The 72,089-nt window shown below is 43.5% G+C and overlaps 1 protein-coding gene across 1 annotated transcript; it reads left to right on the top strand.

The window, feature by feature from the left end:
- Nucleotides 1-4,384: 4,384 nt before the first annotated feature.
- On the top strand, nt 4,385-47,680 carry LOC102451526 (spindle assembly abnormal protein 6 homolog). The gene is made up of 19 exons (XM_089779536.1): nt 4,385-4,481; nt 5,682-5,775; nt 11,910-11,970; nt 12,473-12,552; nt 13,954-14,021; nt 15,415-15,475; nt 16,272-16,443; nt 18,459-18,536; nt 18,667-18,786; nt 19,346-19,537; nt 25,132-25,323; nt 27,278-27,367; nt 27,470-27,649; nt 28,720-28,804; nt 29,632-29,756; nt 35,439-35,591; nt 37,655-37,758; nt 45,512-45,600; nt 47,330-47,680. Exons 1-19 carry the CDS (start codon nt 4,385-4,387, stop codon nt 47,446-47,448), a joined length of 2,160 nt encoding a protein of 719 aa, XP_089635662.1. The 3' UTR covers nt 47,449-47,680.
- Nucleotides 47,681-72,089: the final 24,409 nt, after the last annotated feature.

Here is a 72,089-nt window from a genome sequence, read left to right on the forward strand (position 1 = left end):
TTCCTATATTTTCTGTCTCATTTCTTCCATCAGTTCTGCTGGGTCCTACTGCTGGCTGAATCCTTGCTTGCTTGCTATCAGCGGAGTGGAAGATAGGTGGCTGATGATGGCTATGGAAGTCCAAGGCAAAGCTGCTGTGTGTTTGTAACTTCTGCTGCCCACCCATCAACCCTTTACATGCTTCCCTTTTCATTGTCCTCTACCTGCTGTGTCCAGTCAGCCCTTCCCAGCCTTGCTGCTCCTCCATATCTCTGTAGTGGGGTGTATCCTGCTCACCAACAGCCTGGCTGCCAGGCTCTTTCCTTCACACACTGCCTTTAGCTGGGCTGGCACCCAGAGAAAGCTCAAGACTCTATATGACCTAAGGCCATAGCTGCTGGCATGGGGAAGCATCTCCATCCCTAAGCTAAGCACAGCAGTGATGGGGAGACTGTTTGTGCCTTAACCCTGCAGGCTCCATAGGCAAGGGCATAGCACTCTCTTCACACACTGCTGCCACTCTAGGTCCTCCCCCCAGAATGTGTGGGGCTGCTCTATCCCCTTGGTACTCTCCCCTTCTGAGCCACCTTTCTGACCTGGTTCCTTCAAGCCTCTAAAGACAGTTTCTCTGAGCCCCAAAACACAATGAAGCCTGAGCACTTAACCCTTCATGCCTGTGCTTTAGTCAGGGGACAGGAGGTGTCTGGGTTATCAGTGACCCGCAGCATCTTGGAGGTATTAGCTACCTTTTACTCTACATGCAGGCAGGGACAAGCTGCTTCCAGCCACAAGGGCATGGGGGAGAGGTGTGGAAGGGAGGAGACAACCTCGCCAATACATGGGTAGGTCATCCCTACCTTTCTGTGGCTGGAAACAGCTTCCATCCCATCCCTCCCACACAGTGCTGAAAGGCTGCTGCTGGGCACACTCTGGTGGGAACCCTGACAAATCTGGGGAAGAGGGGGTGACCCTGTGTGCCCTCCACATGTTGCTTTGAGAATATGAGGTGCCAAGCACCAGGAGAGGTGAGGTTAGGTTGGTCAGTGGCCCCCATCCCTCTATGTGAGGTGTGTTGGTGTCACTTCTCCCCCTGGAAACATTAAAGAAGGTAAATAAAAAGACTCTCTACACAGTATTTCCTTGTAACAGAGCTCAGTCCACTTGCTGTTAATCTGAGTCTGTGTACTGCACCCTTGTGTTTGATTGCCACTGACCCCACTCCACTGCAAGTCATTTTACCAGGTGTCCCATATTCAGCATAGAAAATATGGTCACCCTGCGTCCAGCCTATTTAGGTGAGACCATCTCTTTTCATTTTACCGGTAGTAATCCAGCTGCGATGACAAGTTGGATTTCTTGCCCTGGGTTACTCTGCGGGTTCAGGAGCCAAAAGGCAAAAACCAAAGACTCCCCCCCCCCATTATTTGTAAAAGACTCTCCGCTTATAAGCCAGCCCCACGATGGCTTGGGACCCCGCCAGGTAAGCCGCACTGGAGCTGGCTCCTTGGCCTCGTCTTCACTCCCGAGCATGGCTGGTGACTAAGGGGAGGGGGCCACGGATGAATTCACCCGCAGGGCAGGCTCCACAAAGGCGCCCGGTAGTTCCCAGGGCGAGCGGGGCGGCTCTACAACGCTGTGCCGAGAGGCGGGAAGCTGGCGCCAAAGCCAGCGGGTGAGTAGGAGGAGGAAACGGAGCGGGGCTGGCCCCAGGCCGGGGCAATCCCCGCGCTCACTGCTGCAGGTGCGGGCGTGGCGCGGGGCTATGTAGGGGCGCGGGCGGGCGCAGGGCAGAGCGGCTCTTCTGCGAGGATCAGCCGCGCGGGCTGCGAGGAGAGGTGAGGGCTTGGCGCGTGAGCCGGGGGTGCAGCCCGGCCGCCTCTTATTCCTTCTCCCAGCTGGGCTCCAGGTGCGGCTCGGCGGAGCCCGCAAAGGCTTGTCCGGCGCTGCGAAGGGAGGAGGACAAGTGAGGCAATGGGCTACCCCCGCTTGGCAGCGCTCACTCCGTGCTAGGGGTGGCCTCGGCGCTGCGGCCGCCCGCGCATTTCCAAGGGCCCTCCGGGATTTCGGAGCACAAGGCCCATGGGCGGTGATTGGAAACCGGCCCCCAAGCCTCCTTGCATTTTGTACCCACTCGGGCTGGGGTAGGGCACTTCTGCTAATTGGAGTCACTACCTCCAACATGCTGCACCCTCACCCAAGCTGACAGATTCAGGACACTTCACTTGTATCTGGAAAGCGCCCTCCTGCCTTCCTCTTCTGATAAACCCCTGGCATCGGAAATATGTTTGGACAAAACAGTGGTGCCGCAAAGCCTGGGAAGAGCCAAATGTAAGAGTTGAGAACTGTTAACTGGAAACACTGAGGACTCAAGAGTTTGAGTTAAAAATGATTTTGTTCTTAAAAGGTGAATCTTCCATTCTTTGTATCTGGTTTTGGTGGCTTCCAGTCTTTGGGGGAGCCCCAATTTCCAGTCTTCTCTACAACCATGGCTAGAATCCCTTTAAAAATGTTTCTGTTTAACCACATGACTCCAGAAGTGGGAGCTTTCAGAAATACCAAATAGGAGACTCATGAGAATATTGTGAGAATTATCTGTAAGACCATTTTAAGTCTCAAACTGCTTTACATTCTAAAGCAAAATCTGGAGTAACACACTAGTTTGAGGAGCAGTATGCAGGCTCCTAGTTAGGTATCTAGTACTTTAGTTCTCAAAAGTTCTTGGCTCATGGACCACCTGACTCAATGCAGATCTTTCCATGGACCACCAGTTGCTAATGGAAACTCATAGTTAATTACATAAATACGCCCAAGCCATTTTGCTAGTGCAGCAGCTAGGGAGAATGGTTTAATTTAAATTATTAAACAGATTAAGCATTTCATTTTAAATAAACTAACATGAGATAGTTAAAACGCTTAATCTGTTTAATAATTTAAATAAAACCAAAGTAAAATATTAATTTATGTCCAACACAAAAGGTTTCAATGTTTTCTATATTGATGGCAGAGGTAGAGCACCTTTTTTGGGTCAGAGGTCACTGACCCATAGAAAAATCAGTTGGGGATCACAAATATGGGAAGGGAGCAGAAAGATTGAGGTTCAGGGCCTTCCATAGGCCAGATTTACTTATTCTGGGGTTCTGGAGTTAGTTGATTTATTTGTATCCCCTTAGGCTCTGGGGTGGGGAAATATGAGGGTTTCAGTGTGACAGGGCTGCTAGTGAGTGGAATAAGGATGGGGGTGTGGGATCTGGGCAGGAGATGGGGTGCAGGAGGGTGTGAGGTAGGGTGCAGAAGCAGGCTGGAAGTAGGATGTCTGGCTGCGGGGAGGGAGCAAGAGCAAGGGAGGGTGCAGCGTGTGGCCAGGAGGGAAGGGGCCACAGACATAGCTGCTGTTCCTGATCCTCTCACAGGGAAGGGGGCACCCCAATTACTGAAACCCCCACAACTCAGTCACAAACTCCCACAGTTACCTGCTCCCTCACACTTCACATAGAGATTGCACCACGACCCCTGTCTGACAACAAAAAGTATGACCCCAGGAGTGGGGGACTGAAGCCTGAGCCTGAGTTCCCACTGCTCTGAGGAGTAAAGAGAGGGAGGAAAGCCAAAGCTTCAGGGCTTCAGCCCCAGGTGGAGTGCCTGCAACCTGACCAGTTTGGTCTCAGTTGTTGGTGCTCGGGATACAGCATCAGCATTGGGCCTGGGCCACATCAAGTCTAACAGCCTGGCAACCCCCTTAAAATGGATTGCGACCCACTGTGGGATCCTGATCTACATTTTGAGAACTGCTGCCTTAGAGTGTTAGCTCTATTTCTTTAGTTTAATACATCACTTTTCTTGTCTTTGAGAACTAAAGTACAGTCAGAGAGAGCCAAAGGCTGTCAGGTGGTATTTTGTAGCGATAAAATAGTAAGCTATGTTAGTCTCTCGTTGGTTGAAGATATGCTTTTATGAGCTTCAGCTTGAGTTTTGAAAGCGAACCATGCCAAAGAGTCACATGTACACATTCGTGCTTCACACGCTCCACTTCCCCACCCTCATGTCCCGCCCAGCCACCAATTGGCGGGACGTCCTACCACCAGTGGAGGGTGGGGAGCCCCGGTCGGCCAGTCTCTATTTGACCTTGGTTCCACGGCCCACTGGAGACACCTGCTGGAGAATCCTGCACGGCGCGGTGAGCACGGGCGTGTACTTGGCGCGGTTCACCCCCACCTCCAAAACGTGCCTCTTCTGTGGCGTGAGGGAGACCCTGGCGCACATTTACATCGAGTGTGCCAGGCTACAGCCTCTCTTTTGGCTCCTGTTAAGGTTCTGGCTGCACTTTTCCCCCTACTTGTTTATTTACACACATCCCATCCATGGCCCCACAAAGTCGCAGGACCTCCTGGTCAACCTCCTCCTGGCGATGGCCAAATTGGCAACCTATAAAACCAGGGAGAAGAAGTTGGCCGGGGGAGGGGCCTGCGACTGTGGGGCCTATTTCCGTTGCTGTATCCGCTTACGTATCCGGGCAGAGTTCCAATGGGCTGCGTCCACTGGCTCACTCGATGTAGATGTGAGACCTTCAGGGGGCAGTGGACGCAGTCCAGGGTTCTCTGCTTGGTATCCCCATCTGGTTCCCTTGTTTTAACCCTTTGACCCTCACACCTGTACCTGTTTTTTCATTATTTGTCCCCAGTAGTTAGTTGGTTCTTCCGGGTTCTGTGGACCCTCCCCGCAGGCTGGGGGGAGGTCTTTTAGATGTGGACGGGCTAACGCCCACCCACCTCCCAGACACCAAATAGTTGAGTTTAGAAAGCCTGCACTCCCCACTCGCTACTGTGACCAGCAGCATGAAAAGAATCCTCAAAGCTCTGCATCAGGAATGAATTGGAGAACTTGGAGTGGAGAGGGCTTACTAAAGTTGTACAACCCCCCCCCCCAAGTCTTTTTGTAGTGCTTCATTTGTCCAAACTTTTCTTTGAACCTGCTCAAGCATCCATCAATGAACAAGCAATAAACCTTGTTCTTTAATTTTTCTTCCAGGCTTCCCATTGCCTTATCTCTGTCCTTGTAATCAGATTGTCTTTTCTTCCAATGAGTGTGAGGTTCCTCGAAGAGAGGCTCAACTCCTAAGTTTTCTGCCATTTCTTTGGCAGCAATGGAGGATCTTGAAATCCATTATCTCTTTAGACCACAACAAAATCAAGGCAGCTTCTCATCAAATGTAGTAGCAGTTGTGGTGTCCATCGATTGATATTGTAATGCCTTGCTATTGTAATGCCAGCATAAATCAGGATATCATGCCAAGCCAGAACTGAGGTCAGAAATTTGAAGTTAGTTCAAAATTGTACAGTGAATATCAACAGAGTTCAGGATCTCTGTCTATAAAGCAGGATCTGATGTATTGATTTGTGGTGTGTAATTTTTCTCACTGCTGTTTCTGTCATCAAGCAAGACTGATTCTTTTCTGTCATGTCTCTCCTCTTCATGTGAGCAACATTTTTCTTTTATCATCACTCTCCTTTATGCCACGAGGAAAATAGAATGATTCTCCATCTCTTTCCTCATATTTCCATTCCTTATCGCCAGGAAAACCTGCTAATTCCTTAATAATAAAACTTCCATCATTTATGCTTTGCTCTTCAATTTCTTTTGCACTGGGACTTTTGCTACTGCCTAAAATCAGTATATGTTCTTTTTCAGATTTTTTTCCTTATCAGATTTATTTCTTGTGATGGACTTGGACTGCATCACAAATGTCAATGATCTTGGATTCTTTCTAATCTTCATTTGTGCAGATTACAAATCCACCATGTAAACCTGCATGACTTGCACGATGCCTAAAAGCAGGCTAGAAAAGTTCAAAGGAAGAAGTGAGAAATGTAAACATCTTAGTGTAGGGCAAGACATTCCTCTTCTTTCCTGTATTGTTTTCCTGACTCTACTACTATGTTTTTGCTGACCACACTATTATCATAATGCTGTCTTACAAACTACAGAATTTCTTTGATAAATATCACTGATTTAGACAAAATAATGTGAGAAGGAAGTGCTGCAACAAGATACATTATGTTTCAGGGCTTCACTGAAGTGCATCATACCACCGCTGGGTGAGACTGTTTGCACTGCTCTTGCCTTCAGTGCATTACTCAGTTCAGGGTGGTTTCTTGTTGAAAGCACTTGAATGACAAGTATAATACAGTCTCTGCTATGCTTTCCCATAGGGATGTTGTAGTTTAGTTGATTAATGGATAAGCAAAAGCTTATAGGTTAATGCTATAGACTACACACATTTCCCCCTCTACCCCCCGCCAGTAAATTTTTTTAGCAGGCTGGCCAGCAGCCTGGCTCAGTCTTGGCTTACAATGGGTCTGGGACATACCTCTGCTGTGGCTCTGCATTTAGTGTGTATTAGTGGGGTGGACAGGCAGCCTAGTTCAGTTCTGCCTTGTGCTGGGTCTGGGAGCTCAGACTTCCCCCAGAGAGGGGCTGCTGCCATCCCATGCTGCTGCCTCTTTATCAGAGGCAGCAGCACAGGGCAACAGGCAGCCTATCTGTGAGGGGAGCTGGCTTTTAAACTGGCTCCCTTCATGGACCAGCTCCCACCTGGCACCCCGTGCTGCTGCCTCTGATACAGAGGCAGCAGCGCAGGGTGGCAGAGGCTTTCTAGGGAATGAGGCCAAAGCACACTGGCTGCCAGCCTCCCCCCTGGTGACTATAGAATAATTGACTAACTGATAAGTATTCGTAAGGTTACTTGACTATTCAATTAAGCAATATTTAACATCCTTACTCTCCCATCTGAAGAAGAGGATTCTGGCTGGAAGTGCAGGACCCCACTGAAGCACCATCTTGTCTATCATCCTGGACTTAGACTGTAAATGTTCAGAGCCCTATATGTGACAGAAACAGCCCCATAGGAGAATAAATAAGGCAATAAGAGCCCAGGAAGATTACTAGGGAAGGTGGTACACTTGAGAGTGTCTATTCTGCAATAAAATCATGGCTGGCCATTGACAGCTGACTCAAGATTATGCATCTATATGTAAGGGGACTGTTAGCCCCTTACTAAAACTCTGTGGGAGTTTTGATTTTCCAGCTCCCAGTATCAAAAGGGGAAGGGTTCATGAGAAATCATGGCCCTGAGACTGACAGACCCCAGAGACAATGGAAAGCAGCCAACATTCCAGCTCAGCCTGATTCACAGGTTGGACAGGCCAGTGAGGAAAGCAAGAGGCCAGGCCCCGTCCTCCCTGTGAGCTGGGATTGTTCTGGGTCTCTCTGAGCAAGGAGAGAGCTGAGAGACAGCTAAGAGCAGTGCAAGCTGTGTGCAAAAGAAGTCCTGCAGTAACAGAGCCAGACACAGACTGCCCAAGGAGTGCAAGCTGTGTGGAGAGGCAGTTGTGCAGCAACAGAGCCAGGCACACACAGCTCAAGGAACACAGACCCTGTGTTGAGCAGCAGACTGGCAGTGCTCAGAGAAGCCAAAAGGGACAGAGAAGCAATGCAAGGAGCTGGAGACTGACAAGGCAGCACAGCCTACAGCTGGGTGTGGTGAGCAGCTGGGACCAGCAAAGTGTGGGGAGAGGCTCTGGGGAGGGAGATATCACCAGCCAAGAGGCCCAGCAGGCCAGACTGGGAGAGGGGTCTGGCCACTTAGAGCTTGAGGCTGTGTGGTCACTGCCAGAGCAAGCGTGTCCAGCCTGCAGCCCCCCTGCAGCACATCCAGGGCCTCTAAGGGGCCTATAAGGAAGAGACTGTGAACTGTCCTTACACTCTGCAGACTGCTGTTTTGATGTCCCTGTGTTACAGAGCAGGACTGTGTGTTCTCATCTAACCATTCTCATTTTTTTCTTATTCTTTTCTCTTTAATCAGTTGATGTTTAATAAATTGTACTTGCTTGAACCTTATGAAATGATCACTGGGCCAAGAAAGCATGCAGTGTAAAAAGAGCATCTCAGAGTGGGGACACCCTAACTCCTGCCCCTACTGACTACAAGGTCGGGGATTAAGCCCCAGGAAACCTGGGCCCAGCCTTGTTGGGGTTTCGAGGACTCTGCTACTTAGGAGAGTGGAGGGGGAGCCCTCAGGATCAGGGAAGCCGTGGGGTAAAGGAAGTGGGAGTGGGGACTCAGATCCTTTCGCTGGTCCATTTCACCGGGGTGGTATATAAGCCAGGAAAGTTCCCCACAATAGCGGGACCATTCCCCCGCTTACATATACAATTTCATGTACATGTTTAAGATTCTTTGGGGTACTGGAGCTTGAATGTCTATCCTGTAATTTCATAGCCCAATGTTTGGAACCTTGAAAGCGTGTGTCAACTGACATGAGCCAGCTGTGGGTGTTTTATTGCAGTGTAGACATATTCACATGTAACCAGCTGTAGTCTTCTAACACTGTAAGAAAATACACACAGTGTTAGCATTGACTTATTTATTTTTTCCTGGATACCACTAACATTCAAATTGAAATTACTGAACCACTGTCAGATTCAGTAAAATCACTTGAGAGAGAGAGTATAATGTAGAAAGGAATAACTCAGGGCACTAATTGGGTATGTCAGAATATTAGAACTAAGATACGTGGACATCTTAGTCTGTCAGTTTGAACCCAGCTCAGATAGGTTCCCCACCCCTGATATAGACCAAATTGCTTTTTTCCTTTTTGGGTTGCAGGCTGCTGAAAAATCAGTCAGGGTCCGCATGTAAATGAGAAGCAAGAAACGAAACGAAACAAAAACCCTCATTGACCTGGCCCTCGACTGAGAAGGATTAGGGTTGCCCGGTGTCTGGTATTTAACTGGACAGTTCGGTATTTTCGCCTCCTGTCTGGTAAAAAATTCAGAAAATACCGGACACCTACAATGTTCGGTATTTTATGATTCCCCCCCCCCCCCCCTGGCCAGGAGGCAAAAATCCCAGGCTGTCCAGCTCAATACGGAGGCAGCCTGGCAACCCTAGTGCTTACTGAGTTCCATAGGTGAGTTGTTCTGGCCTTGTGCTCGGAGGCAAGATGGCAGGTGGCTGCTGGCAGCCTGTTAGGGCCAAAAAGCCTCACCACACGTTTCTTAAATGGGCCATGCTGTTGTTGTGTTTTTTTTGTTTTTGTTTTTTGTTTTGTTTAACAACTCTCCGGGTCTTTTTTTTTTTTTGTTTGGTACTTTTTCAGAAATCATCTGGTAACCCTAAGAAGGATAAAGACACTCCCCACATTCCCCTTGCACACCGGTGCCTACAGGGGCCCAGGCTAGTAGATTTTGTGTGCTCTAATCCTGCAGGGGATCATTGGGAGCAGGGGTGCTGGATTGCCAGTGAGGGCTCTCCTGTGGTGGAAGGTAGCCCCAAGCCTCAGGGGCTGGATACAGGCAAGCCGGGGGCTGCATCTGCCCCCCGAGCCTTAAGTTCCCCACCTTTGGTCTATATGAAGTGAGTTGAGTGAGGAGTTGTCTGCATGAAATCCATAACCAAAAATACCATTGGTAGTGACTTTGTTGGTAACCTCAGACTAAAAGTCAAGCATAGAAAGCAGAAGGCTGGATAGTTCAAACACGTTCATACTGTTTGTGTTTAAAGAGACAAGTTTAATTTCTAGACTACTTTCTGGTGTTTTATAAGCATTATGCTTCTCCCCATACCACTTTTCTAAAACAGTTTTAGTTTAAAGATCTTTCCTAACCATACATTTCTGTCTTCCTCCCACACTCCAAAGCAATAATTCCTAGAGTTAGATATAAAAAAGACCCTGGCCAATAGCTGTCTTAGTAATCATGTCCTGCCGTACGAGTGCTGTATGCATCATTATACTGGTTTGATTAGGATTAGTTGATATGTTTTTTGTTTAAATTTTGGGAGCAACTTCTCTTGAAAAGTGAATTTCCATAATAAAAAGGAGTAGGAAGTTGGCAAATGTTTTTAATCTGCTCCCATTTTTAACTCTCTCTAGACGTGGGACCACGCAGAGCAGTAAGGCTCCCTTTACTGGGAGGAAATATTGATGTGCATTCTCACTTCAATTGTAAATGTGATCTTGCATCCAAATACAGTAGGTTATTTTTTTTGAACTAGAGAATAAACAATTTCCTGTTGCAACAGTACCATTATTTTTCCTTGAGAACTTTATTAAAAACAAGGAAGAAACTGTTCAGTTGTGTCTGTCTCTTTGCAGTTTGCTCTTGTAGCTCTGTCTGACTTGGATTAAGATGATCTGTCATTGATGTCACCAGTCTGGTTTCTCCACTGTCTGTATGCTACTGAATTTTTGAGAATATTTTACGGGAGCGAAGTAACACAGTTGAGACAGGGAAAATATTTACTTCATCTATAAATTAGCCTTAATTTAGAGCAGACTGACTGTGAAGATTGCATTTTTCAGAAGAGCTCTGTTCCCATTTAAGCATCAGCATCACTTCTGAAAATCTGGCCAGATATCACTACATTTGATGCTGAGTTGTTTTGAGTCTTGAGCATATATTTAGTTGCCTTAAATATGAGCTGACCTCTGAGTAAGTGCTGAGCTCTTCTGAAAATGTGGCGCTCAGTATAAAACATTGAGGATCTAGTTAGTTTTGTAGTTTTTATTTTTGGTTTAACGTTCTCTATGTCTCTAAAAATGAAGTAACCACAGTATGGAGTGGGTCAGGGAATTTAAGGTCCTACCTAATAGAGATTTGCAACTGCTGTTTCTAGTGGTTGGATAATGTTGTCTGTGCCTATTGGGTGGGTGAATGCTCAGTGCTAAGGAAGATTTTTTTTTTTTAAAAAATAGCACCTTCTGAGACTGCATTCCAGGCAGTATACTAAATGATAAAGAAGAAAGTGTTGATGAAAAGTTGAAACATTGTTTCATTTATTTCTGAACGTAAGAAAAAGTGTTCTAATGGTTGATGAATCTTTTCAGTCCGTGGACTTGTGTGACTACAGCATTAGCCAGTATTAAACACCCAAAATGGAAACGGGAAATAGTTAATATTGAAGTACACAGAAGAATAGAATTAGAAGTATCAAGTCTGAGAGAGAGGCTATGTCTACACTGCAGGCTTCTTGCGGAAGAGATCTTCCACAGAAAGTTCTTGTGCAAGAGCACGTCCACACTGCCATGTGCTTTTGCACAAGAGAGCGTCCACACTGCCATGGACACTCTTGCGCAAAAAAGCTCTGATAGCCAATCACAGAATGGCCATCAGAGCACCTGTGCTTTTTCCGATAGGGGTTTATTGCACAAGAAACCCCTGTAGTCCGTCCACACATGCCTTTTTGAAAAAGAGCTCTTGCGCAAAAAGGCTTATTCCTTGTAGAAAGAGGAATAACTCTTGTGCAAAAAGCCCTGTTTTCTGACAATCTACTGTACTTTTTCTTGCACAGAAACACTCCTGTAGTGTGGATGCTCTGTGAGTTTTTGCACAAAAACTCTGCAGTGTAGATGTAGCCAGAGGTGTCTGCAGGTAGAAACAATATAAAGGATTACAGCTGGTTAGAAAATAGGGCAACGATTCTGAAAATACACGTGCATGTGCCTAACTTTGTACACTGAGAGATGTCAGTCTTCATTAAATATTGAGGATTGCTGAACGTATTGACTGGTTAGGCATATGCTATTTCACTGAACTGTTGTTAAACTTGTACAGCCATACTTACATTCCAAGCAGGAATGGAACTGCAATATCAATTTTTAACAACATGTCACAGTACATTTTGCAGAAAGCATGAGTTCAAATGCTAATCTGTACCTTTTAGGGTTGCCGGGTGTCTTGTTTTGAACCGGACAGTCCAGTAATTGAGCTTTCTGTTCGGGAAACAAATTGAGAAACTATAAATGTCCAGCATAAGATGTAATGTAGATTGTGATGTAATGCCAAGTGTGTCTGGTATTTTTGTTGAAACCATCTGGCAACTCGAGTACCTTTTTGATTAAATGTCTTTTGAGTGTGAGATTCTCTATATTTCAGGAGAGCTGATATAAGAGTAACTGTTGAAACTTGTACATCAACAAATCCTGTTCATAAGAAGGTATCAAAAAATCTTTTTTTTTTTTGGGGGGGGGGGTATATCTGCTGTATTTTGTCTGGTAAAACAGAATGTAAATTGCCTCAATGCCTTGATGCAATGACACAGGTCTCTGAGTTGCTATGAAACTTTTTTTGTATATATTGCTGTATACCCATATAACCTCGTGTTTAAGTGAACCATGATGCCTTTGTGGATTATACAGAAAATTATTCTAATAATTTAAAATGTACATTATAGATAAACTTGAGTATACTTGTCAGTGTGATTCACTTTTCATTCAGCTGCTATTATTTAGCCCCCCCAAAAGTCTGAACTGTAGGTGTGATAAAAGCACCACTTTAGTCCCCTTCTATTTTATATCTTAATTGTAATTAATTTGTCTTTTTTTTTTTGTAAACGTAATTTTTTTTACATGTCATGTCTCCTGTGTACTTTATGGAGCTCAGCAGCACATTGTTATGCTAAACAAATAATTTTAATATAATTCTACTCAAACTGACAGGAACTTACCGTGCGTATTACTGATGATGCAGGTCCATTATTCTTGTATTCTCTTGTTATAGGAGAAGAAGATTTTCAGAGGTAATTGCTATCTTGCTGCTTTTTTCTAAGAAACAATGGAACTTGCTGTCCTTAACTGTGAATGTTGTTCTAAGAACAATAATGTATTCTGTATTTTTTACTTCATTCATTGTTGCTATAAACTTTTGGCAATTTATATGCCAGCTGCATTATGTTTTCTTTTTAACATAATGTCAATACAAGTGTCAGCATTTGAGCTGGGAAGCAGACTATTCTGAAAGATTTCTTTGTTTTATTGAGGAAAATAAGTATAGGAAATCAGATGATTATCTTTCTTTAAAGTATTTAAAGTATTAATAAATAATGTAAAACTCCTGTTAACATAGTAAAAAGTTGCCCTTGTTAGCTATTAGGGATGTTAGCTACGTGTATTTTAGTAATTGTGTATCTGCAACAATTTTTGGTGGTTACATGGTTATTAAAAGACTCCCCAGGAATGGGGATGGAGGTCAGTGTGCTCCTGGCCCTACTCCCAGAGAGCCCCCTGCCAAAATTGCCTCCCCTGACGGACTGGCTCTGCCTCCCTCCATGTGCTACTGCCTGGCGGAGCTGGCATGAGCAGAGAGCTGTTCTCCTCACCCTCCATGCTGCTGCCTCTGACAGGGAGGCAGCAGTGCGGGGAGGCAGTTCTGCAGGTGCTGATATGCATGGGGAGCCAGCTTGAAAGCCAACTTCCTATGTGTACCAGCTGCCGTCTGCCTATCAGAGGCAGAAGTACGGAGGCGGGAGGGGCAGGCAGCTCTGTGGGATCTGGTGCTCGCCCTCCCCCAGCACCAGCTCTCACCTCTCCCCTGGGTCTGATAGGGAGACAAGAGGAGGAGTTGCAAGTAATTGTTGCAGAGGAAGCTGGTGGGGAGACTGCATGTAGTCTAGGCTTATCAGTTAAGGATTTAAATGTCTCTGTGCTAACATCCCTATTAGATGTGCTGCGAGATCAATGTGAGTCTTTGAAAGTTCTGTTGTATGCTGTTGAAAATTAATTGTGTGAACTTTTGAGTTGTGTTTATGTAGTGTCTGAAGTTATTGTGCATACAGTATTGGTGTCTTTAGTAAAGTCAATGTCTGATGGCTCTGGTATAAAAAAAATAACATTCTTTTCTTTTAAACTGTTTCTAGTAGCTATCTTTGCGTGAGTTCTAAAAGATATGGCTGCCTCGTTTACCAGCCGGGTCATACTTGAATAGGAGGGAAGATACTGAAATTCCCTAATAAGAGAGTACAGGGGAAATACTGCCCAAGTAAGGGAAATGGCTAATCACAAAAATAATTGTTATATTTGAATAATATAGCGCTACCATCCAGATTCTGTTTAGAAAAGCCAATTTGCTTTATAGACTGGCAATGTTTCAGGATAAATATTGTTTTCCCCTGACTGTTGATATCCTCTTCTTTCCTTTGCAGTTTAAAGAGCCAACAAGGATTGCTTGTAGATTTTTCAGCTTTTCCTCAGAAATTCATTGATTTCAGAGGTAATTGCTATCTTTCTGCTTTTTTTTTTTTCTGAGAAACAATGGAACTTACTATCCTTAACTGTGAATGTTGTTTTAAGAACAAGAATTCTCTTTCCGTGTCAAGACTACCATTCTCTCCATCACTCAGGCCTGCCATTTGGATGTTGACTTGATTCCTCCATCTCCATTGCCTCACACATCCAGGCCGTATCTTCCTCAGCTTTTCCAGGATTTGTCTTTCTATCCTCTCAAACAAATCTCTCTTCCAGGCCTTCGCTGTATGTCACCTTGCCTACTGCAATAACTTTCTTTTCTGGTCTTGCTGAAATCTACATTATCCCTGTCTGCTCCCTACTTTCTTCCACTATTTGATCTGAGGAAGTGGGTCTGGCCCACGAAAGCTCATCATCTAATAAACCATCTTGTTAGTCTTTAAAGTGCTACATTGTCCTGCATTTTGCTTCAACTACCCCAGACTAACACGGCTACATTTCTATCACTATGCTCCCTACAAGATATTGCAGCTAAGGCTATCTTCATTGTATCTCACTTTATGTTACAGCTCACTTTTTTACCCTATTCAGTATTGCATCAGATTAAAGATCTTGCTACCACCTTCAAGGTTCTATGTAACTCTGCTCTCTCTTACTTATAAACTGAGCTTGCCTCAGTTTGCATTACCTACTATCCTTGATTACCTTTTCTCAGTTTGGTGGGTAAGCATCAATGTTCCCTCTAATAATTTTTTATCCATGGGTGGAAAACATTTTGATGTGTGCCAAGGCATTTGAAATCATGCACCATTAGCGGAAACCAAAAACCTGGCTGTGGGTACTCTGATAATCAGCTGGGCAGCATTTGAATCTTGGTTGAGTGGCCGCACAATTACACCGCTTATACGGAACACTGGCAAGGATCTATGTGTATGTCTACACTGCAGTCAGGAGGTGTAATTGTAGCATCAGAGCTAGCTCAAATAACAGTAGCAGTGAAGGCAGGGCAGCACAGGCAGATGCATTAGCTAGTCCTGTCTGCCCATTTCTGTAGGTGAGTACTCAAGTACCTATTGCTTGGCCAGCTACTGCTTTACTGGTTTTGTTATTTGTGCTAGCTTTAATCACAGTTCCCAGTTGCTGTGCAGATGCATGCCATGTGCCATCTTTCATGCTGCCCTTTTGCATTGTATCTTGGAATAGATGTTTGGGAAGTATTTAGCCTAGCTTTTACAGTATTTAGCCTGGCATTACTTCCCTTGAGTTAACTGTGGAAAAAGAACTGTGGTATAGATCAAGTCTAAAAGCTTTTAGTCTTCATGTGTGTTAGCAGGTTGAGGTAAACACAAAGGGAGAACCTAGAGTTCACTTTGACCTGCTTGCACATGTTACAACTACAATTTTCTTGTCTTTACTAGAGTTTACCTTGTATTGTTTACCAGCTTTTCCTAGTGAAGATGGATACATGTACACAGTAGGGCAAAAGTCAAATTAAGATATACAACTTCAGCTATGTCAGTTGCATAGCTGGAGTCAAAATAGTTAATTTGGCTTTTGGCGCTGTCTACATAGCAGGAAGTTGAAGGAAGAACACTCTTCCTTCAACTTCCTTTACTCCTCGTGAAATGAGGGTTATAAGAGTTGAAGTAAGAAGTTTTCCATCTTGACATTATTTCAAAATAATGGCTTGCTGTGTAGATGCGCATTTTGTTATTTCAATATAATGTTGTTGCATAGATGTACCCGATAAGTCCTGAGGGGCTACAACATGGGACCCAGTATGAGTATTATTGTGTTAAACTGTGTATGCTAGATGCTAAGTTGTGGGTCAAATCATGTTAGCTAACTCAGTTTAGAAACACTTTCCCCTTTAGTCTATTTCTCTTGTAGATAGACCAACTTAATATTTCTTGCTTCATGACTAGTGCAGCACATTTAGGACCTCTCTGTACTTGAGAGAGCTAAGTTTGAAATGGATTTGAAAACACAGTTTAAAACTGCTTTCTCAATATCAGATTTAAACATAATTTACCTGTCTTGCTAAGCAATCAACACTATTGTTCAGACGATGTTCAGAACTGATGTGGACTATCCATTCTGGTGGCCACCTGTTGAGCTGATCAAGAGGAGGCTCCTGATTGAATTCTCAAATCTCTCTTAGCAATAAAATACTGGCAACAGAAGCCCAGGGAGTCAGTGACATTTAAATGGCTGTAACCTTTTTGATTCACAAGACTATTGTTTTTAATACTTGCCTTTGTTGGTGTGGTTTTAGGTTTTTAATTCAACTTGTAACATCTTCCCCTGTATTGGACTGCATGCCTGCATATTTAAATGTAGTGGAGACCAATCCATTCAAACATCTCACTCACTTGTCTCTAAAGCTTTTGGCAGGAAGTGACAGTGACATCAAGAAGTATCTTGCCATCTGCATTAAAAATTTAAAGGTTTGCTTTAAATCTCTCTTTTTATTGAGAAATAACACCAGTACTATCAATTAAAACCTAATAGATCAGATTGAGCAAGGTAAGCCTTGAACTTTGTTATGATCCAAGAAGATCCAGCCTTCTATGCAGAGTCCCACTGACTTGAATCAATCTCCCAGTGGGGGTAATGGTCCACACATGTAAATCCAATTCCAAAATCAATCCTCAAATGAGAAGGATATTTTAAGAATATGATTAGTGTAGTGGCTAGATTTTTAGTGCTAAATTGATGCTGTATGCATATACCATATTTATAAACAATAAGCCCGATTTTCATCTCATTGGATATAACTCAGGTGACTTCAAGAGAGTTGCCCTTGATTTTTTTTTTTAACCAGTTTAAATGAGCCCAATGTCTTGGAAGTATATAAACAAGAGTTTTTGTCTTCTTGTATACTTATGTTGAAAATAATCAGTAACATTAGAAAGTTTTCATTCAATAGGTTTGAAAATAATACTATGAGAGGTCAAAGCTAGAAATGCTGAATATGCTAAACCTAAAACTTAGTTCCAAACTCCGTCCTGTATCTTAAACTAAGGAATCTCCCTGAATTCCCTGAGATGATAATTTGTAGTTAAGGGAAGTATGTTTCTATAGGAAAGAATTCCCTCCTTTTCAAATCTGGGGTGCTGCAAGTAGATGCCTTGCAGATGGTGTATCTGTAGGGTTACCAGGTAGTCTTAAAAAAAACAAAAAAAACACCAGACACACTTCTTGGGGGTGGGGGTCAGACCGGCCGGGAGAGGAGCGGGGCTGGCTGGGAGGAAGGGGGAGGCGGGGGCTGGCTGGAGGAAGATCCAGGGGGGCAGAGGGACGGGGGTGGCTGACGGGAAGCAGAGCTGGTGGGTGGGGGGAGGGGGTCAGGCAAAGCAGGGCTTGCTGGGGGAGCTCTAGGGGAAGAGGGGCGGTCAGTGGGAGCGGCGCTGGCTGGGGGAGCTCAGGAGGAGAAGGGGAGAACTGGCTGTCGGAAGCTGCGCTGGCGGCGGGGTGCAGCAGGGCTGGCAGGGGAAGATTGGTTCTCCCCCATTTCTCCTCCCGATCGGCTGGCCAGGAGAGGGAAGGAGCATATCAGCCAGTGGGGAGTGGGACTGACCCGGGTAGTGCAGATCCCAGGGTGCTCCCACCCCCTGCGTGGTCCAGGCTAAGTGCGAGTCAGTCTGGCTGCAGCTCCACCCCACTCTTGATCAGCGCGCAGGAGCACGAACCAGGCTGCCCCTCCTCCTCACACGCAACCAGGGCTCCCAGCGCCGATCGTGCCACGCCTCCAGCCACTCCCCCTGCCAGGCTTCCGGACGCCCAGCTGGAAAACCAGAAAATACCGGACATTGCACGTCTGGTATTTTCTGGATTTTGCTTTTACCGGATAGAGCCCCCAAAAAACAGGACTGTTCGGTAGAAAACTGGACACCTGGCAATCCTATGTATAAGCTGTTTACTTCATAAAGATATTTTCCCCACCCCTCTACTATTTTTAAATCTCTAAGTGGAATGTGAATAAAATAACATCTGAGTCTAACTATTAAACTATGATGTACAAGTGAGTTTGAAGTTAGGCAAAGTTCTTCTGTTTCTTCTAGAAACAGAGAGATAAATACATAAGACCAGCAAATTTACATGCAAAATAAAGAATATTTAAGTGTTTTAGTGATCTTCCTTTTTAAATCAAATCCATTATAAAATTGTGAGCAAATCTCTCTCCTCCCTTCCTGTTCCCCCAATCATGCAAGTTACTGATTTTTATTCTCTTTATCTTAAATTATTTATTGATACAATATTTGCTGTGTAGCAAGTGTAATGAAATATTTTTCTTTTTATTTTGCTAGTGGTTCAGAGTAGACTGTCAGCACTGATAATAGTATGGTCATTTTACATATTGAGAAAGGTTCTTGTTATACATAATGAAAAATCTGTAATTTTAGTGCGGGCTGCTTAACTATTATAATATAGTTTTGTTCCGGTTTGGTGTTTTTAATAGATGGAAAACAATATCTTGGAGGATAAGCTGCAGAAATCAGAAGAGGGGCTCTTGAAAAGACTAACTGTAACACAGCAGGTAGGAATCAGCCTTTATTTTAAAAAAAGCAAATCCAAGTCCTGAAAGTGTAGTACTAAAATCTATACCAAATTAACTTTTAAAAATTATAAATGCTATACAAACAGAAATCAGCATGTGATATTTTCAGGCTTTGGCAGAAAAAAGTAAGGAACTTGATAAACTGCAAAATGAATGGATGTCACAGACCACTTCATTGACTAACAAATACTCCGAGGAAATCACAGCAGAAAAGGAGAAAGTGCTACAAGTAAGTAGAACTGTAGCCATCTGTCTCAGGTAGAGCAGTACCAGAATGACCTAACGGTCAAATACTTCATATCTATAGCATAGTGTACTCTGGTGTTTTAGATGCTGCTTGTAATTATTAAAACTGGGAGCACTGGTTGTTGGGAGTCTGGAAGCACAGGAAACAGGAAGGAGTGGGGAGAAGATTGGCAGGGGCTGAGGGAGAGCTACTGAGGGATGCAGCAGCTTTGTAAAGAGGCTCTACTTCTGGTAAATAAAGTCCTGTTGAAGTTTGTTAGTACCTTGCTTGCATGATACAACATGTACATCTTGGCAATCTGTCAAAGCAATTAGTTCTAATAGCTTCTTCTAAAAAAGAGACTCCCTGACCTTTACAGTGAAAGGGAAATGTATAAACTTTGAGTTTTTGAGTTTTAATGTTGTCTGTATCTCTGATGAGCCTTGTTTGCATTTTTTTCATTGTGTTTAATTGAATTTTAAATTAACATATGTATGTATGAAAAATCAGATGTCTGTATACATGCATGACTTCTCATGATTTTCTGGTCTTCCTGCCTAAGATTCAAGCACAGTACCAGCTTCAGCATAAACAGCAAAAGAGAGAAATGGAAGAAACTTGCAACAGAAAAATACATCACTTAGAAACAAGGGTATCTGAACTGGAAACTGTTAATAAGGATCTCAAAGAGAAAAAATACAAGTCTGAATCTTCTATAAGAGAGCTGAAATCAAAATTTGCAGGACTTGAAGAGGTATAGTAAAACTAGTATAATAAATGGTCTATTTATTGGTAACATTTTTGCCTTTAAAAACTGATACATGTAGGCTACGTCTACACTGGCATGAATTTCCGAAAAGGCTTTTAACGGAAAAGTTTTCTGTTAAAAGCATTTTCGGAAAAGCACATCTAGATTGGCAGGATGCTTTTCCGCAAAAGCACTTTTTGAGGAAAAGCGTCCGTGGCCAATCTAGACGCGGTTTTCGGCAAAAAAGCCCCGATCCCCTTTTTTGCAATCGGGGCTTTTTTGCGGAAAATAGAACGATGCGGTCTACACTGGCCCTTTTGCGCAAAAGTCTTTCGGAAAAAGACTTTTGCCCAAACGGGAGCAGCATAGTTTTTCCGGAAAAGCACTGATGATTTTACATGAGATCGTCAGTGCTTTTCCGGAAATTCAAGCGGCCAGTGTAGACATCTGGCAAGTTTTTCCGGAAAAGCAGATGATTTTCCGGAAAAACTTGCGAGTCTAGACACAGCCGTAGTGATTTCCAGTAAATTTTAAAGATTTTCTGGACCAGATGTTTATGTAAATCGGCATAGCTCAGCTTCAGCTTCTGTATGTTCACCCCAGCTAAGAATTTGGCTCCTTATTTTGATATGCTTAGGATAGGATTTTAGACCTTTTGAATATCCCAGCCTTACTGCTTGTTCCGAAGTGTTCTGAGAGCTCATCAAGACCCACGTGTGGATGGATGGTGGAGAGGATAAATAAAGTATGTAAAATTGCTACAGAAGTAATTCTGACACTAAATACAGTCTTTACAGAAATGTTTTCTCCAACTCAAACATGTAGATGCTGTGTAATTATTGACTCACGATTGTGGTGTTCAGTTCTATTACGCAGATCCTTGAATTCTGGTTTAGGAAAATCTATCTGCATAATTACCCTGTAGGTATTTCTTCATATCATACAGCAGTTATTCAGATCCCTCCATGGAAACTGACTACGTACTCCTTTACATGTATTAAACCCAATTGCTTAAATACGTATACTCCTCTTTCTGTGCTACTGTTTCATCTAACTGCAAATATTAAGTACAACTTAATTTAAGGAAGAGATTATTCTTAATTAAGGACAAAGGGAGATAAAGCATTTGTGTGAACATATCACCAAAGCTAATATATTTTAACTAATATTAAACTTAAAAAAAAGCAATACAGTGATCAACTGATGGTCAAATCAAAACCTTTAATACCATTCAGTTTGAGTTAGATCATCAAATTTAATACCAAGATAATCAGCTACTAAAATAATCTGCTCCTATAAATTCTAAAGCAGATCTAGGAATGTGGCTTCTGATTGGGTTTATTAAACAAAGTCAATGAAATCTGTAATTTGGAGTTGGTTAACTGTCTCAATACAGAAAACAAATTATCTAATGTTTGAAACACATCAGTGCCAGCTACAAAGCTTTTTTTCTTAAAATTCTGTTCTTGTGTGCTGGCTGACCCTTTCCTCCCTCTTTCCAGAAAAATAAGTTGGTCCCACCCCCACCCCCCAAAAAAATTACCATGCCTTTCTTGTCTCTCTCGTGTCATGGGACTGACATGGGTACAGTTCATCATCCTTAGTTTAGCGTTAATTTTGTGAAAAGTCCCATTTAAATTGGCAGTTTTAAAATATTCAGTGTTTTTCATACGACCAGAGAGTATAAGTCTGTGACCTCTGAAAATTATCAAAAATCCAGATAAATAAGTCCACCCTGAAGAAATTGGAATAGTCTTATCCAGGTGAAAGTATAGACACGCCATCAATTTCTAGAGAACTTGACATTCACATCCTATACAAACAGCTGATTTTTAGGGCTATTTTTAGTTTCTCAATCACTACAACTAATTCCTCAATGTTCATCCAGCTTAATTTTCTTTTTGTTGATTGATGGAACAATTTACGACCAGTATCATTCTTGCAAATTAGAAAGTACAATAATCTCTCTTTTAGAATAGGGTTATAAATCAGATAACAGATTTATCTTCAGATTGATTTTTAGAGAAAAATTACTTTGAGAGAAACCCATTTTAAGAAATAAAAATGGTTAAAGTTTTCAGTGTTTCCAGATAAGTTATTTTTCTCTCCCCTTTATTGAGGCATGGGGGAGAGACTGAGATGGAAGGGTGAAGATAGGGTCTTAAACTGTAGCAGTTATGCTTGTTATATGTATATAAATGGATAGTTCTGAGGCATATGCTAGCTAGTGAGAGCTAGTGAGAAAAGTTATGAGAATGAAGTGCTTATTCAATAGTAATAGTAATAAATCTGAAGATGTTGCCTATTAGCTTAGTAATAGCCATGGGTCAGAGCATACACTTCAATGACAAATTCATGAGAGAGGTACTTCAGGAAAAAAATCATTTTGTTGAAAGAGGGGCTAGGGTTTCCATCCTACAAAATAAGCTGCAATAGTAGCTTGTAGACTCCCCTAGTAAAGCAATGCCCAGAGCCTTATGTTCTCGGTGTACAGGCAGTCCCCGGGTTACGTACAAGATAGGGACTGTAGGTTTGTTCTTAAGTTGATTCTGTATGTAAGTCGGAACTGGCGTCCAGATTCAGCCGCTGCTGAAACTGACTGCCAGTTCTGACTTCCATACAGATTCAACTTAAGAACCCCAAGTCAGCTGCTGCTGAAACTGATCAGCAGCTGATTCCAGGAAGCCTGGGGCAGAGCAACTGTGCCTCAGGCTTCCTGTAGTCAGTGCTGGTCAGTTTCAGCAACGGCTGACTTGGGGACGTCTGGGGCAGAGCAGCTGGGGTGCTGCTGGGTTGCTCCAGTAGCACCGCTCCTCGGCGCTACTGGACCAACCCAGAAGCACCCCAGCTGCTCTGCCCCAGGAGTCCTGATTCAGCCACTGCTGAAACTGACCAGCAGCGGCTGAATCAGGACGCCTGGGGCAGAGCAGTTGGGGTGCTGCCGGGTTGGTCCAGTAGTGCCCAGAGCGGCGCTGCGGGACCAACCGGCAGCGCCCCAGCTGCTCTGCCCCAGGGTCCACAACAAAAGCCTGGTCTGCTGGGGGGGGGGGGCACACTAGCTGCGCCCCCCAGCACACCAGGGACACAGGGAGCAAAGCGGCAGCGGGGGTGCCTCGCCTCTGAGTCTTTGCTCTGGCCGGACCGCTTTGCTCCCGGTGCCCCTGGTTTGCTGGAGATGGTCCCCAGCAGACCAGGGGCACCGGGAGCAAACCCGCAGCTGCGGCGGGGTCCCCGCGCTTCTGAGGCTTTGCCAGAGCAAAGCCTCAGAAGCACGGGACCCCCCCCGCCCCCGCTGCTGCAGGTTTGCTTGCGGTGTCCCTGGTCTGCTGGAGACCGTCTCCAGCAGACCAGAGGCACCGCGAGCAAACCCGCAGCAGTGGCGGGTTCCCGCGCTTCAGTTGGCTGTTCTGTTCTGGTCTCTATGTCTCTATCTTCCTACTCTCCATACCTTCTGTGACGTAGTGGGGGTACCTGGCTGGTTTCTATGCTGCTGGCTCTGGGGGAACCCCCACTGGCTGCCGTGGGTACCACGACCCAGCAAAACAGGATGAGTCACTATGCAAACCAGTGGCCAGACACCCCCCATGGAGAGGAACAAAGGAAGGTGGAATGCTGCCTTGGCTGGGGGGCAGGGCTGGAAGTTAGTGAGTTGGTTGCTGGCTGTCGGAGGGCATGGAGGAGAGCCTAGGGGAAGGGGCTGGAGTTTAGGGGCCCAGTCTCCCCCATCTCAAGGGGGCCTGAGGCATCCTAGCCCAGTTCCTGTGACCAGACTACATCTGTGCTGCGCTGTGCTGGAGGAGCAATAAACCACCCTCAATTCCACTGGCTGGTGCAGTCTGTTTGTGCCATTTCGGGGTGCAGGAGACGGGGAACCCCCAACACGCCGTCACACTCCTTCCAACCCCCTTGAAGTGGATTTCTCTAGTTTTCACTCTGACCAACCCTTTCCTGGCAAAAGTTTGCAGTTTCTGACTGGAGCAACAGTATGAGTGATTTAAAAAAAAAAAAGTTCTGGCTATCTCCACTCATGAGACCTTACTTAGTTTTGCATAAGCCAATATTTCGAGTGCTCCATGCTGTATTGTAGGTTGTCGTTAAGGCCTGCAACTTATTAAGATAGGAGGGGGTGACTATGGGGATGAAGATGGCAGAGCCCATTAATTCAAACACAACAGTCCTCCTTCTCATCTGAAATCCTTCTCCCATTGACAGAGATATTCAGCCTCACTCTTCTACCTGTCAGCTTTCAAACTCCATGGCACTGTTAAGAGACACAATTTTTGCCTGATATTTAATCTAATTCGTTTAATATAGTATGATTGTTATATACCATTGGTGGTGATACTAGGCTTAACTAATGAGACAACATCTTGTTTTATTATACATGCCATATATACAATTATTCCATTTCAATTAAAAGTATAATTGATGAGAGAGAGAGATACATGTTTGCAGTTAAGAGGATTTGAGATATATATATTTATTTTCACAAGCATTTGCATGTAGGAGGTTGCCTAATCAAAGGCGTATGAAAAAAGATAGATGAGAATTATTCTGAAATCAGTAGACAAACTCTTCCTTCCCTACCTCCCTCCACCATTCGCATAACTATATATATATATATATATCCATAAAATGAACAAATTACTCTATAAGTGACCCTTCTTTTTTTTTTAAAGTATATTGAAAGAAGAATGATGGAAAATCATCAGGTTTCTTTGAGGCTAAATCATAGTCACGGTGCAGTTTTTGTTTGTTTTCCCTGCTGTTAACTGTTGTGTGCAATTTTCTGACCTCTACTCTACTGTGCCTATGGCCTCCATTATCACAGTAGCAATATTGGTATGTTGCTGGTGTGATATTTTGTTTGTCTTGTCTTTTGAATAGAATTCTAATTGTCACGTGTTCACACACAGGTGTTGCAAGTGGTAGGTAGTATTGCCTTTGAGGAAATGGCCAATTGTTGGTGTAGGTTTGTTTAAGAAACTTCTAGAGACATTTTGAGGTCTATTATTGCGTAAAAATATTCCAATGTTGTTCAGTGACATCAAAACTATAGTAACTGTAATTTGTTCCAAACACTGATACTTGAGTGTCTAGTTTCAAAAACAAAATCATATAGTTAGGTGTATCAATAAATTATTCTTGCATCTTTATTATTACTGCATCTGTGTTACTGTTTTTTAATTATCATGTTTTGGAGGTAGCCAATTAACACAAGTGCTGTACAAACATACAAAAAAGACACTGTCCTTGCCTTAGAAAACTTTTAATCCAAATGTAAATTTACCATAAAAACATATGGAGGTCTTTGTGAGGACCACAGTGATTTGCAGAGAAGCTAATAGATTATGAGGAAATTTTTGGCAGAGAAGAATAGAAATATAATGAATAGAAATATCAGATGAATCTGTTTAAAGGGCTAATCCCTGGGCTAGAGCTGACCAAACTCATTATAATTTTTAATTAATTTTTCATCTACAGCTCTCCAGTCCTCACAGAGGACTGCTTGGTTGTTCATTCTAAAATTCTTCCATAATATTTTAATAAAAATACTTATAATTTTTCTTCTATTTTGCCTCTGAATGTTCATCTGATAGGAGTATCAGAGGGAAAAACAAGAAATTCTGTCCCTTCGAAGAGAAAATTCAACTCTTGACACAGAATGCCATGAAAAGGAGAAATTACTGAATCAACTAAGAACATGCATTGCTGTCCTTGAACAAGAAGTGAAGGATAAAGAGCAAGTACTAATAAGTGCAGATGTCTGTGAAAGTGCACAAGAACACAAGGTTGGCAATAGCAGCTCATCTTTTTTGAAAGATGTTCCTTAGAGGTATAAAACATGCACATGATTTCTTTAAATACTCCCTTTGAAAGTAAACCAGTTTTGAACAACTGTGAGGATTATGGATTTAAAACAAAGCCTTATTTTGTCAGCGTATGTTTGTGGGCATGTCTGTATTATAAACTTATGTTGACCTATGTTGGGTTAACTTACAGCTGTGGTGGTTCATGTCTGCCACCACCCTTCTTCTATCTGGTGCACATCCTCACTAGGACTGCTTTCAGGGAGTTAAGAGGGGCAGTGCAGGGAGGCTGAGAGCCAGGGCTGATTATAGTTTGCAGATACTCCCTGCTCCCTACCAGGCTTCTTAGTTCTCCCCGGGGAATGGGGCAGCTGCACCAGGCTTCTTAGAGTGCATCAAAACAGCACCCTTTTGTCAGAATAAGCTATGCAATGTGTGATACACAAATTGTGTAGTGTATTCCAAGTCTAAATAATAAGAGCTTATTTTGAAATTTGGCACTGGCTATCCAGTGCCAAATTTCAAAATAAGGCAGTATTCCGACAAATCCCTTAACCCTCGTAGAACGAGAGTTACAGGGAGACTGGAATAGCATGCCTGCTATTTCAGGAAATAGGCACTTTAAAAGATGCAGAGTGCCTCTAGATATATCCTCAGTTCCTCCTAGTGAAGGAGCGAGGAGCTGAAAGCTGTGGAAGGGGATGGTAGCCAGGCACTTATACTCTCAGTTCAGATCAGTGATTGCCCTGTTCCCGGCAAGGAGCCATGAAATTGACAAGAATGACAGCCAATAGAGGTAAGTAAACAGTGTCTACAGGGGCACTTCGTTAGTGTAGCCCCGTTTTTCTTGTAGAGGTGGAAGAATTAAGTTGTAGGGCACTGTAACTAGTAGGACACTTACATTGATGGGAGCAAGGCTGTAGTCTGTACAAGTAGTTATAATTCTTTTCTTCCCCTTGACAGTTACCAGTTTTCTGTTGTTGTTTTTAAACACTGTTTCTGTTAAACCCTGAACAATCCAACATTGTTCCATTCAAATTGGTTTGTTTATTTTTACTTTTGAAACCAAAAAATACAGTCATGAATTCAGTGCTCATGAAAGCCTTAGAATTGAAATCCTATTTACAGACCAGTAGTGTATATCTCCTCATGCCGCTCTGCTCATGTATCTTAACCTTGAGAGGGAAGATCTACTCTAAAGTGCCCCGTCTCACCAGGTCTTCCTTGCAAGTGTAGCCCCTGGTTCCTTTCTAAGTCTGCCAGCAAGGATGACAATTGAGAGAGTGCTTTTTGAGAGGGACACATCTCCACCAGGCCTGCTCTCACCCAGACTATCAGGAGCTCCTTCAGATTACTCTTTTGGTTTTTGTTTTTCTTTAATCAGCAGAGGTGACTATTTCTGATTTGTCAGGTAGCATTCAACTCCCACTCCACTCCAGGCCCCACCCTCACTTCATCCCTTCCCCACAAGGCCCAATTTCTGCTTCACTTTGCCCTGTGCTAAGTGTACCTTCCTGCCCTGCCATCAAGTGCACCTCAATCTTCCTCCACCTCTTCCTGCATCTGCCTCCTGTCAGTTGCTGAACAGTTGATCCTCAATGAGCGGAAGGTGCTGAAGAAGAGCTTATTGGCTGGGGGAGGCCCTCCAGGGAGAAGAGGAATTCGCTGAGTATCTGCCATTCCCCCCACTGTTGCACTAGTCCCATACCATCCACAGTCTTGGCACCTATGTTAACTGGGTTTCCTTTATAAGTTGCCAAATATTGCCATTGAACAGAGCTAATTTTAATTGGTGACCTAGAAATGCGCACACACTCTCTTTCTCTCCCATTCCCCATTGCTAATTCTTGGAGTCTTGCAGTCACCAACACCATCAAATTTCAGCATTTGGTTATGTTGACATTGTCCTGTTGCTGAATATAAAACTATGTTTCAGAAAAAGTTGGAAGAATCTCTGGCGATAAAACCACTTCAAATTAGAAAACTTGAAACCACTGTGAAGTCTATTTCTGAGGAGCTTGTGAAAGTAAGGCATTTGTTAAATGTTATGAGGATTTGTTAAATTTAAGCTATGGGGCAGGTTTGTTGATATTCATATTTTTTTATTTTTGGGGTGTGTGTTGGATAGGCTAATGAAATTATCAAAAAGCTCCAGGGAGAAATGAAGACACTAATGGAGAAGATAAAGTTAAAAAATGCAGTGACAATTCATCAAGAAAAAATATTAGAAGAAAAAGAGCAAACCCTTCAAAAGGAGAGAGAGGTGTTCAATAATGTGAAACAGACTCTTCAACAAAAAGAGGAAGAGGTAAAGATCATACAATGTCTGTGTATATATCTTGCACGAAAAAGTATAAAGCAATGCAAGTATTTATTTAAGATTTACCTATTATATACAAACTTTACCACAATCTTCTGGAAGGCAGGTTGCCAATTAAAAAAACAAAACAATTAATAATTGGACCCCTCTTGTAAATGACAGTGTGTTTTATTAGTCCAGGTTGAACCTCTCAAATCTGGGACTCTCTGGTCCAGCAACATCCATGGTCCAGCAAGGCCACAGATGTTGCTGGACCAAAAAGCCATGAGGGAGTGGGGTCTGTGGAGTCCTGGCTAGGCCAGCAGTAGCTAGACAAGAGAGCCCGGGTATCAGCTGGGCAAGATGGCACTTCGTAGCCACCAAGATGGTGCCAGAGGGGTCAGGTGGCTGGAGCGGCTCCAGGCGGGAAACTTTGGGAACTCCCTGGCAGCAGTGGGGCCATGCAACATTCCAGGAGCCACAACCAGGGAACCCCACCAGTGGGGCCAGGCAGCAGCTGGGAGTCCTAGTCCCAACCCCAGCAGGGGAATCCCCAGTGACAGCGGAGCTGTCCTGGTGGCCCTAACTGGGAAACCCTGGACACCCCTGCCATCAGTGGGTTTGGGTGAGGCCAGGTGGCCCTGGTGGGGTTCCCCCCCCCCCAGGGCAGCAGAGCCAGGCAGTGGGGTAGGTGGCAGCTGGGCGACCCCGGATGCAACAGGTGGGGAGCCTCAGCCAGGCCAGTGTTAGTGGGACAGCGGCAGAGCAGGGAACCCCAGTCTTGAGATCCCCAGGGAGAGGAGCCGACAGTGGGGCAGCCAGCAGTGGAGCATTGACCTCCCGCGGTCCAGCAAAAACTCCCTGGTCTGAGATGGCTCCAGGCCCCAGAATGCCAGACCAGGGAGCTCCAACCTGTATCATAATGATTGTTATGGAGAAAGTGTAGGAGTAGAAACGTTGGTATTGGTATTGAAGCAGTTCTTCCTGATTTGGAAACAGTTTTTACTCTTGTGTTGCTTATAAAGACTAAATTTCTCAGATTAATGACTTATTTATTATAAATTCATTACTGTTTTCAGGTCTTCAAGTTGCAAGAGCAGTTGGATACTACTGTTCAAAAATTGGAAGAAAGCAAACAGCTGCTGAAAACAAATGGTAAGCAAAGTAAAAGTTACTTTTTGGAATGGTGATGTAAACTAACAAGGTACGGTTTTAGTTCAAAGCATTTGTATTCAAATGCATTTTAGTTTTTCTGCTTCTCCACTCTGTTATGAGTTGAAACCAATTTCAAGGTCAACATTTTATTTTTGAACTGGAAAAGGTTGATATTGAATTTCTCTGTGTGCATCTTTAGGCATGAGTCAATTTTTGATTTGTTAAAATACTATAAAACTAGATTAACTCTCATCTCATCCCCATCTAAGACCTAGCTATCAGGAAACAAAGAACAGTGATTTCAATGGGAGTTGAAGGTGTTTGAGACCTCACACTTGGTGCTCAGCACAGTAGGAGGGGGTTCAATTGTCTCCCTATTGTATGTGGTGATAATTAGAGCCCTGCATATCTGCAGATATCCATTTGACATCTGTAGGTATCCACATCCATGGATGTGGATATCTGTGGATCATTTTGGTGGATGCAGATATGCAGAGCTCTGGAGATAATTCCTAAAACTTCATTTAATTGACTTATTTCAATGAACCTGAATTCAGCACTTAATATGGTAAATAACTTGTGTGAATGTTTAATATACCTATGGTGGCATGATCAATGTATTTGATTACTCTTGTCTTTTGAAAATACATATGCTGTATAATTAGTGTATTTCCATTTATTCTGAAATTAACTCAGTTGGCCTTGCTTGGATGTGTCCTCAAAGTAATGCTTTAATTCATTGCAATTTCTTTAGTGCTCGGTTATCCAGATAAATCAGGAATCTGTTATATTTTATGTAAAGCTGAATGTTCATTTCAGGCATTTTTCCCTTGTAGTAATTTCCTGGCTAAATAAACAACTGAATGAGAATAAAATAACATCTAGGCCTGGGGCATCAGGGCACAGTGATATGCCATGTGCTGGAAGTGTCGCCAATTCAACAGCCTTGCAGAATGGCCTGGTAAGTGTTCGTTTGTGTTCTGCTACACTGAAATGTGGTTGGGAAATCTCTTCTGATTATTTATATGCACAAAACTACAACAATAACTCTGAGATATGAATGAAAACTGAACAAAGCCACCCAGTTCTAAACATGCCCATCTCTCACTCTGGGGGCCAGATTCTTGACCTTGCCTGTAGCTGCTTTGTATTCTCAGCGCCACTGTAAAGCTGTTCATTGGGGGCAACTGAGGCTTCCTTCTGAGTCACAAAGAGGATTTGTTGGGGGCTGAGTGGAGTGTACAATGCTCCTGATTAATTTTTGAGTTCTAGCAATTTCAAGTAGCTTTTATACTGCTCTAACCTATGCTGGGAGGTTGTTTTTGCTCCTTTCCTCCATTTCCTTCCCTCCCTCCCCCGCCATATTAAGGAACAGAGTGGGTGAAGAGCTATCTTTCCATACTCCTCCCTTTGTCAACTGTGCAGAGTATCTATCCCGTGGGGTTCAAGTGTGCATGGGTGCTGGCTGAGATGTGACTGGGAAGGAAAACCAAAATATGCTGGGATGCATGTGAAGCTTCCTTCAATTTTGAAGGATACTGGTAGAGTGAGAGAAAGCTGTGCTGGTTTCCCTCTCTCAAAGTGGTCAAAACTATGCAGTGGATACACTCTCCTATAGTTTCAATTGACACAGTAAGAAATAATACATTGGCTGATTCCTCTTCATTCAGAAGATCTGTTTCCCATTTGGCATTAGATGTTATCCTGTCTGTAGGACTGCCTAAGCCAGGACAGCGTTTTTCAGAAAGGCGTAAATTACTGGTATACATCTAACAAAAGAATTTGTCTGCCTTGCAGAAAATTTAGCATGCTCTAATTATGCAGTTTCTTCCCAATGTTTTATGACTTTGGAATCAGCAGAAAAAAATATGTAGTCTCTATCTAGTGCATGTTGACTCATAACATGAAGAAAGGATTAAGAATTGTAAGTAAAATAGTTAATTGAGAAACATTTAAATGATGTCTGAGGTTGTGTAGAGCTTTCCAAATTATATAAAACACAGAAGAGTGTGCGCGCGTATGTACACAAATGATATTTATCTGAAGAAAAGAGCGGTTTTTGTTTAGGAATTTGACAGTATGGAACAGATGGCACTGAATTGAAGCTGTAGATGATATTCAGAGCAGAAGAAAAATATCTTAAGATGATATTGACAGGTGGTACAGAGGTGAAAATGTATCCCAGTGGCTCAGTGAAAAATGCAGCAGTGAAGTAATACTGATGTACTATGGAAAATTAGACCAGGAGGCCATGTTAACTAGCATTTCACTTCTTTCAGGGCCATCTGGAAGATGGTCTCTCTCAAACATAAAGGAAAATCAATATGCTTGTTAATTCTAAGGGCTGGCTACCCTTATTCACTCTAAATTCAACTGACAAATCATTAATAAATGAGTAGTACACAGCTGAAATAGTAGAGGCACTGTGCTTTGTTTAATGTCTGACCTAAGTTTGGCTCTACATTTTAAATTGCCTCAGAAATAACATGTACATTTTAAAAAACATTGCCTTCAGAGTTCAGCTAGAGCGTAATTTGTGAAGTATAAAGTTTTCTTTAAATGGTAAAGGTAATATTGTGGCTATTATAAATGCAGTACAATAGAGCAAGATTATAGAAAGAATTTGTGTCCAGCAATGGTCCAGCTATATACAATCATTTTTTGCTAAGAGCTAGCTATTTTAATTTCCAGCCCCGTCTGTTTCAGACTTGCTTGAGTGTTTTCAATAAACTTCTGCATATCCGTTGTTCACCAATAGCTGAAGTTGAACTGTGCATCTAATGAAGTGGCTTTTACCCACGAAAGGTTATGCCCAAATTAGGGCTGTTGATGTGCATAAACACCTGCGATTAACGCACATCAGAATTAATGTGTTAATTTTTTAACGTGTTAATCACAGGTGTTAATGCTGTGCTGCCCCCTTTGAAATGCCACCAGTGTGTTTCAAAGGGGCAGTGCATTAGGAGTCTAGGATCAGCTGACCCTGGGCTCCGCCTTGCGTTGCCCCTTGGGAATGCTGCCCCGGCACTTCAAAGGGGCAGTGCTGCTGCATGGAGCCCAGAGTCAGCTGGGGACTCTAGTAGATCCCGGGCTCCATGCAGCACTGCCCTGTTGAAACACTTCCATGGCGTTTCAAAGGTGAAGTTCTCACGATTAATTGTGTGATTAATCACGATTACATTTTTTTAATCGCTCGACGGCCCTAGCCCAAATAAATCTGCTAGTCTTTAATGTGCCACAGGACTCCTCCTTGTTTTTACAGATACAGACTAACATGGCTACCTCTCCTAAGACTGTTCAGAAGAGTTATTCCACCTAACAATTCTAGTAAAGGGACATTTTGTTTTTTAAAATATCTGTGGATGGTGAGAATTTCCTCAAATATCACTCTAATTTATAACCAAAACCCTTTAAGAGCTGCCCCAGTAATCTATTGTGAAAGTGTTTTCCTTAGTTCTGTTTGGCTTTTTCTTTTGTTGTTTTGCCCTGCTGATGAGGGCATTTAAAATCTTCAGGACCCATCCATTTACAGAGTTGTCAGAGACCTACTTTTGCTCTGCTGTCATGTTAAAATTCTTCTCCCGCCCTAACTTGCTGAAAGTCATGTGGTGAACGACCAACTCCTAGGGATTCTTTGAATTTGAGTCCCTAGATAGCAATACCAACTGCAAGATTGCCATATACAGAGATCCATATTTAACTTTGTATTCTATAGCCGCCAGAGTCAGATTGTTATCCCTTAGGAATAGTGAATCGACTCCACTGCTGTGGGACCCAAGAAGGTGACTGGAGTTTTCATGGGCAAGGAATCAAGTGAGCTAATTTTTTGTCAAAGTACAGCCCTGAGGAGGAGTTGTCATAATGGTTTCTTGTTATTAAGGATTTCCATAATCTAACTACCCTGGGTGTGAATTGAAGAAATGTAATTGCAATTTATGAATCAGTACCTCTCTAGCTAGTTCACTATGTCAAAATATTTGCAGGAAAATGATTTGGGTAAAACACTTCAAGCTGTTTTCTTGATGACAGACACAGCTGTACAACTCAATTATCTGTTATCTGTTTAACACTTTTTTTGGTTGACAAGAATTTATTTTCTTGAAAATTAGGCTACATGGTGCTAGATGGGCTAAGATGCGTTGTAGGACATGTTTGCATTAAAATGCCTCTGACAATAAATGATAAATACTTTCTTAAATATACGGGTTGAAACGCTTTTAACTGGGATTCCGTGGTGTGCAATATCCATAGTCTGGCATGGCTGTTGCAGGACCAAATAGTCCATGTGGAGGGCCAGTTACAAGGATCCCTGTAGGGTTGTCAGGGCAGTGGGCTGCCTGCAGCGAACTGGCAGCAGGGTGTGGCAGCAGGTCTGCCCAGTGGGGTTGAGAGACATGCGTGTGGCTGCCTGGCGGGGGGTGGGGTGGGGTGGGGGGAAACTGCGGTAGCTCAGTAGGGCAGGGATCCACAGTGCGCAGATGCCCAGTGGGACCAGGCGTCCCAGTGTGGCGTGAGCAGCTGCCCTACAGTTTCTGGAGCCAGGGCAGCGATAGCTGCCCAGTGGGGTCAGCCAGGCAGCAGGGTCAGCAGGAGATGAGGAGCCGGCCTGGAGGCCAGCAGACTGGGTGTGGGGGCCAGTAGAGGATCCAGGAATCATAGAATCATAGAATACTAGAACTGGAAGGGACCTCAAGAGATCATCAAGTCCAGTCCCCTGCCCTCATGGCAGGACCAAGCATGATCTATATCATTCCAAACAGATGAATGTCTAACCTGCTCTTAAATATGTCCAATGATGGCAATTCCACAACCTCCCTAGGCAATTTATTCCAATGTTTAACTACCCTGACAGGAAGTTTTTCCTAATGTCCAGCCTAAACCTCCCTTGCTTCAGGTTAAGCCTATCATCAGAGGCCAAGGAGTACAATTTTTCCTCCTCCTCCCTCTGACATCCTTTTAGATATCTGAAAAACGATATCATGTCCCCTCTCAGTTTTCTCTTTTCCAAACTAAACAAGCCCAATTCCTTCAGCCTTACTTCATAACTCGAGACTTTTAATTCTTTTTGTTGCTCTTCTCTGGACCCTCTCCAATTTCTCCACATCTTTCTTGAAATGTAGTGCCCAAAACTGGACATACTACTCCAATTGAGGCCTAATCAGCGCAGAGTAGAGCGAAAGAATGATGACTTGTGCATTGCTCACAACGCTCCTGTTAATGCATCTCAGAATCATGTTTGCTTTTTTATATAGAGGCAATATAAGTGGTAATCAGTATTTTAGACCCTATGATTTTTGTATGTATATTTGGGATTCTATTTTTCTATGTGCATTATTTTGCATTTATCACCACTGAATTCCATCTGCCCTTCTATTGCCCAATCACCCAGTTTTGTGAGAACCCTTTTTATAACTATTTTGTATCATCTGCAAATTTTACTTCCTCACTGTTTACCTCTTTTTCAAGAACATTTATGAGCAGTTAAACAGCAGTGATCCAAATACAGATCTTTTTTCCTATCTTTTAAATGGAGTACCCAGCAATGTTTTCATGATGAACTAGCAATCCTTCAATTACTTGAATGACAAGCCTTTTGTTATCTTAATCACCATGCTTCCCTCTGTTTATAAACAAGCTCCCTGTTCCAAATACAAAGCTGGGAGCAGCACAAACTCAGTTGATACAGGATAATCAATACATTTTGATGGGGCGGGGGGAGGATTCCAAGATTTTGGCAAGTGGTTAAGGGCTGCACTTTTCTATGAAAAGGGTGCAGGGTCTGAGATGGAGATTGGGTGCAGAAGGGAGCTCAGGGTAGGAGACTGAGGTGCAGGAAAGGGTGTGGGAAACCCACTAGTATATTTGCCAGATTACATGCACCCACTTGACTAAAAGCTCTTCAGGACAGGAAAAGCGTCTTCCGGTGTATCTGTACAGTGCCAAACACAATGACACCTAGGTCATGATGGGGACATCAAGGTACTGCCGCAGTTCTAATAATAATTACTGTGCTCTTTCTGTTGAGGTGAAAGTTAAGACTAAACATAAAACTGACAAGATTGCTTTTATTAAAAAAAGAGAGGTCATTGACATTTCCTACATCTGCCTCAAAAATATCCTAACTTGAAACTGCTTTCAAGCTCAGTTGACCTCTGTTATCATTACATCAGAAGAGGCCTATGGATAGCAGTGCTATTGATAGCCCCATGCTTTCATTTTAATATGAAGGTGACTCTTTTGTAAAACTTTGGAAGGGATTTTTCTACCTTGAAAGTGTTAATAAAGGGTGGGTATCTTTTTGAGGCAAGGAGAAAGAGGGGCATTTGTCACTGACCTGTTTGCTTAGTGTACTTTTTTTTTTCAGGTTAGCTTTAGCTTAGCACCAAAGCTCATACTACGGACTTACAATGTTAAGATTTTTCCTTAACTCATACTTAGACATTTAAAATAAGTGAGTGGATGAAGGGTTAGGTTTTGGTTTTGTTTTTTTTTTTTTTAGTAAAACTGACCTTTCTTCCCTCATAATATACTTAGAACTCCTACAAAAGTCTACCACAACTTAACTCTGACGCTTATATGCTTTTGTCATATTGTACTTTAAATAGTCTATTCCTCCACTTATTTTTGTTTGTTTCTCTTACAGCCTGGGCTTCCACCTTATAACAGTCCTTTCTCTGTCCCTATGATGCCTCTGCCAGTTAGCACTGCTTCTCGTTCTAATAACTATAAAGGCTCTGTTCCTCTGCGAATGAATATCCCATGTGCAGTCACCAGTGCTGCAAGATATAATCCACAGGCAGGCATATATACTTTTTTGTTCATTATTTTTCACCTCCTTTGCACTATAATGTATTCTGCTGCAGTGTCCTAGCTTTTAACAGCTTAATTCTCTCTTGTTATTTGCCTCTGGATAATGCACAAAAACATGAATGTCGTGGAATGTTTTGACACTAATAACTGCATTAGAGAGCTGGAGCTGTGCTTAATGTAAATGTTGAAAAAACAGAACATTTAGATATGAGTATTGGACATTTCTAAGTATTCCTTCTGCCCAACAGTTTTGACATATGTCATAAATACAACATAAGGAAAAATATGTTATGAAAACATTACTAACCATTTTGACAGATTATTTGTACAGGTTACATGAGTGGAATTGGTTAAATGGCTAGGGTGGGAAGTGGGGAGAAGCATTTTTCTTATCAATTTTTGCTTATTTGTTACTCCTGGAAAAATTAACGGTGAGCCAAATTAGAGATCTATCTTAAAAAGCATTATATCCCAATTACTATGTACTTTCCTAAAACCATACAATACATGGCCTTTATGTTGTATCTTTCATTGTCTCCCTGCACTTTTGCCCACTAATCCATTTCCACTCTAGGGACTACTGCTTCTATTTTAAATCTCTAGGGTCTTAAGCAGTGTGCCCCACTCTCCTTTTTTTTAAGCTAACAAAAATCTGGTACAAGAAATGTTCTCAGAACGTCTCCCCCCCAACCCCTCACTTATTTGCCAAGAAAAACTATCACTAGTCTGAGGCTCAAAGCCCAGCAAAATCCATTCTTGTGCCTCATATCTCATGATTTCATTGGAGCAAGAAATGTCTATAGCCCACCTATGAGGATTTGAGGGCTTCAGATAGTATAAAGAATCTATCCTTGGCCTCAGTCAGCTGCAGTATATTGGACTTTACAATTGCAACACATGATATGTAGCTATCTTTTTTAAAAGTTGTAAAATGTAGATGATAAAATGGTACTTCCCATTTGTAGAGTTGGACTTGAAGCCAAAATTCTTTTAGTGTTCATAACTGGAGGATATGAATAACAGAAATTTAAAAAAATGCTTTATAGGTGTAGAGTATGAAAACAATAATTTTACATTAATTAACTCTAAAGTAATTGTAAAATGTGGCATAAGAAAAATGTTAGTGTGTGTTAATTTGAAGCTTCTATTGACATTTGTGTGCGGGAATATTAAAATGTAAGAATCTCAAACTTGCCCCCGTAAAGCTTTGTTCTCCCCTAGCTCTTATTATGTTAGGGTAATCTTAAATGAACTAGTCACATAATATATTTACTTTTAGTTGTATTAAAACTTAGCCCATTCCTTGAGGGTGCATCTACATAGCATCTGTAGCTCAAAATTGTAGCTTATTTTGAGTGTATTTTGAAAAAGCTTATTTCATAATTTGGTGCTGTCTCCACAGCGCCAAATTTCAAAATAACTCGCTATTCCGAATGCCCCTTAACTCTTGTGGATCGAGGAATACTGGGATGTCAGAGTAAGCTACCCGTTATTTTGAAATCTGTTTTGAAATAATGGGCTGCTTCAATAGACACAGAATAGATATTTTGGGATACTTTTAGTACCCCAAAATAGCTCCACAGCAGAAGGGGTACCTTAAGCCTCCGAATGCAGATATAGCAATAAATTAAAAAATACAGATGATATACTGTTCCGGAGTGGGTACATCTGGCATTCCCTCACAGATCAGTTTACTTGGAAGAAATTGGTGGCTTTCTCTTGCTCCCTGAATTCAATGAGAGTTGTGTTATGAGATTCAGCGGAAGCAGAATCTGGCTCCGGAAGCCAGTGGGTATGACTTTTCACTGTACTACACCAGTTTATGTACTTTCACTGAAGATAATGCAGTTGTGTTAGCATAAAATTAATGTTCGCAAGAGCTCTTTTAAAAAATAAGGGACTTTTAAAACCGGAACTTGGTATAATTTTATAATGATGATTGTATTATATTTGGGAAAGGAAAAATGTGTGCTGTCTATGTGATGGGAGCCATGTAACACACAGGAGTCTTATCCAATGTTTTTGTTTTTCACTGTTTAAATTGTATAGATACTGATCAACTTACAAGTACATTCCTCCAGTACTCTGTTACCTGAAACAAGACTTTGTCCACCAACCTCTTCTCCTATTATGCCCCCTATCTCAGGCCATGTGTAAGTTTTTCTTATTTTGTTTTTTTTTTTGCTGAGTGCTATAACAAACTAGATCATTTTATGGCAACTTCTAAAGACAAAGTGATTACATAAGTTCCATTTTCACTCGTGTGTGTATGTTGCATGAAAACTCACACATTTTGCCAAAGTCCAGTTGCTCCTGTGTACGATGGAGTGGCTGCCCTGCACAGAGTACTGGAAGGTTAAAGCAACCCTCAAGTTTGGCGCAGCCTCCCTAACCAATGGGAGGAGGACTTGTAGAGAGCTAATCGAGGCAAGGCTTATCGGAGGAGCCAGTCAGGACCAGGGAGGGCCATAAAAGAAGGCATACTCAACACAGAGTCAATCTGTCCTTGGAGTGCAAGGGAGAAGGGGTGGCCATTAGAGAGTACCTTTATAGAGAGTAGTGCTGGGCAGGGTCAGGGAATAACAGTGAGCTCCAGCCTAAAGGCTGTTAGACTGAGGCCCCTGATACAAAGGGCTGGCAAGGTGCTAGGGATACAGGGAAGTAACCAGGGAAACAGATGGCAGGAGTTGGAAGGGGGCAGCAGGTGGTTGCTGGCTATTGGGTCCCTGGATTGGGGCCCAGAGTAGCAGGTGGGCCTGCCGCCCATTTTTCCCTAACTTGCCAGGGAGTGGCCAGTATATGAACTGATGAGAGTGGTTAGACCGGAGACTGCAGATTGCCACCAAGGCAAGTGGTCGGACAGAGGACTGTTGATTCCCCAGAACAGAGAGTAACGAAGGGTATGTCTACACTACAAAGTTAATTCGAACTAACAGCCGTTAGTTCGAATTAACTTTGATAGGCGCTACACAGGCAAACCGCTAGTTCGAATTAAGTTCTTAAGAACTTAATTCGAACTAGCGGTGCGCTTAATTCGAACTAGGTAAACCTCATTCTACGAGGACTAACGCCTGGTTCGAATTAAGTAGTTCGAATTAAGGGCTGTGTAGCCACTTAATTCGAACTAGTGGGAGGCTAACCCTCCCCAGCTTTCCCTGGTGGCCACTCTGGGCACCACCAGGGAAACTCGTCTGCCCACCTCCCGGCCCCGGACCCCTTAAAGTGGCATGGGCTGTCTACGGTGCCCGTGCCAGGTGCAAGCCTGCCAGCACCCAGCCAGCAGACCCTGCACCTCGCACGGCTCGAGCCAGCCACCTGCTGCCACCCAGCCCTCCGTCTCTTCCCGGGACCAGGCTGGCGGCTCCCGGGAGCCTGCCTGGGTCCGCAAGAGGCGGGCGCCTGCCTGGTCTAGTGCGGACATCGTGGACCTCATCCACGACCTCCGCACTAGGCACAGGAAAGTGGCCGTCTAGGGCAGGAGAGCTGCCAGCCTGGCCACCCAGGAGCAGTTGTGCATGAAAATCAAGGTGGTCCACTGAGACCCCTGACCCTGAGCCCTGAGCTTAGAATGGCTGTCCTGGGTCAGACCAAAGGTCCATCTAGCCCAGTAGCCTGTCAACAGCGGCCAACACTAGGGACCCTGGAGGGGATGGACCAAAGACAGTGACCAAGCCATTTGTCTCGTGCCATCCATCTCCAGCCTTCCACAAACAGAGGCCAGAGACACCATTCCTACCCCCGGCTAATAAGCACTCCATGGACCCAACCTCCATGACTTTATCTCACTTCCCTTTAAACTCTGTTCTAGTTGTAGCCTTCACAGCCTCCTGCAGCAAGGAGTTCCACAGGTTGACTATTTGCTTTGTGAAGAAGAACTTTCTGTTGTTAGTTTGAAGCCTACTACCCATTCATTTCATTTGGTGTCCTCTAGTCCTTCTATTATGGGAACTAATGAAGAACTTTTCTTTATGCACCCTCTCCACACCACTCATGTTTTTATAGACCTCTATCATATCCCCCCTCCGTCTTCTCTTTTCTAAGCTGAAAAGTCCCAGTCTCTTTAGCCTCTCTTCATATGGGACCTGTTCCAAACCCCTGATTATTTTAGTTGCCCTCCCCTCTCCCACCCTCTGTCTTCCCCTCTCTCACCTCCTTTTCCCAGTCTCCCCCAGTTTTGTTCAATAAAGAGAGTTTGTATTTTTGAACACATGTGTCCCTTATTTTGTACATCAGGAAGGAGGGCTAGGGATAGGTAAGTGGAAGGAGGTGAGGGAGGAATGGGGTAGGAGCCCCCGATGGGGAGGACTGGGCTGGCTCTGCGGGCTCCTCGGGGTGGAAGCTCTCCTGAAGCCCCTTGATTGACCTCCCCCTCCAGATGGCAGCCTGCGGCAAGTGCAGCCGGGCTGATGGCCGAGTGCTGTGATGTGCCGAGTGTGGGCACTCAGGGCACTCCAAGCCAGGACTGCTTTGCAAGCGGGGAACCCCTGAGAACTGTCTGTCCGGGGTGGGGGTCGGGACCCTTTAAGCACAGCTCTCGGCTAGCCTGAGACAGCAGCTACACGCTCTAAGTCCTAACCTGATGCCCTGCTGGCACTGCTTCTGGCCATCCTTAACCTTGGTTCAGGGTCCACTCAGTGTGGACATGCTAGTTCGAATTAGCAAAACGCTAATTCGAACTAGTTTTTAAGTCTAGATGCGCTAATTCGAATTAGCTTAGTTCGAATTAACTAACTAAGTTAGTTCGAATTAGTGCTGTAGTGTAGACATACCCCAAGTGAGGCACATCGAGAAGACTGCTGTTGATGTTGATGTTGATGCAGTCATGGAGGGGTTTGGTGCCCTGGGCTTCCCCAACTGTGGGGAAGGGGAGAGAGGATGGAGCGGTTATCGATGGGACACACATCCCGATCTGTGCCCCAGACCACCAGGCTTCCATGTTTATAAACCGGAAGGGATATTTCTTGGTCATCCTGTAGGCCGTTACTGACCACCAAGGCCACTTTCTGGACATTAATTTTGGCTGGTCAGGCAAAGCACATGACGCACGCGTGTACCGCAACTCTTCCGTGTGCCAGAGGCTGCAGGCCGGGACCTTCTTTTCCAACCGGCACTTCATGGTCAGGGATGTGGACATGCCAGTCTGCCTGCGGGGGGATGAAGCCTATCCCCTATAGCCCTGGCTCATGAAGCCCTACACGGGATACCTCAATCCTTCCCGACATGCTTTCAATGCCAGCTTCAGCAGGGCCCACATTGTGGTCGAGGGCACCTGTGGGCGGCTGAAGGCATCGTTTAGGTGCCTCCTCACCTGCCTGGACCTCGCGCAGAGGAATATTCTGCATGTGGTGGCAGCATGCTGTGCCGCACAATGTGTGTGAGCAGAAGGGGGAGGCCTGGGGCTAGGTGGCAAAGGCAGAGCGCTTGGCCAGCATGTACATACTGCCCCACACAGCTGCCATCTGGGAGTCCCATTGGGGGGCTGTCTGCATCCGGGAGGCCTTCAGGGAGAGCTTGTACCCGGAGGAGTAGTAACAGTGCTGGTCTGCCCCACTGGGGGCTTGTAGCTCATTCCTCTCTCATGTCCCTCCACTTACTCCTCCCTAACCCCCCTTCCTGATGGAAAATAAAGACCTTTGTTTTCATTAAACCAAACTCTATTTATCAATAAAACTGGGGTGGAAATGAAACTCAGGTGAGACTGGGGAAAGAAGGCAGGAGAGGGGAGGAGAGAGGATGGAAAAGGGGAAGAGGAAGCTGGAAAGGGGAGGAAGGGGGAGAAAAGGCTCAGGGTTGTAGTGGCGCTGGCCCCACTGGCGCCCAGCACCATGGGTGAGGGGGTCTCGGCATCCCTGAGGGGTGAGGTGTGGAGGGAGAAGTGGGAGTGGGAGGAGGAGCGGTAGCTGGGGAGGCAGCAGAGGGTGGAGCGTCAGGAGGCAGAAAGCTTTACACCAGAGTCTGCTAATGGGCGCAGATGGGCACAGATGTCATGGCCCTGGGCAAGCTGCTCCCACCAGCTCTCCCACTGCAGGTCTTCCTCCACCCAGTGGTCAAGGGTGTGGTGCAGGGCTCGCAGGGCCCCCAAGTGCTGCCGCTCGTAGTTGTCCAAAGGATGGGCATGCCTGCGGAGCCCTCGGGTGCGGGAGGATGTCCCAGGTGGTGTGGTGCGCCCTCCACTCACAGCTGGTGCAGCTGTGGAGAACCAAGAGAAGTGGTCAGTTATCCCTGGGGACACAGTGGGTGAAGCCCAGCCCCCCTCTGCGAGGAGAGGATGACAGTTCTCTGCACCGTCAGAGCCAATGTGCTTGCACACAGGCGTGTTTGGAATGTCATGCTATCCCCGTAATTGGGAGTTGCCCTGAGACTGCACCCATGCCCCTGTGCTGTATATCAGTGTTGGGGGGGGCGGAGGGAGGAGGAGATGTCCCCTGCCTTTGTGCAGAGGGGGGCTTGTGGAGGGAGGGTGTCCGGCCGTGTCCCACCCCGGGGTCAGGAGCATGTCATGTCTCTCCACACACCCTTGTGGCTAACAGGCCAAGGCCCCTGTGTGGCAGCCAGCTGGGGCCACATGCCCAGGGGTGGCATGGCATGTGCTCACACGTGCACAGGTTGCTGAGTGATCTGTGGCCAGCAAGGCCCACATGTGCAGTCCCTGGTCTTCCCCCTCTCTCTCTTCCCCCCCCCCCCCCCGCATAAGGGGGTAGTGATGGCACTTCAGACAATTCCTGGAACAGATCTGCAGGGAGGGCTTGGGGGTCCTGGGTGAGCGGCATGGTGACGCTTGCTTCCTCTGGCTCCTGGCCCCACTCCCACTCGTCTGTGCCATCATCCGGGCCCTTTGCCCCAGAATCGATGACTACCTGGGGGAAATGGATCGTTCTGCCCCCCAGGATGCGGTCCAGGGCATCGAAGTAGGGGCAGCTGTCTGTGTGCCCCTGGTTGGGAGCTGCCCCCTGTGGCCCTGGCATAGGCCTGCTGCAGCTCTTTTATCTTTATCCGCACCTGTTTCTGGGTGCGGATATGGCCTCTGTCGGCCATGCTGGCAGCCATCTGGCCATAGACAGCCATGTTTTTGCATCTAGTGCAGAGATCATGGAGGTTGGTGGCATCGCCCGAAACCTCAATAAGGTTCATGACCTCTGCACTAGACCAGGAAGGTGCTTGTCTCTTCCGGCCCCTGGCAGGCTCTTGGGAGCTGGAAGACTGCTCCCAAGGACCACTGGAGGGCTGGCTGGTACTGGCTGGCTGGCTCATTTTGTGCCACTGGGTCAGGGCAGCAGCAGAGTGGCTCAGGGTTGGTGCTAGCCACAAAGTCTTTGGCTAGACTCTGGGCCTTTAATAGCTCTGGAGAGGAGGAGGGAGGAGGAGTTTTCCTGGTGTGTGCCAGAGTGGCCAGCAGGGCACCCTGGGAAGGGCTGGAGGCCCCCTATTTTGAAATAGCCCTTATTCCCTGTCCACACAGCGCCTATTCCAAAATAGCTATTTCGGAATAGGCGCTATTCCTCATAGAATGAGGCTTACATATTTTGAAATAAGCCCTCCGCTATTTTGAAATAATTTCAAAATAGCTGTTTGGCTGTGTGGATGCTAGCAAAGTTATTTTGAAATAACGGCTGTTATTTCAAAATAACTTTGCTGTGTAGACATACCCATGTGTAGTCTATAAGGTGCCACAGGACTCCTTGCTGTTTTTACAGATTCAGACTAACACGGCTTACCCCTCTGATATTTTCACTTTGTTGTTGTTGAAGTCCCTCTTCAGGTCCAACAATCCTGGCAGTGGATTTTTTGTCAGCTAAGAAGCCAAGTACACTGATTCAATGATTGGCAATTAGGAATTCCCACTTGGAAAAAAAAAACCCTTATGGAATTTTAGTGATCTGGCACCATTTTGAATTTAAAAGGCACAGATTTTACTTGGGCACATCTCCAAATAAGTTCTAATTCTCAGCAGTATGATATAGTATGTGGACAGTTGTAAACTCACCTGAGCTTGCTTGTAATCCTTGAAGTCAGGCTCCCCATTGATATACCACCACCACCACATCGTGATTACAAATAGAACTGTCAAGGACAAGGAAAGTTAAGACAAGGTTAGAAAGTATTCTGCCTCTAGAAACACTTTTCAAGAAAGGTGCATTGTCTCACTTGGAGGCAGGTAACAAGCTGTTTCCAAAGTCCTCCACACCTTGATGTTGCCTAGGCAGCCTCCCCACTGAACATCAGAAGGAAGATATTTGGGGACTGTACTTCTCGTTTGAGATGTGGGCTGTGGAACTTAACTGTTCGGATGCTTCTGTATCGATCTTAAGTCAGTGACCGCTGTTCTCATCCCCTCCCCTCACAGTGGCAAGAGGTTAGAGCCAGATGGAAGATTCTGCCAAGAAAGACCAAATTAAATCCTTTCTGGAAAGAGAAGAGAAAATGGAGGCAAGAATCTAATGACTGTGACATCAGTCAGAATATTTGAGTAGTGCCTATTATTTATCAGATTCCAGTATTGTACTTTTTGTAAGGCAAGAGGAGAGCTGATGTTCATCTCAACAGTAAATGATTTTTTCCCATCAGTTTCAAAAGATTATAGCTATTATTTTGACCTAAAGCACAGCTTCAAAAGGAAAAGACACTTTGAGGATATAAGAAAAGCTATTATAGTAATTTTTCTAAATATTTATTTTGTTTCTTTTATCCTGCGGGATGAGAGAGGAAATATTTAAATAATCATTTGGCTGTTCCATCAGAATGTGTATTATAGAAGCTTTTTTGGCAACAGGTTCGACTCAAGCACCATACTCATTAAAATAGAGGAATGGTGATATGTCTTGTGGAAAGAGTATATGCCATATAAGGCAGCCAACTTGATCTTCTGTGTGTAGCACATTTTCAGGGCTCTACGAAAATAGCGATTCAGGGTAGCATTTTTTAAAAGCACTTGGCATTGTCTTAATTCTGTTTCCATTGAAGTCAATGGGAGTTCAATGGTCACAGAGTTATGCTAGAGGAGTTAGGCTTTTTGAAAGCATCAAATGATTAATCTTGTGGGGAAGTTCTGGATGGTGCAGTTCCTCAGTGATTTGTTTTTACTGTCTCCATTACAAATGTCTTGGGTTTTATACAAATCCATTAGATTTCTTTTTTAGCTCATTAGATCAGTTCATTGCTTGTAATATTCCACTATGAGGATTGTTGGACATGGAGGGCCAGAGACAGGAAATTTATTTCCTTTCTGCTGCAAAAAGTACTTCCAGTTGTAGTGCAAATTCCAAATATTTCCCTTTTGTATGAATTGTATTCTCTGGATTTTTAATGTGCTTTTTCAAGCAGTTACTTTTTATTTATTTTATTGAGTGACTTTATCTAAAGTGATAGATAATTTGATTAATATCTCTGTACATAGTAACAGTATTTTGTGTCCTTTTCAAATATATCTTGACTGTATGCCTTTGATACTAGCCATAAACTATAAAAGATGAGCATGGTTAACTCTCTGTTCATTTTAAGGCTAAGAAATCACTCTTTTTAGGATTCTTAGAGTCCAAATAGATGCAGTGTTTCAGGACCTGCAGAATGAAAGTGGTGAACTGTATAACTTATTAACATAAATTGTGAGGGTCCCCCCTTTTCTCTCCACTCTGCTCAGCTAAGAAAGTGGGTTTTGTCCATGAAAGCTGATGATATTATATTTCTAACTTATTATGTACAGTCCACTGTTCTGCAGCTGAAGTTGGTTCATGCCTCTTCTCCTGACCAAAAAGCAAATAAACAACAGCTGTCAGGGATACATTGTACTATATTACTTCTGCACACTTTAAGAATAAAATCTAATAACTAGAAAGTAGGCATAAGATACCATATAATTTAACAAGAATATTGATTACTTGCTCCTTTTTGAATGACTTGATATTACAGTGAGCCACCTGGGTTAGACATGAAATATTTGAAGAGAGATGGCAACTTGCCTTTGAGAGGACTGAAACCTTTGTCTGTAGCAAACACAGGTAAATGATCTAATGGCGTGCAACTGTTTAAAAGATGACTCGTTTGTTTGACCCAATTCAAACAGCAGATCAGGGCTCATGTGTGCTACCAAAATGAAATTCAGGGGTCTCAAACTCACGGTCCGCTGGCCATCTGTGGCCTGAGTAGTGCTACAATCCAGCCTGCATGCAGCTGCTGACACATGAGTCTATGGACACTGTCCCAGGGCCACATGTCCTTCCCCCAAATCCAGCCCCTGCTCCACTCCTACTCTGCCCCTTCCCACCCCTGCTCTGCCCTCTCCCCCAATGCACTCCTATCCTCAAGATCCCTCCCCCAAAGAGATATGGCATCAGGGATTACCGGGGGACCTGGCATAGGGTGGCAGCAGGGGGTAGACCCCCTCTACTTACTGCAGTGGTGGGAGCTGTGGGGAACTGGAGAGATGCAGCAGCCTCTGCTCTGTTGCCACCCCCAGGCCAGCATTGCTCCACTTCACCGCGGTGGTGGGAAGTGGAGCGCTCCTGCCCCAGTGTGGGCTGGCTTTGAGATGGCGATGGAGCAGAACAGAGGCTGCTGCATCGCTTCACTTCCCCATGGCTCCTGTCACCACAGTGAGTTTGGGGGGCCCAATACCTGTTGCTGGCCCAGCCATTCCAGGGCCCCGTAGGCTAACCTGAGTATGAGGGACCATCCTGTCCCTAGGATGGTTGAGGGTGGTCACTATGGGCTTGTGGGGTCTGGGGAGGTCTCACTGAACCATCCTACAGTCTGGACAGCTCTGTACACACCACCCCTGGGCCACAGGGCTGTGCCAGCAGTAGTGCAGAGCTAGCAGACAGAAGCTGCTTCAGCTACATTGTGCTACTGATTTTTGGCACTGTGGGCTTCCGTTGTTGTTAAAATTGCCAGGGGCCAGCAGGAGATATGTGGGGAGGGAGCAGGTGTTGTAGGGGATGCACAGACACCCCGGAACCATGCCAGAGAGGGGTGCTCACTGGTCCACTAGGAGGATTTGAGGACTGACAAAGGTCCTAAGATAAGTTGAGTTTGAGACCCCTGATGTAAATGTTTAGTAATTGCACTTTGTGTATTTAACAGTTTGTGATTTGAAACCACGTTACAGTGGATACCACTTATTAAGTCGCTTTTTGATGTAGCATGGTATCTGGGGATACTTCAATCGTTTCCTTCTTGATGTGTAATTCTGAGGTAGTTAAGGTTTCACTGTTTGATACGCGGTAGTATTTTAATGGAGACAATACGAAAAGAAGGGTGGAGTTACTTCTAGAGATGAACCTGAATTGCTAAGTTCAGATCAGAACTTCCTCAGCCTAGAAGAATAGAAATGGAATTTTGGAGTTTGGGTTCAGGCCCTTTTCTACTTTCTGTGGCAAATGTATCTTTTATAGAATGTCTTACAGTATATTACTGGAGAAATCTGTTACACTACAACATTCCTGTGTAGGTTAAGGTCCTAATTCAGTCAAATACTTCAGCAGGTATCTAACTTTTAAAGGACCTGAATGGCTCCATTGACTTCAGTGGGATTACTCACATACTTAGTTAGACATCTTGTGTCTGCTTGTATATGTAGTTGAATCCAAGATCATGATTTTCGGGGATAGGGATGGGCAGCAGGGGAGGAATCTTACTATATGCTGAACTTAAGCTGTTTTTTTTTCACAACTTAATATGAATAATTGTATATACATTTAACTACCTTACAAAGTGTGCAATAGCTGGTAGTTTATTATTTTATTTTATGTTTTTTTGTATTATCGAGAGCTATGTTATCCAAGCAAGGAAATCCACCTGTGATATCTGCTTACTTCCCAGGGCAACAGACTAGACTTCCTGCTTCATAAACTCCAATTTTATTAAGAGGTTGCAAACAGAAAGCCTTGTACATGTTAATGGAAGCAGCATCAAATTCAGACATCTGATTTAGTGTGTCTGATGTAACAGAAAAAAGACGTGCTTGGGTAACACGATCATAAATTTAACTTGGTTATTTTTTTCTGTTTAAAAAAAAAAGCACTCATTAAAACTGCCAAAATAGGTTTTGAAGGTAAAGCCATCTATTAAAAAGCTAATTATTTCATTTCTAGATCTATGTCTGTAAAATGAGATCATGTATTTTGTTTGCTTGTAATATAAAGCAATATGTGATTAACTCTTCAAAGACACAAAGCTGTAAAAGCTGTATGAAACAAATTCTTTCATGCGCTTAGAGCAGTCTGTGTATGCATACACCTTACACTACAGAATGTTCTGCATTGAAGTGGTTTTTGTAATCCTCAAATTGTGACTGTCTAAGAACAACTTTTTTTTTAAATGGTATATTACAGCAGGAATACTCCAATGTGCAAGTGTGGGTTTCTCTGTGTGTGTGTTTTTTAACTGAATTCTATTTGGGATTTTTTTTGTACAAAAATTCTTCAAAACTTTGAAACATCCATTTTATATTCACTATGCAAAGGTTACAAAATTAAAGTGCACATTTTATTATGTATTTTATAACTGGAGTCAGAAAAGTTATTTTATATTGATATTTTTAATAGATTTTGTGTCTAATATATTTACTGTCAAAATTTGGAGAATTTTAGTAACAGACCATAGACTCAATTAATTCTAGATGCTGAAAATGTGTGTACTGTACCATTCTAAAAATAGTTTTGCTAGATTAGGATGGATACAGATTCTGTCAGTGGGCGCAAGTCCGTTTACTTTTTTCAGCTCTTTATTTGGCCCTTTGTTCTCCAGACTATTTTAAATCTACCATATTGGATCCACCTTTTTTCAACATGTTTAAAAATGTGAGTCTATTGGGAAAATGTTACAAGATCTGTATTTAATATGAAGCTCAATAGAACCAACCCATTTTGTGAGAGATTCAAGATGTCAGCAGAAGAATCTTCCTTTCACCTGATAAGTGTTTGCCCATCTGTGCTCCTAGATATCTAGGGGTCACTTCCCACCATTCTCTCACATTTAATTTTTCCTCCGTACAAAATGTAGAGTCCTCCTCCTGATATCTAAGAAATACTGCAGTGATATCCATATCATCTCCTCCCATTTTCTGCCTGTGTACTAGCTTGATCTGTTGTGAATAAATGTTTGCAATCTCAACAGAAAGCATAGGTTGCAGTTGATACCCAAATAGCTTTCATCTATAACCTTTTTTTTTTTTTACCTTTTGATTCAATAGCTTACTTTTTGGGAGACACAAAATTGGTCATTGGATTATAAAAGTGAGACAGATCTGCTTTAAATTGATGCTCTACTGTAATCTTCAAAACAATATTAAAATGTAATAATCAGAACTCTGCTGTTTTATTTTCTTGTCAGTACAGGCAGTCCCCGGGTTATGTACAAGATAGGGACTATAGGTTTGTTCTTAAGTTGAATTTGTATGTAACTCAGAACTGGCTCCAGATTCAGCCGCTGCTGCTGAAACTGACCAGGGGCTGACTACAGGAAGCCCGAGGCAGAGTTGCTCTGCCCCCAGCTTCCTGGAATCAGCCACTGATCAGTTTCAACAGCAGCTGAATCTGGAGCCTGGGACAGAACAGCTGGGGCGCTGCTGGGTAGGTCCCCCCAGGACCAGCCTGGCAGCACCCCAGCTGCTCTACCCCAGGCGTCCACAACAAAGCCTGGTCTGCGGGGGGGGGGGGGGCGCACTAGCTGCGCCCCCACCCCCAGCAGACCAGGGAGACCTGGAGCAAAGCCACAGAGGCGCGGGACACCGCCGCCTCCGCGGCTTTGCTCCAGGTGTCCCTGGTCTGCTCGGGGTGTCCCTGGTCTGCTGGGGACCCCTCCCAGCAGACCAGGGACACCCGGAGCAGACCAGGGACACCCGGAGCAAAGCCGCAGAGGCGGCGGGGTCCGCGCCTCTGCGGCTTTGCTCCGGAGCAAAGCCTTGGAGGCGCGGGACCCCGCCGCCTCTGCGGCTTTGCTCGGGGTGTCCCTGGTCTGCTGGGGACCCCCCCAGCAGACCAGGGACACCCAGAGCAGCTTTTCTTGCCCCAGAAGACACGGTGGCGGGACCACTGCGCGTCTGGGTGGTCCTGCCGCCCGCGAGTTCCGGGGCAAGAAAAGCCCCCTTCGTAAGTGCGGATCCAACATAGGTCGGATCCGCGTAACTCGGGGACTGCCTGTATTCTAAATGTTACCTTTTTCTAAATTTACTTGTAGACTATATATGGGGTTGTTGAGAGTTACAGCAGGTAGATCTGATTTCCGTTAACCCTAATTACTATGCCTGTATCATACTTTTATTTCTGGAACTTTCAAATGCATCTCCTCTTTGGGTCCAGACAAAACTGGGTATTCATAATTGCAGTATATTTTCTTAGACCTCTTTCACTGTGGGTTGTTTTGTGAGACGATTTGCATGTCTCAAAAAACTTCTCAGGAGTTTGGAATGCGCTTCACTTGTCACTTGATACCTAACCTGTGCCTTCATGTTTCAATGTATTGTTGGTCTTGTAGCATGCCAAAAGTGTCTAACATGTTACATTTTATATTTGTTTTACATTAAGTTGTGAATAAAATATTTGAACAATTTGGATTGTAATTGCCTAACTTTATTCTTTTAAAAGAAAATAGACTATTTTCCAAATATATATTATCCAGTGCCAGATTTGTTCTCTCTGCACACTGCCCCCTCATTTGATGATAATGGGGTGGATGACACAAGCATAGTTAAGAGCAAAATATGAATACCATATGTTGGGCATAGTAAATGAGGGCAAAATTTGGCCAGTTGACTGTTCAGAAAAATCTGTAGTTTGCTGCCACAAAACTGTCTCCTCCCGCCCCATCCACCCCGTAATCTGCTCTATATGTGCATAGCACATCTTAACCATAGAAAGCTTCATTGATTGTAGTAGATTATAGTTCTGTAATGGATTGTACATGGGACGATACCTTTAGTGCACTTAGAAACTGAAGCTAGTCCACAATTCTCCCTTCAGTATATATTGCTTGCATTTATCAACACTTAATTTCATTTGGTGTCATGCTGCCGGCCGTCCTCCCTTCTTTAAATCTCTGAAGTTCCTCTCAGTTCTTTCTTGTCCTGACTGAGGCTGTGTCTAGACTACACACTTCTTCTGGAAAAAGATACACACCTTGTGAATTGCAATTTGCTTCATTTTTTTGCTTCTTTTTTTGGAAGAGGCTTTTCTGACATTTGGCCCATCTACACTGGGCCAAATGTCAGGAAAAAAACCCCTTTTTCTGAATATCCCTCCTTCCTTGTAAAATGAGGTTTACAGGGATGCCCAAAAAATGTTTCTGCTCTTCTGAGAAAAATGTCAGAAGAGCAGACGGGTTCCTTGGATGTGGCAGATTTTTTCTGGGTTACCTCCAGTATCCCGGAAAAACTCTGCAGTCTAGAAGTACCCTAAGTAACTGTCCTCTGCATTTTTTACCTTACTGTTCATCCTGTGTTCCAGCTCATTTTATTGTCTTTGTTAAACAACAGGGCTACGTCTAGACTGGTATGATTTCCGGAAATGCTTTTAATGGAAAAGTTTTCAGTTAAAAGCATTTTCAGAACAGAGCGTCTAGATTGGCACGGACGCTTTTCCGCAAAAGCACTTTTTGAGGAAAAGCGTCCATGCCACTCTAGACGTGCTTTTCCGCAAAAAAGCCCCGATCGCCATTTTCGCGATCTGGGCTTTTTTGCGGAAAACAAATGCGGGCTGTCTACACTGGCACAAAAGGACTTTGGCACAAAAGGACTTTTGCCTGAACGGGAGCAGCATAGTATTTCCGCAAGAACACTGACAATCTTAAATGAGATCGTCAGAGCTTTTGTGGAAATTCAAGCGGCCAGCGTAGACAGCTGGCAAGTTTTTCCAGAAAAGTGGCTGATTTTCCGGAAAAACTGGCCAGTATAGACACAGCCCTGAGGATCAAGAGTAACTCTTCTGCTAGGTAATAGAAATGTAGCCGTGTTAGTCTGGTGTAGCTGAAGCAAAATGCAGGACTATGTAGCACTTTAAAGACTAATAAGATGGTTTATTAGATGATGAGCTTTCGTGGGCCAGACCCACTTCCTCAGATCAAATAGTGGAAGAAAATAGTCACAACCATATATACCAAAGGATACAATTAAAAAAAATGAACACATATGAAAAGGACAAATCACATTTCAGAACAGAAGGGGGATACGGGGGGGGGGGGGGAAGGAAGGTAAGTGTCTGTGAGTTAATGATATTAGAGGTGGGGAAAGGTAGATGTCTGTGAGGTAATGGTATTAGAGGTGATAATCGGGGAAGCTATCTTTGAAATGGGTAAGGTAGTTGGGGTCTTTGTTCAATCCCCCCCGGAGAGTGTCGAATTTTAGCATGAATGACAGTTCAGAGGATTCCCTTTCAAGTGCAGATGTAAAAGGTCTTTGTAGCAGAATGCAGGTAGTTAAGTCGTTGAGACAATGTCCTTTCTGGTTGAAATGGTAAGAAATTGTTTTTTCTTTGTGATCCTGTCTGATACTTGTTTTGTGGGCATTAATCCTTTGGCGAAGTGTCTGAGACGTTTGTCCAATGTACATAGCAGACGGACACTTTCGGCCCATGATAGCATAAATTATATTTCTGGATGCGCAGGATAGCTTCCCCAACTATCATCTCTAATACCATTACCTCACAGACACTTACCTTCCTTCCCCCCCCCCCATATTCCCCTTCTGTTCTGAAATGTGATTTGTCCTTTTCGTATGTGTTCATTTTTTAAAATTGTATCCTTTGGTATATATGGTTGTGACAATTTTCTTCCACTATTTGATCTGAGGAAGTGGGTCTGTCCCACGAAAGCTCATCATCTATTAAGCCATCTTGTTAGTCTTTAAAGTGCTACATAGTCCTGCATTTTGCTTCTTCTGCTAGGTGGAACTGGCAGCAATGAGGCCCATGTTCTATATTTAGGGGTTCCTTTATTACAACATAACAAATAACTGGCTTGAACTCCAACCCAGTAAGCTGGGAAAATTGCAGCACCCCTTGAGTGCCTCTGAGAGACAATACTCTCCCACTTGCCAGCACGGAATCTGAGTATAGAAAATAAACTTTTAAGAGAAGTAACCTGACATTGATTAGGAAAACTGCCAGAAGCAGCATTTATAATAATAAAACTGTGAGTAGGATCCCCACCCCAGAATGCGTTCTGCTTGATGTTCCTGTGTTCTACAACTAAAAGTTCCTTTTCGGTGCTACTTTCTGCTCCTTCACCTTACTTCACTCACAGTAGTTGTCCTTGGTCAGTGAGCACCCAGGGGAGCTTCATCTGTCTGAGTTCACCTTCCACCCAGGGGAGAAGATACCCTGCTTGCACTGCAATCTGAGCACTTGCTCTGGCTAGCTGCCCTACCAGTTATGTTTCCCTTCTGCTGGCCACCCCACCAGCTGTTTCTATTGGCCACTTCCTTACTGCTCCCACCAACTGACTGTCAGCTATCTTCTGCTGCCACTTTCCTCTTTTGCCATCTGCCTCTCTGCTGTGGCTACTGAGAGTCAGGTCTAGTGATTGTTCGTTTTTGGCAGGCTGGATAGAAATACTGTCCCACCACAAGTAATTTCAGCTCTCATTTAAACACTTAAAATAACAAAGGCTCCTAATGGAGCCTATTTATCTCTATCTTTTAATAGTTTTGAGGAACAGATCAAACCAGACCAGAGATCCTTAGGGAGAGTCCACACCACCTGGCTGGGACACCTGCACCCATTCCTCTTTCTTTTATATTGAAGTTCTGGCTTAACGAGGTCCTTTGAGTTGAGGGTGATCTCATTTTGGACAGGTTAAGCATAGTTATGCTCCCCTAGGCTGTGTCCAGACTCAGGGGTTTTTTCGAAAAAAGTAGCCTTTTTTCGAAAAAACTTCACCTGCGTCTAGATTGCAGCCGTGTTCTTTCGAAATTAAATCGAAAGAATGCGGCTTTTCTTTCGACGGTGGTAAACCTAATTCCACAAGGAAGAATGCCTTCTTTCAAAAGTGCTCTTTCGAAAGAAGGCATTCTTGAAAGCAAACAGGCTTTTTAGAAAGAGAGCATCCAGACTCACTGGGTGCTTTCTTTCGAAAAAGTGGCTTGCTTTTTCGAAATTCCGCGTGCAGTCTAGACGCTCTCTTTCGAAAGAGGCTCTTTCGAAAGTATCTTTCGAAAGAGCCTCTTTCAAAAGAGGCTTGCAGTCTAGACATAGCCCTACAGTCATGCAGCAAAGACAACAATATTGATAACATTTTGTTACCCCTACATTCAGTACTAAAGTGATTTGGAACTTAGCACCAGCCAAAGCTGATCACTTTGAGCAACACTGCCCCATCTTCTGGTGTCTGGGTAGAGGAGGGGTGTTAAGGTAAATACAAAAAACTTAGAAAACAGCCAATAATCTAGCAGCACCTTAAAGACTAATAGGACATGTAGAAGGTGCTGCTAGACTATTTGTTGTTTACGTTTCCCCAGTTACAGACTAACTCGGCTACCCCTCTGAAGCTTTTGAAGGTAAATACAGTTTGCTCCCGAAATCTCTCCCCTGCCCAGCTAGCTGTCAAGAGAAAATTCATTCAGACTCTGCTTACACTAGTATGAGACCTTTAATTATCACTATTTACCTTTTGCCATCATGAAAATAGACTTTCATTCTATGCTTTGCTTTCTATTTTCTAGCCAGTTTCTGATCCAAGACAATACTTTACCTCTTACCCCACAATGATTTTATCTTGTCTAGTAGCCTCTTATGTGGGACGTTGTCAGAGGCCTTTTGAAATCTAAATAATCAACCAATTTATTTATCTTATTGACTTGTTCAAAATTCTAAGATTGGTGAGCAAACAAAATGTTTAGTGATAATTAAGATTCAATCAAGGTTGCATTTTCCTTGAACATGTGGAGATAAGTTCCCACCATTCCTTTCTACCTTCTCATCTCTTGCAATGGTATTAACTAACACTCTGTTTTTATTTTCACCTTCAACTGACACCAGAAAGTACCATGTACCTCAGCTTCATCTAATTCACTCTCTCATGCAAAACCTTGATGGTGAGCTCTGTACTTTTTTCAATCAATAGATTGATCATCTCTACCTGCTACATGCATTTGGAAAATTATTCTGATAAAACATTGCATTGTGTTTGATAGCTGACAGATTTAGACATGGGTGAGGATAGAAGCAAAGCTCTTTTTATTTCTCAATGAGTAGTTTGGGTGTGTGAGTTTGTGTTTATGGATTGAGAGAAATGGGTGAAAAATACAGGAGTGATGGGTTAGCTTTAGTGCTTTTACAAGTAGTGATTTTTTTTTATACTTGGATTTTTAGTTTCTTTAGAAAGGGGTGTGCATGCATGCACGTGAGAGCTTAAAAATACATATTTTATGAAAGCACCAAGAACTCTTAGGAACACAACTGAAAATAAATCCCAGGAGAGCACTTAGTCACTTCTCAAGAAATACATTTCAAGTAGGAAGAACTGTGTGTGTGTGTGTGTGTGTGTGTGTGTGTGTGTGTGTGTGTGTGTGTGTGTGTGTATTTCAGAGAGGAACAATTCAAGACAGTTGATAATGTGGTATAAATTACAGATAAGTGGAATAAAAATACTGTTCAATGAATAAATGAAGGAATTCAAAGTAAAAACAGTGATACAATAAAGGCAAAATGGGGGAAAAAAGTTGATTTAGGATGAAATTTTAAAATCTGGAAAAGCACTGGGATGGCTGACATTTGTAAGACTTGTGAGAAACTGAGGTTCTAAGAAGAGATCAAGAGTGGTCATGGACTAAATGTATGTAGGAATCAAGGAGAGAAGAAAATGGAGAAGAAAGGATTGGAAGACTGAGTGTGGGGGAAGAAGGGGAGTCTAGTTTTAACAACAAAAGTAGCAATGAGTTAGTGATAAAGTTTACTTGTGTGAGAAAGTGAAATAGCCAAATTCTGGGGAAACAGTGGAGCTGGTATAGTCAAGGAAAGAGATAATGAAACTAGTTGAGGATTTCAGCAGAGGGACAGTCCACCTAGATGTTTGGGATCACATAAAATGCTATGGAGATGTTGAGAACCAGATTAGTAATCATTACTAACCATACATTAGTATTAAAAGCTTTAGTTAATCTGTAACAGGAAAAACTTAAACAACAAATAATCTGGTAGCACTTTCATCTGAAGAGGTGGGTTGTACCCACGAAAGCTCATGATACCATCTACATGTTTTGTTAGTCTTTAAAGTGCTACCAGACTATTTGCTGTTTTTTAAGTTTTTCCATACATTAGTAGGCTAGGGAAGAGAATAAAAGTTCAGAGTCAAAGTTGATGTGAAGCATTGGAACTGCAGATAAATGAAAAAAATGTGTGCCTGTGATAATGAACTGAGCTCAGTCAGTGACAGGGATGTGTCACTGCCCCCGGGGCTGGATAAAGACAACTCCTTTGGGGTAAATTTTTATACATAGGTACAAACAAGTTACACATCACTCCTGACATATCAGGTGGCCAACCTCTGATGTTACCTAGATACCACCCATTACCTTGTGCACGGGAGTTCAATCACTGTCTATCATCCTCTTAGTTTGGACCCTGTCCTGACCCTAGGTTGGTATGTCTGTTATCTGTGGGGAGTATAGTGGTACCAAGATGTTTCTTCACAAGGTGTTCTGTTTTGGCCCCTCTGGAATGTACTTCCAGCCTGTACCTAGTACCATCTTCAGTTTTTACATCATTAACCCTGTTCTTGATGGATACTGTTAGCAGAGCCTGACTCTTGCTCACAGTCTAATTTAGTTTTATAGTAGTAAAAGTCTCTACCATTGTTGGCCAGACCTCAGGCCTCACACCAGGCCTGTGGTACAAGGGTTTATGTCTCAAGCCCTCATCTTTCCAGGCTATCTACAATGACTCCAAGATCTTCCTTGTGCAATAACAGGTAATTTAGATCCCACCATGTTATGTGTGTATCTGGGACTGTTTTCCAGTGTTCATTACTTTGCATTTATCAGCACTGAATTTCATCTGCCGTTTTGTTGCCTAGTCACCCAGTTTTGTGAGATCACTTATGCAGCCTTCTTTGGAAGTAGACAGTAGAACTGAAAGACCTCAATTCTGTAGTTTTGCACCCATCTTTTTATATGATTTAGTCCATAGCTCTTGTCCTGTTCCACTGCCCCAGGGCATTGTATGACCTGAGTCATCAGTTAACTGCAGATGGGACTTCGATCTTCTTTTCTTGATGGGATTTTTTTCTCTCTCTTTCTTGGTGGGTTCTTTTGCAGGGCTTGCTCACATCACCCAGACAGGCTGGCTTCAAGGACTGATCCCCTTGCGCACACTCACACACTCGTAACTTTAAACAGAGTCAAGGCGGTACAGAGTTTAAAATGGGGTTTCAGTTACAATATATGCATAAAAAAAGTTACAACAACAGGTTCTTACAAGGTAATTCTTAACAGGCTACTAAAAAATTCATCCAAAAGTGGTTACAATTTGTGAAGTTACATAATGTCATGTTGGTAGATATTCATTGAAAGGGAAATTTAATTTTTCAACCCTACAACTATTCTCCCTCCCTTCCATTTGAAGGCACTTCTGAATATGTTGACTGTCGCAGAGCAGTTCCTTTTGACCATGGCCTCGCGTGCGCATTGCCCATTCTGCCACACAAAGGCCCCTCACAGAAAATGTAGGCCGCTGATACACTGAGAAAGCATAACTTGTAAGCGCACAATGCAGCTTTCTGTGAATGGAATTTAACCTTGTAGGCATCTAAGAACAGGGAGGTGAGCATGAAAAGATAGAGCACAGCTGCAAGAGATAAATAAGACTCTCTTGACCAGTCCTTGAAGGTAGGGAGGTAGGCATAGGGAGATAAGACGCAACTGCCATGCACACTGACCATGCCCGCACCCGGCACTGTCCACGGGGCCATCAGGTGGGCATCATGAAAAATCCTATAGGTTAATATTGCACATTACCTCATTAACAGCCTATCTGGCCTGGCCAGGGAACAGACCCCAGTAAGGTACCGGATATCAGGTTATGTTACCCTCGACCCCTTTGTTCAGGGAGGTTCCGTGTATTGAGGGCACGTGTCTTTTTGCCCGGCTGAAGGATTAATCACCCTGAGGCTGCCTCCTCACCTTTTGTGTCAAAAGTAGGGGTGCGCGAGTTCTGAGCATGCTCCGAGTTCTAGTGTGTCTTTACGCTGTTATCGTTGCTGGATTTGTAAGTATTGCTTAAATATATTAGTTATTGGTTTAGTTAATATCTGAATCGTGTTAATTTAATTGTGTAATTCTGCAGTGTAACTGAGTTCTATTAACTCACACTGTATAAATTGTATAATCTTGTGTGGTGTTGTATTTAGGCCAAGTATAAGTGTTAGAAATAAAAACCTAGGAGTTGTTAAGTTGTAGAGGTAGATTAATGACTAACTCCACCAGCTGCCCTAAAATAACTATAGAGGGGATGGCTGTAGACGGAGTTTTTATTATCATTATATTGGCTTTGTTTTTGTATTTTTTGCTTGCATGCTATGCTTCCTTACACGAATTAGAAATAGTGATTTAATATACAGTAGTCGAATTATAATCACAAAGCTTGTAATCAGTTATGTGCAGTTTGGTTCAGTTTTCCCCTCCTTTAAAAGTATTAGGCAATTGCTTGTTTTAAAATTCATTTAAAAGTCATTTGATTTTTGATAAGAGAACCATTCTGTTTAATAAAAAATCATTTGTTTCACCATCATCCAGTACTTTTCACTGGGTAGTCAGCTTTAACCCCTGGGGGCTCCCATCACATCACTGAACAAAGTTGCATGCATAGGGGAAACGAGGTATAGATTAGGATAACTCTAATTGTGAATGAAGACATGTAGTATTCTTGTCTGTTTTTGGCTTGGGAAAAGATTATTTGTATGATGATGTATGTTTTTCAGAGATGGTTCCAGCTTCTGCGAACTACCAGTCCAGTATGTATAGCTTTAATTTACTGTGGAATAAAAGTAATTTTTTCTCAGCCATTATACTTAAGGGCTACGTCTACACTGGCACCCTTTTCTGGAAATGCTTAAAACGGAACAGTTTTCCATTATAAGTATTTCCGGAAAAAGTGCGTCTACATTGGCAGGATGCTTTTCTGGAAAAGCACTTTTTCCGGACAAGCGTCCGTGGCCAATGTAGATGCGCTTTTCCGGAAAAAAGCCCCGATCGTCATTTTCGCGATCGGGGCTTTTTTGCAGAAAAGACTACTGTGCTGTCTACACTGGCCCTTTTCCAGAACAGTTTTTCCAGAAAAGGACTTTTGCCCGAACAGGAGCAGCATAGTTTTTCCAGAAAAACTCTGACAATTTTACAGTAGATCATCATTGCTTTTCCGGAAAAGCAAGTGGCCAGTGTAGACAGCTCGCAGCTTATTCCGGAAAAGCAGCTGCTTTTCTGGAATAAGTGGCCCAGTGTAGACACTGCCAAGTAGAAAAGGCAAGAAAGGTATCTTTTAAATTAAAAAAGTAAAAAGAAATGCCCATTTTTAAACTTTTCAGTATCTCCCCTCCCTCCCCACACACACCAGAGAGCTGCTCAGGTCCTTAACTTTAATAAGGTGTTTTTTTTCCATTTAAATCTTTGCTCTGGTGTGGCTCTATGGATGAAGGCTTCTATATGCAGGCTATCCCGGGGGGAGAGAACAACCCCAACCCTCTCTCACTGCAGCATCTTGGGGCCTTGCAAGTAGCACTTATCCATGGCCACTACAGTTCCAGCAGGCATAGCTGGGGGAGGCATGCATGTCCGACGGCTGGGGGACAGACAGACACAGACAAAAAGTTGACATATATATATATATATATATATATATATATATATATATATATATATATATATAACCCTGAAATATATAGTAGATAGCTGTCCCTTTATCTACCCCTGCCTACTACTGTGTCTGGGCCATTGCTGCCTTTCTGTGGTCATTCTGCAGTACAACTCCCACCTACTAAGCCCCTCCCCCCTTTTCGTTGTATGAGAAACATTCATTCGATGCACATCCCATTATCCTGGCAAAACCAAATGCTGACCTTGTTTTAAGTTTTATAATAAGAGGAAGCTGCATACCACATTTGGTGGTCCTAGCTCTTACCGTTTAGGAGGAATTATTGAACAAATGGACTTGTGGCTGGACAGACAGTGCACTTTTCTAAAATATTATAAAAAGAAAGAAAACACGTACATCCTATAAAGTCACAGTAACAAGACTATTTATCATAAGGCATTTAAAGTAATCATTTAACTTCCCCTACTTTTGAATGTTTTATTTTTTTTTCAAAGAATGTTTTAGTTTTTCGGAATGGAAATTGGTATCATATAGGTTAAGATTTCTAACTTGGGAGACTAAATATAGTTATCTACCTTATTGGCCTGATCTTTGCTCAAATGGGCCGAGTACTTACAGCTCTCATTGAGCTCAGTTGTGAGTGTTCAGCACTTAAGAAAACAAGGCCTTTTGTTTAGGTGCTTCAGTACTGGTTTAGCTACCTAATGTTAGGCTCCTATATTTGAAAAATTGGGGCGTAAGCTTTTGCCCATGCTTCTTCCTCTTTCTGTAGTACTATATTTTTATGCAAGGTAGTTGCTGAACAAGTACAGTTTGATTTAAAAAACAGGCTTGTACTGGATATAGAAGTTAAAAATTAAACTAAGGATTGGGTCCATTGTTGGTATTTTTGAGCTTGTAGAGGATACAGTGCTCAGGAATTCCTAGTAACCCATAAATGTATTCTGTTTGACATCTCCATGGTAACCAACTGTAAAATTGTCGGGTTCAGTGAGCTTCCTTCCTAACCTCGGTTCAGTTACTTAAGATAGTTACATCTATAAATCATGTACTTCAACAAATGTCATACTACTAGATGCAACAGTATATCTTATCCAATTATTGGAACTGGCACGTTGAAAAGCAATATTTAAGGGTTTATTTTTAATTGGATTTTTTAAAATGGCACTTCTGGTATGTGAACTGAATTGGCTGTTCAAGCATACAGTGAAACGTATCTTGGCAGTTTTTATTCTCCTCTTGACCTCCTGTACATTGCAATGTGTACAAACTTCTGTATATAGTTGTATATTTTGTGCATATGAAGGCAATACCGTAGATAAGAAGACTGACCTGTGAAGTCTGTAAAAGGGTTTATCATTATACCTTACTATGTCTGCCTGCACTGAACATCTTTAGCTAAGCAAATTTTCCTGTTGGCCTAAGTGGCTTATTTGAACAACTAGAACAGAACAACAATTTTTCATGTTATGGTGAAGGATCTTGAAAGTTTTAGATGTTGTTGTCCCTTTTAATAAATAGGATTGGCTTGATGTTTTTACTTTAAAAAAAATTGTTTTAGAAAAACTGACCTATGTCAGAATGCTGGTCTGAGTTCACTTAAAGCAAGTGTTAAGTACTTCAAATTGAAGCACTGTGTTTTATATCTTCAAAGCACTTAAGGAACATTACATCTTGCATAGATAATGCTTATTAACCATTGTATTATACCTGGGGAAGCTGAGGCAGAGATTAGAATTTGGAAATGTTCAGCCACTTGAAGCTCTGTGCTTAGATTACTTATATCACGACACTGAAAGATGGAAAATGTGAGAGAGGATGAACCGAGAGCAGAACTAATATGCTAATAGAGCTCCCGAGTTTCTTTATGATGTTGATACAAAAACATTCAAAAAGCATTCAGAGGTTATAGCTGTACCTGCAATGACCCAGTATTTTACATACACACAGAGCTATGCTGTAAACAATTAGAGTAGGTACAGGTTGAGGAACAGTGCATTTTATAGTTAGTAGTATTAGAATGTTTTTTTAATATACAATTTTAGTAATAAATCCTTAATCTCCCATCCATACCACCACTGTTAGTGCCAACAAAAAATAATTTACAGATCTGCTGGCAGCTGCTTACTGAGATACTGTATCGTGAGACAAAGCTGGGCCAGAAGAGCCTGAACTCTTGTCAATGAAGTCAATTTCAGAACAGCTTCTCCCCTGTGTACCTAAAGCAACCTTATTATCAGGTGACAGGTCCAGCTAAACAGACACTACTATCCAATTAGAGCTGGGTGGATAAGAAAAGTAAAGAATCTTATTGATGGAACAAAGTTATGCTAAAACATTAAATTACACATTAAAGGTGATTACATGCACAATAAAAGTGAAGAGTTTGGCTTATAAGGAAAATGAAAATACAAAGTAAACAGGGTTTTTTCCTTGGGGGACAGCTTATGCTATATAATTCTTTTATTTTGAAATGTGTGTGTTTAGAACAAACAGGAAGAAATGGGGCAGATTCTTATAATGAAAACACTCCTGTTTTGATATAATGTAGGATCTATTTTCATACGCACTGAATCGTAAACAAAAATACTAATATAGTGCTGTTTTTTTCCTGAGCAAAGCACCACTAGGTGGAGCAAGTGTTGTTTAGTATTCTTTCTTTGATATTGTTCTTTAAAGTCCTGCGCTAAAACCTAAGAAGGCTAAGTGAACAAATCATTTAGAGTTGCAGCAGCTTTATTATTAAAAGTTGTGTTAAACTATTGATGCTTAATGTGGTTGAAAGCTGTCTAATCAAGAAAATTGTTTGCACTTTCCAACAGATAACTTAATAATAAAAATTATGCTTAAAGCAACTCTAATGTGAAGGGTTGGGAGGTGGGGAGAGAGAAGGGGAGGAAGGACAATTGAAAAAGCCATTATTTAAATTTGTTGCAGACTCCATTTCATACAGAAGATAATTGGGATGCCATCATTAAATATTTTTGGATAATGAGTTGAAAAATAGGCTTATTAGAATCTCTCACTGAATAAAGTAAATGTTTTTATCAATCATATTATGGTTAGCATAAGCTTGGCCTTGTAATTGGAGACTTACCTAGAGCATATAGAAATGTTGGAATGTGGCCTCAGTGTACTGGGAATTTGTACCATCTCACTAATCTGTTCTAAGGTAGAAAACCTTCTTTGGTTGGTTAAACCTAGAGATGCTCTGTGGAAACTCAACATGTGACCTGTTGCCAATCAGGAGAAAGAGAAATTCAGTAGTGGCATATTATATCAAGTTTGAACAGTTTGCACCTGGTTGCAATATGGCTTAGTAAAGCTCATCCTATTAACTCTCTTTAAGATAAGAAAAGTGTTTTATTTTAAATGGACTATGTTTAATTAAGGATTTTCAAAATAGGGTACTAATTACTCCTATCCCAGTTAGGAGTATTCACTGAACATGGCACTTGAGGAATTTAGGAAGAAGCTGCAAAGATTCTCCAAATGTAACCTCAGAGTAACTGAGACATTTATTGTGTGGGCATGGAGAGACTTCCGATGACCATTTTGTTATGTGAGGGAAGACTGTAATATAAAGTGCACAAATCTGGGTAAATTGGTTCCACTATGCAGCTTTTGTCCCACCTTGTAAAAGCTAAAAGAGAACAAAATCATGATCTTCATACCCGTTTAAATCTTTCAAATCACAAACTTAACTGATTACTAGTACACAAACGTAGTGGCAAATTTCTTCATATAATCTGCCAAATCACACACTGTATTTATAACTCCTTTATGGTCCAGCCCCACAGCTCATCTTGTGCAGAGACAGAAAAGCTCTCTGATTTGTGGCAAAGTGGCTCGTGATTTCATGATGTGTATAACTAGGGAGTAGATGTCTGACCCTGCTAAGAGTTCTCTCTCCCCCCGCCTTAGCTACCCAGCTTTGGTGAACTGGGACATGCCTTTGTTTTCAGGAAGCAGTGCAGACAGTCTGTAACAATAATAAATAGGGGCCAGAGTTGCCAACTGCTGAAAATGATTTATCAGATCAGGAAAAAAAAAATTACAAACAATCAAACTTTTTTTTATGGCCATGTTCTTACATGACATCATGACAGCTCAGAAAGACAAAAGTGAGTAATATTTAATGTTTTATTCACAACACTCCTGCTTCTTAGCTGAGCTGACAATGACAGCACCTGTGAAACCCCAGCTCAGCCAGCAACCTGAGCTGGGCAGCAGGCAGCTTAGGGAAGGAGGGAACCCAAAACACAGCTAGGAGGACCTGCACCATGTCGGCTAGGCATGCAGACAGTTCTAGTTCTGGGGCCCAAACCATCTCTCCTCCAGGCCCCACTCCACTCAGGAGCCACTCGCCTGGCTGGGACCTGATGCTACCAGCAGTGCCTGTGTGCAGTACTGGTGGGAAGCCTGCTACTCCTGGCGTGCTTAACCCTGTCACCTGCCTCCTCCAGCAGCAGGCAGTCCGGCAGGGGCACGTGCTGCATGCACACCCTCCAAAAGTTGCTGCTGTGTTGATGCTAGTGATGCCAAAGAAGAGTTCAAAGCTGGAGGTGGAGAAGAGCAACCCCTGCCAGCCAGCAGCAGGTGAAAGGAAGCCCCCACCAGGATAATTCCCCTCTCTGCCCCCTCCCCAGGAATTCTAGATTCATTGGAGTTGCCCCAGGACATGGAGCTCATTCAGGGGCTAAAGGGGAGGGACTCCTGAGCTCCACTGCAAAGCCAGGTATTTTTTTTAACAGACATCTAAATGTTTTTATAGATTTTATGGACAGGTCCAATTTTAGCTCTTTTTTACAGACTGTCTGTGAATTTACTGATGGTTGGCAACCACTGAGCCATGCCTAAGCCTTAGTCTCTCCGCTCGTAGTGCCATTAAGGGCACCAATTAGTGTCAGTTCTGATTGGTGATTTTTTGTGATCTGGACCATTAAGAAAATTCTATAGTGAGTACAATGAAGCAGAAGGGGCACAGCACAAAATAATCCTGAACTGTGTTTCTCAGGATTGTTGGTTTTTTTTTTTTATTAAAGAAAGGAGTACAGTGGAGGCATTTTGGAGTATTGGCTGTGAAGATGTGGGTTTCCCTCTCATTTTACTATATCAAACCTACTCATTTTAGGTTTGACATTTTAATATTTCACACACTCTCTTCCCTTACCCCTCACCCGTGGAATTTCAAGTCGTACACCAAACCACATTTTTCTATTGGTTATTTTTTTTCTAGGACAAACTTTAGCTCCCTGTGGAGCCATGATGACAGTGGCACAATTGTTGAAGGATTAGGGTTTTTTTTCTTTAAATTTCCTATGTATGTAAACAAAGTATAAGGAAACTTTAAAAATAAAGAGGCTTTTGTCTGCCCGGAAGGGCAGACTAATGAAAGCACATTTCTGGGGCACTCTTCACTTCATGTTAACTGTCAATGCAATTCTAGCTCTCCTTTTTACCCTGTCAGGGACACCTTCCTCTTGGCTATGTCTACACTGCACACGTGTTCTTGCGCAAGTACAATTACAGTAAGGAGTTGGAACAGAGGGCTTCTTGTGTGAGAATTAGTTCTCTCCCCATGAGGAATAAGCCCTCTTGCGCAACAGCTCTTGTGCAAGAAGGCAGTGTGGACGGGCAACAGGGGTTGCTTGCGCAAGAAACCTCTATGGCTAAAATGGCCATTAGAGCTTTCTTGTGCAAGAGAGCATCTACACTGCCAGGGACGCTCTTGCGCAAAAGCACACGGCAGTGTGTACGTGCTCTTGCGCAAGACATTTTGCGCAATAACTCTTGCACAAAACAGTTCTTGCACAAAAAGCCTGCAGTGTAGACATAGCCCTTTTGTTTTTGTATTTTTTCTTTCTGTTATAGTGTCTAAGGCCAGAAGGGACCCCTTGATCATGGGTGGTTGTTGCAGCTGGGGCTGGTGGAGGCAGGGCAGTGTACTAATCACTAGGGGCAGATGACTGTTTTGCGGGGCCCCAGGCATCATAATTCTGCGGGGCCCCCCCTTTGCCACGGCGCATGCACAGTGGCGCCACGGTGCATGCGCGGGGCTTTTTGTAGCGCGGGGCCTGGGGCAGCTGCCCCGCTTGCCCTGCCCTATATCCGCCCCTGCTAATCACCCCCCCCAGAAGGAAATGGGGCAGTGTGCCAAGTGTGTCCCAGCCTCTCTGGAGCATCAGGGAGGGGCAGAGAAGTGGGGCAGTGTGCCAAGTGCTCCCCAACTTTCCCAGAGCACTGGAGAGGGGTAGAGAGGTGAGGGGAGCATGTGCGCAGTGCAGTTTGTGGAGCACCGGGGACGGCAGGAGGTGGGGGCAGCATGCTGAGTGCTCCCCAGCCTCCCTGGGGCACTAGAGAGGGGCAGAAGTGGGGCAGCATGCTGAGTGCTCCCCGGAGCGCGGGGCTGGGGAAGAGAGATGAGGGGAGCGTGCACGCAGTGCAGCTCCTGGACATTGGGGGTAGAGAGGCAGTCGTGTGGTTCCAGTGTCCCTGGTCAGGAACATTGAGGAGGACAGGCATTGGGAGGCAACAACACTCCTCCCCCGAATTCCTATAGTAGGCATTCTGGGGGTGGAGTATGGGCTGAGGGTTTAGGAAGGCAGAGCCTTCCCCTACCTAAGCCACCAGATGCCCATCCCCCTGATCATCTAGTCTAGCTTCCTGTATATACCAGGATTCTAATACCATACAATACCCTCACGCTAAACCCACAGCCAAAATTAGACCAAAGTATTCATAGGAGTTCACAGGAGACTACTCTGTCTTTTTTATCTAAATTAAATTATCCTCTGGACTACTTGCCTGCTACCAATTTAATCTAACATTACACTGACATACCTCTTACTGCAGCCACCTTCTTTTATCACCACGGCCTTAGGTGAGGTCCTCTGCTTCCTTTACCAAGTTCGGAAGTATGCTCCATTCTTCTGTTTTAAGTCACTCAACTGGCTTTTTATACTCAGCCTGAGAAATTATTGCTATATGACTCAGACGCTCTGTCTTCATCCTCTCCCTGGCGTGTTCAGTGACTCAGTTCCAGGGGCTTGTTATTCAGTCTGGCAGAGGTAATAGGCAGCCAGCCACAGGCCCCAAACATCTCTGTCTACAACTTCTCTCAACTTCCACTCTTTTATTGCAATGCAATAAGGCTTTTCATGCTTTCTCAGCAGAATTTTCAAGACACTGAAGCCCTGATTAAAGTGTCATTGAAATCAGTAGGATTCTTTCTATTAACTGCAATGGACTCTGGATCAGATCCCAGACGATCTTTTGCCTGCAGTATGGTGAGGACTCAATTATACCTCTCCTACCACTGAGCCGTCTTTAGGAGGGGAAAGATTTGCACAGCTGGAGCTCTAATTTCTGGCAGCAACCTGCTTTTTCAAATGCATAATGCCTCCATAGAGCTGGGGACATGAAGGGGAAGATTCCCCATCCCACACCTGTTTAATTACAATAGCAAATACTTCTGCCAGCAGCCAGGAGGGGTGCTATGGCTCATCATCACTTCTGAGACTGCTAGCCTTGTCAGAAGTGTTAATGTCTCCTTCCCCCTTCACAACTGTGGCTGAATATTGCAATTTAGTCTTAATTGGGGGCACTCAGGGTGATGTGTAGCCATGTGGCTATGAATCATGTTTTTCCACACAGCCCCTCTTTTCCAGAAATATCTTTGGTTCAGAATCAGTAAGTGTTAGTTGCTCACATGATTCCCTTTCGAAAGGGTGCATGGGCTGACATGGTGTTAATTACAAACTCTTGTCACTGTCTTCTGAAGTTCATGGCGATTCTAGAAGTTCAAAAAGAGCAATTTGCTTTTCTACCTGACAGAGTTGCTTTGCATTTCATACGGTTTAGTCATCATGAAGCTCTGACATCTCAAATCCTGTTTTGACAACTGTCAAATCCATTCAATAAAAGCAGGCTCTTGCCCTTTGCAAGGCCGTCAAAACCCAAGTGTTAGATGAAAGCCTACCCTTAGAACTAAACACATTCCATTACACGTGTCCCATTCTCTGACCTGCCAGCTGAATTTTATTTATACTTGTATAGTGGTGTGCAGAATGCTTTCTACTACCTGACACCCAAGTATCTGCACCTCAGCGTTATCCAACTCGCTGCCTTGTCCCCCAGCATGCAATGCAAGGTCCAGAGGACATGTAAGGGATTCAGATATTGTAGGGCTATGTCTACACTGGCATGATCTTGCGCAAGAACACTTTTGCAGAGGAGTTCTCGCGCAAAAACTCTTCCAGAACAGAGCATCTGCAATGGCATGTGCGTTTGCGCAAGAGATGTGCTTTTGTGCAAGAGCATCCATGCTACTGTAGATGCGCTCTTGCGCAAGAAAGCTCTGATGGCCATTTTAACCATAGGGCTTTCTTGTGCAAGAAATTCATGTTGCCTGTCTACACTGGCTTCTTGCACAAGAACAGTTGTAGCAAAATGCAGGACAATGTAGCACTTTAAAGACTAACAAGATGGTTTATTAGATGATGAGCTTTCGTGGGCCAGACCCACTTCCTCAGATCAAAAAAAGGGCTTATTCTTGAGTGGGAGCATCAGAGTTCTTGCGCAAGAAGCACTGATTCCATACATTAGAACGTCAGTGTACTTGTGCAAGAACTCGCGGCCAGTGTAGACAGGCCAGTGTAGATCGCACCAATGTAGACACAGCCTAGAGGTTTGTTTTGTAGAGCAGAGACCCCAGCTGGGACTGTGAGGATGAGGGCACCTGTTCATCATTACCAAGAAGGCATGCTGCTGCTGAGTGGCTCCTACCTCAGCATAGGGAGTGAGTGGAGCAGAGCAGAGCCTCTTTTACAGGACTGCAGGGAGGAGGAGGACGAGTAGTCCCTGACTTACCCTGAATTACCTATTACCCAAGCTCTGGGTTATCTGAGTGAAATTCCTTTCCTCCATGCTGCGCAGAGCATTGGGAGTCCTACAGTATTGCAGGGGTTCCCAAACTTTTTGACACGGGGACCAGTAAATCCATTCACAAACTTTTGGAGGACCAGTAACGCTCATTTGCATATTTGCATATTCATTAATCAAATTATGAATATTCACATAAGTTGTTTCTGGTCCTTCCAAAACCCCAGTGTCAGCTTTAGCAAAGCTTTTGATATAGTCACCCACAATATTCTTGCCAGCAAGTTAAAGAATATGGATTGTATAAAGGAACTGTAAAACAGACAGAAAGTTGGTTAGATCAGGGTTTCCCAAACTTTTTACTTTAGTTGGAACCCTTTTTTTTCAGTACTGTTTTTTGCAGCCCAAAAATATAAACACATAAAAAACAAACTGAGAAAATACCAGACATATAACATCTGGTATTTTTTTATTAGGTAAGTTTTTATTATTACTAGATGCATCAGTTAGTAGTTTCGAACTACCTGGCTGGCAAATGTGCTCAGGCTGCATGAGTGTGTCTACCAGCCAGCCAGTTTGCAACTACTTGAGGGTGTGTGTGTGGGGGGGGGGGGGGGGGGACAATAGAATCCCCGGGCTGGACTAAGTCATGGTTTGCGGGGGTTGGGGGCAGCGCCCCGAGATCTGCATATGGCCGGGTCAGTCCTTCTCCCCACCGGCCAATTCACTCCCCTCACGCTTCCCTCTGCTGCGCCTCTGCCCAGCCCCACTTCCCCCAACCCCCTCCTGGACATCCAGTTCTCCCCCCACTTCTCCTCCCAATCTCCCTTGGCCAGCCCCACTGCCCACGTCCAGCCCTGCTTCCGGCAGCCACTTCTCCCCTCCTCCCCCATCTTTCCCGGCCAGCTCCCTACCCCTGACCTTGTGCCCCCCGGAAGCTCTGCTTCCACCAGCTCCCCAATTTCCCTGCCCCGCCCTCATTTCCCCCGTCCAGTGCTGCTTCCGGTGGCCGGCTCTCCCTTCCTTCTCCTGCCACCCTCCCCTAGCTAGGACTCTGCCGGGAGCCGGAACATCCGGCTGCAGACTCCGCCCAGGCCTGCTTAGGGCTTGTGGGACCCGGCACCACATGGGCACTCTTGCAGTGCAGAACACCTCAGCAAGCACGCTGAGGCCCGGTAGTTTTTTCCTGCGGCCTGGTACCGGGCCACGGCCCATAGTTTGGGAAACACTGCAGTATTGGATTATGACTTTTAAAAAGTGAGCTGGATTTTGATCTCTCTGGGAGACAGCTTACTCTTGTGGAGATCTTATGTTAATGGAATTACGTCAGGTTTATGGGCATGTAACTGCAATCAGCCTCTGAATCAGAACATTAAAAAAAATTCTCACAGTTAAGTGAAAATATACAAGACAAATCACTGAGCAGTTTCAGTGTGTGCAGGCTTAAACTGTGACAATACAAAAAGGAAGAGGTTGGGGTGAGTGATGCAAAGGTCTGAGAACTGCCCTAGTGGAACTTCAAGAGTTATTGTATGCCCATGAATTACAGAGATTCTGGAGGCAGAGCCAGTGTGTTATGTTTGGACTAGGTGCAGAATATATGCCCTGCTACTGGCCCAATCAGCATGTTGGCGAAGATACAGCACTTGAACACTAAGCGGGAATAGTCATGTTGCTTGGAGAAGCAGAGAATTCCTTTTTTGACAAACTGCCATGCACAGTGTCATCCTTGCATGCTTGTGCAAAGTCTTTGACCAGTCTCGCTCATAATGTGTCTATAGGACATATTAAATAACTCATCTGCTTTGGCACAACAGCACAAGTGTTTTGGAGGATTAATTATGTAGATGGAAGAGACAAGTAATTTCAGACATGAAATCAAACAAGAGCTTAGGTCAGTGTTGGCAGTGATTTGATGAGGGGGATCGTTGGCCTACAGCTTGATCAGAACCTGAAACTACTTGGTGATCTGGATTGGTTCAGAACCTCAGAAACCCTATTCAATCCAAAGAAATTCAGGAATTATGGGCAGGGTGGGGGCAAATCTCCTCAAGGGGTGAGTTCCAGATCGATGGATCAGCTCTTGTAAAAGCTCTGCGTCTAACTCTTAAGTCTTATCCTTCAGTGTGACAGTTTGATATTTTCAGTTATGGGAACTCATGACTGCGAGCTAGAAAACAGCCCCTTGCAGAGTTTGGAAAATGAGGGTCATGTCCTGAAGTTTGACTTGGTATTTTAAGGGGAAACACTGAAAAGAACTCATACAAGTTGCAACAGCTTTTTAGTAAATTCACTGTTGGCTTGCCAGCAGAGTGTCATATATCCCTTCTACACAAAGTAGAGGAGGAGGAAAGGTAAATAACTACGTCTTAGAATCTTAAGGCTGGAAGAGACCTCAGGAGGTCAAAGTCCCCCCTCCCCCGCCCAAAGCAGGACCAATCCCAACTAAATCATCCCAGTAAGGGCTTTGTCAAGCTGGGACTTAAAAACCTCTATGGTTGGAGATTCCACCACCTCCCTAGGTAACCCATTCCAGAGTTTCACCACCCCCTCATGAAATAGTTTTTCCTAATATCCAACATAGACCTCCCCCACTGTAACCTGAGACCATTGCCACTTGTTTTGTCCTCTGCCACGGAGAAAAGTTTCTCTCCATACTCTTTGGAAACCCCCTGCCCCGTCAGGTAGTTGAAAGCTGTTTTCAAATCCCCCCTCACTCTTGCTTTCTCTACACTAAATAAGTCCAAATCCCTCAGTCTCTCCGTGTAACTCACATGCTCCAGCCCCCTAATCATTTTTGTTGCCCTCCCTTGGACTTTCTCCAATGTGTTCACATCCTTTCTTTAATGGGGGCCCCACCACTGGACACAATACTCTTCAGTGTGCACACTTCCCTGTTCAGTAGTATTTCCAGTTTATTATGAAGTACACTGTTCCATCACAACTTGATTCAAGTGAGCTGTGCTTGACATAAAACCCGGTTTGGAGGAGGAAAACAGGGGCTCCAAACCAACTTTTCACTCTTTTCATCCTTGGCCAAACCAGGGATTGATTCAGCCTACAACATAACTCAGAAGTTCTTGTAGCTGCTGCTCTCAATTATGGCACAGAGAGCAGTCCTTCAAGACTATAGGAGCCAATCTAACTCAGCCCTGCGTGGGGCACAGAGCCAGTTACACTGGTGTTATTCCAGCCGGGGATTCCCCCTACATAAAAAGAATCCTTGGCTGCCTATTAGGACAGCCATCCATCATTACCAGAGTGGCACAAAAGGGATGGGCCAGAACTAAGCCCAGCATTTTGCTGAATGCAAAGTAAGTATGGAATTTGAGAGAGTGCAGGCAGAAGATAAATCCAAAAGCATTGCTCGTGTTTAATCATTCATGATCATAAATTCACAATAAAAATGCCATGAAGGTTTTCCTGGGTACATGGTGATTTATCTCTCAACAGTATTCAAAAAGTATAATTGATGGACCGGTTTGAGAACTGCAGAGTAATAAAAATTATCTTTCTCTATGCCTTTTGTGATAAAATGTATTGGACACTTTACACATTTCATAAACTTAATTGCCATCTTACTCACACTAGCAATCATCTCTGTTACAGCTATTACTTGTTACCCTAAAATACAACACCTAGTATGCCATTCCACCAAGCAAACTGTCTGACATTAAGTAGCTGAGCTTTGGCAATGTAGTTAACATGCAGCGATTAGGATACACATGAAATCCCCACTAATTGTGAATTATTGTGTGGACTATAATGACAATTGTCAGTGTTAACCTGATTTGCAGATTAATAATTTCAGGTTT

Source organism: Pelodiscus sinensis, chromosome 6 (assembly GCF_052426305.1).
Source record: "Pelodiscus sinensis isolate ZL-2025 chromosome 6, ASM5242630v1, whole genome shotgun sequence".
Taxonomy (NCBI): Eukaryota; Metazoa; Chordata; order Testudines; family Trionychidae; genus Pelodiscus; species Pelodiscus sinensis.

Coding starts and splice junctions, on each gene's coding strand:
- LOC102451526 (XM_089779536.1), top strand. CDS start 4,385: ATGGCCAAATTGGCAACCTATAAAACCAGGGAGAAGAAGTTGGCCGGG. Junction 5,776..11,909: donor GCAGATTACAAATCCACCAT/GTAAACCTGCAT, acceptor TCTATATTTCAG/GAGAGCTGATATAAGAGTAA. Junction 45,601..47,329: donor TTTGTCTGTAGCAAACACAG/GTAAATGATCTA, acceptor AATAGCTGGTAG/TTTATTATTTTATTTTATGT.